Source organism: Hibiscus syriacus, unplaced genomic scaffold, assembly GCF_006381635.1.
Source record: "Hibiscus syriacus cultivar Baekdansim isolate YM2019G1 unplaced genomic scaffold, ASM638163v2 tig00110814_pilon, whole genome shotgun sequence".
NCBI classification, from domain to species: Eukaryota; Viridiplantae; Streptophyta; class Magnoliopsida; order Malvales; family Malvaceae; genus Hibiscus; species Hibiscus syriacus.
This window is the reverse complement of record NW_024062872.1, coordinates 700,223-771,370: the sequence shown is the minus strand read 5'-3', so window position 1 is coordinate 771,370 and position 71,148 is coordinate 700,223. Positions and strand designations below refer to the sequence as shown.

The following is a 71,148-nucleotide window of genomic DNA, read 5'->3' as shown; positions in this document are numbered from 1 at the left end:
CCCAACCGGACAATAGCTCGCCTCCCCACAGCTGCCGCCCGTGATCTGCTCTCGCTAGTGCCCTGCAAACACACGAAACAAGAAACAGAGCAAGAGGCACGGAGAAATCGAGGAGAGAAAACCAACAACAAAAACAGATATAGAGAGGGACCAAGAAGAAAAAAAAAAGGAAAGGACAGGGAAGGAAACCATTAGCAGTAACTAAAAACCCGATTCGAGTGAAAATCATCACCAACCATAAATTTCAGAGAAAGAAGCAAAGTAACGAGGACCTTCTGGAGTTGAAGAGGAGAACCATCACCGTCGTTTGAAAAACCGAATCCGTTGAGTCACCAAGGGTAAGCCGTCATTTCCTCTTCTGTTATGTTCTTTGATTTCATCTGGGTTTGAGCGAGGAAGGAGGGATTTGATTTAGAGAAAGCGAGGGTTCATCGGGTCTTTTGGGTTACTCGTCGGAGTTTTAGGGAGAAGGAAGGTCACGGTGGTCGTGGGTTTGGTTTGTTAGGGCTCAGGGGTTCTGTCAAAGGCTTTTGGATTTGGGGGTTGCAGTTTAGTTGTTGAAAGGGTTGAAGAGAGAGGAGGGGTTCGTTCGGGTTCTTCGCCGAGATAGCTTCGAGGTGGCAGCCACGGTGGCTGCCACGGTCGGGGTTTGCTGGGTTTGAGGGAGAGTCGTAGAGAGAGGTCAGAGGAGAACGACTGGGGGATTTGTTTGGGCGTTTAGGGTTGAGAGTGAAATGAAGGCTAGGTTAGAATATACCCTCATGTCTCATATGCTACCACGCCAAAACGGCGTCGCATCATGTAGGTTCAAAACGGCGGCATTTTGATGTTTAGGGGAAACGGTGCGTTTTAGGGTTAGATGGTGTAGTATCTGTTTGGGTCCTCCCAATTTCAACCCGTTCTGTTACAATCCCTAACCGAGCTTTGTTGCAATTTTAATTTCGGCTCTTAATTTATAGCGCATCTTATTTTAGTCCAGTTACCTGTGTTGGCCATTTTTGTGCAAATTTGACATTGGCTATGTAATTTCGGAAATGTGCATTGTGATCCTGTATGGCACTTTTGTAATATTATGCTTGCAGTGCATGGAAATGAAATTTTTATGAAATAAGCCTACTGTTTAGTTTCTTTATATTTTAACCCTTGTTTAACTTTTGATTAGTATGTTTAGTTTTGATTTTATTCATATTTAGTCACTTTTTAAAATATGTATATATCTATATATATTTTAATTTTGTAGTTTTGCATGTCATGTTTTTATTATTACATTTAAGTCATGTTTGTACATTATACGTTAATATGTGTGGTTTATTTTTTTTTGAAATTAAAATATATGTATATATTTTTTCTTTTGTATTTCAAATTACATGATATTTTAATCATAATATTTATTACTCTTTGCATGACATTCAATCAGCATAATTTGCATGATAGCCTCACGTGAATAACTCGATCTAATCACATAATCAGAATTAAGTGTAATGCCCTTTTAATCTAAAATTATCAGAATGGCTTTTCTGAACTTACACGAAAGTTGTTTTGATGATTTTAAATTAAAATGGTATCCCATCAGTAACGCCTAATTAAATTTGGATATATCATTGTAAAATTTGGGAGCGAAAGAAAAGGAAATATTCGACTATTTAAACTTTTCGAGAAAAGGTCGTTAGAACTGAACTAAAGATCTGGTCTCGATATTTTTAAATAATCAAATATTCTTTATCTTTCTAATGACTTGGTAATTTTGAATTAAATCTATTTTGTTGCTTTGAATGTTGCAAATTTGCATGTTTGTTGTTTAAAGGGATCATTAATCAAATTAAATTTGAACTTGCGAAATTCGTTGCAAAGAAATTAATTAATCAACTAGGTACCAATTTAGGGCGTTGTGGGGGTACTAATCCTTCCCCACGCGTAACCGACTCCCGAACTTGGATTTTGGTAACGTAGACCGTAAATTTGTCGTTTTAATTAAAATTAAATTTTATTTAAAATGACAATGTTTTTGGGTGCCCAATCACACCCTAATCAAAGATTGGTGGCGACTCCTCGAACCTTATATTTTTATCGTAAGGGAATTTCCAATTTTTCGAAACGAGAGGTTTTCTAAAATCGCACTATTTTTAATTAAAAATTCAATTGAAAAGATAATAATTAAAAATGACGCGGTTTCCAAAATCTCTCCCCCACCAAGTTAAAAATCGTTTCGACAAATATATTTACTAGAACATTATAATATAATAAAATTAAAATCAGATCATTTTATTCTTGTACTAAATTAAAATTAGTTATTTTACTTGTATTTTTAGTTTTGTCAAATTTATCTTCAAGTTTGTTTAATTATACTAATTTCACAAGACCCGAGTCTGAGATCTTGATGGCCTTAGGATGAATATGAAAACTAAGCCTCTAATAAACATTATTGAAAAAAGTTAAATTGTAAGAGTAAGAAAAATAAATTAATGAGTTAATTCTATCATATGTCCCCAAACTATAATCCTTATTTTAATTTGGTCCTTAAACTTTTCATGATTCCAATTTGATCACCAAATATTACTTTCATTCTAAGTTAGTCCTTAAACTTTTGAACACTCTTTCTAAATTAGTCCCCAAACTTTTGAATATTCCAACTTCATCCCCAACTTCATCCAAATATGTAATTGGTTTCAATCATAGTTCAACCTAAAATTTGTGTTTTCCCCAAACATATAAGGCTTAATGTAAAAATAAGTGCCCAAACTATACCCAAAGTTTCATATAACTTTGTGCACTTATTTTTGCATTAAGCCAACATATAACAATATAACTTGGCCTAACGATTTTATTAAATAGGGATGTGATTAGTATATATGTATAGAGAGTGAGAGCAAAGTACACAAATGATCCCCTAACTATAGGATACTACTTTGTTGAGTCTTTTGACTATTAAAAGTTACAAAATGATCCCTCACCTATAGGGAGTTGCTTTATTGAGTCCATCGACTATTAAAAGTTATAAAATGGTCACATGAGTATTCATTATGTTCCAAACCAGTCCTTTTTTGTTAAAAAATTAACGACAATTTAAGTTGAACGTTAATATGATGATTGGGATATGATAAAATATGATATCATAATTTCAAACAACTATCATATCTCAGTCAATATGTTAACGACCAATTCAGACGTTTGTTAATTTTTCAATGGAAAAGGACGAGCTTGGAGCATAATGAATAGTCAGATGACTATTTTGTAACTTTTAATAGTCAATGGATTCAACAAAGCAACTCCTTATAGTTGAGGGATCATGTTATAATTTTTAATAGTCAGAGGGCTCAACAAAGTTATATCCTATAGTCAAAGGATCATTTGTGTACTTCACCCATATATATAGTAAATACAAATTTGAACTTATAACAAGAACATGTAACTAAGAATTAATAAAATTTGAGTCAACTCAAAAAAGAAATATGTTTTTAAATGTTCAAATTACTTAAATCGAATTGTTTAGAATTTAAATAAAATTATTAGTAATTTGGTGTAAAAGAATTGAAGGAGAATTTGAGTTTTGTTGTTACTGTAATAATTAAAGATTGATTTTACTAAAAAATATGTTAAAAAAATTGTAATATATTTTGGTTAACCATAAACAATAGAAAACTTTTCCGATGAAAGTGTTCATTTATTTTAAAATTTCATTAATATTTTATATTTATAATGTATCATTTTCTAATTTCTTATATTCATAATTTTTACTTAAATTTTTAAAATTATTGTAGTGACTTTATTTTTAATATTTTATTTATTTTTAATTAAATTTATTGATATTTAAAAAAATTGAAGTATATTTTGAATTTTTTTCGTGAGAGTTACCACTTTGCTTATTTATTTAGTTGATTTTTATAGAGTTACAACAGATGTATTAAATTAAATTATACAATTGTTATATATTTAACTAATATTTAGGTTAAAATAATATTTTATTTTTAAAATTAAATAAATAAATATTCCTAAAATAATTAAATCAATCTCACTCTTAAACGTGGATGGAAGTTTGATGAAACTATAAATAGCATAATAATTTAGTATATTGGTGGTCATTTTTTTAAAGTTCACAATTAAAATAAAAAATATTTAAATAAAACAAAATAAATAAACAAGATATTTGATGAATTTTCTAATTCTCTTGTAAAATTAAAATAAATTTATCATTAATGTATAATCTTATAATTGTTAGTGATAAAAACGAAGAGAGAAAATAACATGAAAAAAAATCAATACAGCTTTGTTATCAATTTTGTGATAGTCAATGACTAAAATAAAGAAAATGTTAATAATGATTTTATCAAAAAGAATAATTTGATGATTAAAATAAAATATAATATATTAACAACTAATAATATAATTTATAATAATTTTATAAACAAAGTAACAAATGATTTAAAATCTAAATTATTTAAATTTATATATAAAACATTACAGATTCATAAATGTTTAAATCCATTATTCAAATTGTCATCCAATGTTGAATTGGAGTGCTGAAATATTTAAAACTCGAGTCTTGATGAATTATGTCAAAACTTAATTATTTTTTGGGGTAAACTACATATTTGGTAATTCATCTTGTCGCGGCTGTCTTTCGGTTGGTCATCGAACTTGGGCTTCAATGTGAATTATTGGGTTAGAGTCACCACCGACCATTTTAAAACGAATTTAGGTGGGTCGGACACCATCTTACCTGATCTACATTGTACCAGAAACGTGTCAGGTTCGAGAGTTGGTTACGGTCAATGAAGGATTAGCACCCTTGGACCGCCCTTTCGGTACCAATTATTTTTTCGGTTGTCTTTAATTGCGAAAATTAAAAATTAAAATTAAAATTTAAAATGTTTGATTCGAATTACTTACCTTTGATTGACTTAAACGAAGACCCTTAAAAAGATAGACATGTTAAAAAAAGTGATGATAAAAAGTAATAATAAAATTAACTAAAACAATAAATCAAAGGAGGAAAAGAAATAAAAAATGAGAAAAAAGAAAAAAATGAATAAAAGAAAAAATATTAAATAAATAAAAAATAAAATAAAATAAAATAACAAAATAAATTTAAGGGAAATGAGAGAAAGAAATAATAAAAAATGTTAAAAATAAAAAATAATTAAAACTAAAATAAAATCAAATCAAAATTTATAGAGTCAAATCGAAATAAACCAAAATTAAGGGATTAAATTAAAATAAAAAAGTTGAAAAACGAAGAGTAAAAAGTTAGGAGTAAAAAATAATTAATCCTAAATTCCGAATAATGACTAAAATATGAACAAATTAAAATTAGAAATCCAAATCAAAGCTATTGAGAATTTTTCCAGTGACCAAAATATAAATTCTATAACTTACAGGGACCTATAACACATTTTACCCATGCGCGAAAATGCGTAGAAAGTCCCCTAGCAAAACGACGTAGTTTTGCCTTTAGTATATAAACCCCAAAATAGGGTTTACTTCTTCACACTTCCTCATTTCCCTTCTTTCTCATCGAAAATAAAGAGAGAGAAAGTTAAGAATTCTCTCAACCCCTTCGCCGGAAGGAGACTGGCCCCCTGGCCATTCGCCGTCGACCTCCACTCCGGTCGCCGCCTGTAGAGGCCGGAAAGAACCTAAACCCACCAAAATGCTTCTCTCAAGCCCGTCAACCTAAACCCGAGCACCGATCACACAAAAACACCTTCAAATGGCGTAGATCTAGGCTTTAAACCTTCAACCTTTACATTTCTTCGCTAAAAACCACTCGTTTCCCCGGCGTTTTATGTTTGGCTTTTGCTTGTCGATTTTGTTGTTGTTTCGTGGATTCTGTTTTTCGATTATTGTCGTGAATGTTGTATTTTTTTTGTTTTGACTTTACTATTTTATTTTGGGGTTGTTGACTATTCGATCGTTGATGGTTCTCGTTGATACTTCCGTTGATGTGTATGATGTTTTGTTTACTGTTTTCTGGTGATGGTTTGGGTTTTGGTGATGTTGGCTCGTTTTTTGCTTGATGGACTCCTTGGTTTATTGTTGGTTCTCGGTTTTTTGGTTGTGGTGCCTCGTGGGTTCTGTGTTCCTGATCGATAGTGGTACCCCCTTGATCGTGTCTCACCGGGGCCTTTTATAGCCCCGGTGTGGTTGTTGATGGCCCCGAAATGAGGGGGCTGTTCCGATTTCCCCGTACATGCCGTTTGTGATACTGACCATCCCGGGATGGGTCAGTCCCGGGATAAACGGTCGGCCGTTTCAGCGTTGGTGATGCGTGACCGTCCATTGCTCTCTCATGCGACGCAGTGCTTTGTGTGAAACCCTAACTATGTTGGGTTAGTTCAAGCCCGTTCTGTAGATTGCATGGACTACATTTTTTCACCTAGACAAACACCAAATAAAAATAAGAAATAAATAATAATAATAATAAATAAAAATAGATAAAAATAAATGGATAATAATAAATAAAAAAATATTTTCAAAAACATAAAATATATAAATTTCAAAAATGTTTTAAAAATTATATATTATATATGTTTTCAATTTTTTTTAAAAATAAACTATATTATATATTTATTTTCAAAATTGTTTTAAAAACTATATAATATATAAGTTTTCAAAATGATTTTAAAATTTTATATATTATATATAAATGTTTTCAAAAATGTTTTTAAAAACTATATAATATATATACGTTTTCAAAATGTTTTGAAAACTATATATTATATATACTTTAAAAATGTTTTAAAAACTATACAATATATAAATGTTTTCAAAAATGTTTTAAAAACTATATAATATATAAATGTTTTCAAAAATGTTTTTCAAAACCATATATATATATATATATATATATATATATATTAAAAATGTTTTCAAAAACTATATAATATATACTTATTTTCGAAAATCGTTTTTCAAAAATTATACATTATATTTTGTCAAAAACATTTTCAAAAACTATATTATTATATACATATATATAATAAAATAAAAAAATATATAAAAACAAAATAACTCCGAGCGAAAATAAGTGTCTACAGCTGCCCCTCTTTGTCCTTTTTCATGGAATGAAAAATAGGACAAAGACGAAAGGACTCAAATTTTCGCTCGGTGGAGTTGAAAATTGACTTGAATTAGGAATAACTCCCTGTCGAATTTGAGTTGCGGCTAGCTCCCCCGTCGCGAGGTCGAGTCCACCTTGAAATGATATGGAATTGAAACAGTAGTTCAGAATTTGAATCAGAATGTGGCTTCTCGTTGCCAAATTGTAGTCAGCCTCGGTCTTCTTCTCGATTTAAAGACCTTGGTCTAAAAATTCAACTGGAAAGTAGTTCCTTGACTCCATCATGCGGTTGACAGGCCCTCGAGCTGAATGAAATCGAACTCAAAAGGTCTTTGTTGACAGATAGCTTTTCCTGACTTAAGCTATGCCACCGGAAAACAGTTTCTTGTCACTAAGGCACGGTTAACCCAAGTCTTCTTTTTGAATTGAAAACCTCGATTGCAACTGGATAGTAGTGTAATTGAGGTGTCATCGAGTTGAATGGAATCGAACTCAACCAATTTATTGACAGATAGCCCTTCTTGCCTTGAGCTGTTATATAAATTTGGCTTGCCACTGAGCTGAGTGTAATCGAACTCGAAGTTCTTCAGTTGGCAGATAACCCTTTTCGACTTAAGCTATGTTGCAAATGATGTGCCTTGGAGCTGAGCGTAGTCGAACTCGAAGGTCTTTTGGTGGCAGATAACCCTTCTAGCCTTGAGTTATGATATAAATGATGTGCCCTTGAAGCTGAGTGTAATTGAACTTGAGGGTCTTTGGAAGATAGTCCTTATCGACTTCAGCTATGCTGTAAATGATATGCCTTGGAGCTGAGCGTAGTCGAACTCGAAGGTCTTTGGTTGGCAGATAACCCTTCTCGACTTAAGTTATGCTGCAAATGATATGCCTTGGAGCTGAGCGTAGTCGAACTCTATGGTATTTGGTGACAAATAACTCTTCTAGCCTTGAGTTATGCTGTAAATGATGTGCCCTCGAAGCTGAGTGTAATTGAACTCGAGGGTCTTTGGCAGATAACCCTTGTCAACTTAAGTTATGCTGCAAATGATGTGCCTTGGAGCTTAGCGTAGTCAAACTCGAAGGTCTTTGGTCGGCAGATAACCCTTCTCGACTTAAGTTATGTTGCAAATGATATGCCTTGGAGTTGAGCGTAGTCGAACTCGAAAGTCTTTTGGTGACAAATAACCCTTCTAGCCATGAGTTATGCTGTAAATGATGTGCCCTCGAAGCTGAGTGTAATCGAACTCGAGGGTCTTTGGAAGATAGCCCTTCTCGACTTAAGCTATGCTGCAAATGATCTGCCTTGGAGCTGAGCGTAGTCGAACTCGAAGGACTTTGGTTGGCAGATAACCCTTCTTGACTCAAGTTATGCTGCAAATGATATGTCTTGGAGCTGAGCGTAGTCGAACTTGAAGGTATTTGTCGACAAATAACCCTTCTTGCTTGGAGCTATGCTGTAAATTTGACTTGCCTTCGAGCTGAGTGCAATCAAACTCGAAGGTCTTCGTTGACAGATAACCCTTCTCGCCTTGAGTTATGCTGTAAATTGGATGTGCCTTTGAGCTGAGTGTAATCGAACTTGAAGGTCTTTTGTTGGCAGATAACCCTTTTTGCCTTGAGCTATGCTGCAAATGATGTGCCTTGTAGCTGAGCGTAGTCGAACTCGAAGGTCTTTTGTGACAGATAACCCTTATAGCCTTGAGTTATGCTGTAAATGATGTGCCTTGGAGCTAAGTGTAGCCAAACTTGAAGGTCTTTGGTTGGCAAATAACCCTTCTCGACTTAGGTTATGCTGCAAATAATATGCCTTGGAGCTGAACGTAGTTGAACTCGAAGGTCTTTTGGTGACAGATAACCTTTCTAGCCTTGAGTTATGTTGTAAATGATGTGCCCTCGAAGCTAAGTGTAATCTAACTCGAGGGTCTTTGGCAGATAGCCCTTCTTGACTTAAGCTATGTTGCAAATGGTGTGCCTTGGAGCTGAGCGTAATCGAATTCGAAGGTCTTTTGGTGACAGATAACCCTTCTAGCATTGAGTTATGTTGTAAATGATGTACCCTCGAAGCTAAGTGTAATCAAACTCGATGGTCTTTGGCAGATAACCCTTTTCGACTTAAGCTATGCTGTAAATGATGTGCCTTGGAGCTGAGCGTAGTCGAACTCGAAGGTCTTTTGGTGACAGATAACCCTTCTAGCCTTGAGTTATGTTGAAAATGATGTGTCATTGAAGCTGAGTGTAATCGAACTCAAGGGTCTTTGGCAGATAGCCCTTCTCAACTTAAGCTATGCTACAAATGATGTGCCTTGAAGCTGAGCGTAGTCAAACTCGAAGGTCTTTAAGTGACAAATAACCCTTCTAGCCTTGAGTTATACTGTAAATGATGTGCCCTTGAAGCTGAGTGTAATCGAACTCGAGGGTCTTTGGCAGATAGCCCTTCTCGACTTAAGCTATGCTGCAAATGATGTGCCTTAGAGCTGAGCGTAGTCGAACTCGAAGGTCTTTGGTTGGCAGATAACCCTTCTCGACTTAAGTTATTGTAACACCCATAACCCGTATAATTATACCTATACAGATTATAGATGTCACCCGAATTTCTAAACCCATTTTACATTTCGAAAACGATTTAAAATTTATTTTCTTAAAATGGTAAATGATATTATAAAATATCATATCATATGAATTGTGTTTCTTTATAATAATTTAATTTAAAAGATTTTTTTTAAATAGTGAACAATACCCGTGAACAGTGAACAGTGGGGGAATTAGTTCCTTGTATGGGGGAATCGGTACCCCTTATGTAATCTGGAAATTTTGCTTAAAACGTGGTTATTGTTCATACTACAATATCTGCTACAGTAACTTCCGAAAATACATATAAATTCATAAAAATTAACCTTTCATCAATATAAAAATTTCCAAAATTTATTCAACAAATAAATTGAACATTTTCAAATTACATGCCACAATCTAAAATTAAATTCCATCGTAAGATGTCTTACTGATATTGAAATATACCTCTCGATGCTTGATGTCACTTTGAACTCTTTAATCCTCTATTGGATTTGTACCTACGCGTGAAAATCATCACACGCTAAGTATAAACTTAGTGAGGCAAGTAAAATAATATATAGTGCAATACATTTCATGCATGAATTTCAATGACAAATTCAAAATGCCATAAAATCATGTTATTTTCATATCCAATATTTTACCATGATCAAAATAATATAAAATCTCTTACCATTTGTCCCATAAGCTCGTAAGCTTATTTTACCAATATACTTACCATTTAATACCATAAGCTCGTAAGCTTATTTTACCAATATACTTACCATTTGTTCCATAACCTCGTAAGCTTATTTTACCAATACACTTGCAATTATTCCATAACCATATACCATAAACAATAGACAATAGCTCAATATACAACCCTGAGGACCCTGGGTACACGAGTCAAATACTTGCACCGTAGTGCAATCCCGAATATGACACATAAGGTCGTGTCCACCATCTGTACTAGGCATCCTTAAGTACAGTTCCCGAATATGACACATAAAGTTGTGCCCACCATATACACTAGTATCCTTTAGTGTATTCCCGAATATGCAGCCTAGACTCTATGGCATGCCAACTATACCATGTCCCTCAATGACTTACTTGGGCGTACAGTCTATTTTATTTGATCCATCCATGGAAAAGTATATTATCAATATTTAACAATGGGACAGTTCATACCCAAAATAACATTCATGATAAAAATCATATATGTTCATGATAACATCATATGCAAAAATCAGTGATCAATGTATTTTATTTTCAATCTTTAACATATTTAGAATATATCAAACATATGATAAATGACATAAATATCATGTCAACATAAACAAGGTCGACTTATCGCAAGTCTTCCTGATGATGTATAAAACATCCATGTATAATGTCATGAATGTATTGCACTCACCTTGACACTTTATAATTTTTCCAAATAGTTGTGCCTCACTATGTTCCACAATAAACCCTTTTTATACTTGACTTGCTTCAATCGCAAATCAATCATAATCTGTATAAATCAAAAATTCATAATGATACATATGTTAGTATTGTACTAACATAAACATATCCCGAAAATAACTCCATAATATATTTGGAACTCATATTCTACCAAATACTCAGTACTTAACAATTCCTTTTAACATTGGAACCAACTTTTCCAATTTACACAACAACCCATCAATTTTCCAGAATTCAGACAACTCGCACAACCTTTAAAGAATCAATATTCTGTATTGATATACACACTGGAATTCAATTCCGATTCTTCCGTTGAAAACTACACTCGAATACAAATCTATCCATATAAAGAAATCCTTCTAATTCATTCTATACAATTTATGTGAATTTTCAAAGTTGACCAACATAATCTATTTTGCAGAATCTGCTGTCCGATTTTTCTGACCTTTCCTTGGTTAAAAATTCATATCTTTTTGTACACACCTTGAAATTGATCCCCGTTTATTTTTAAAAAAACTAGATCGATATATGAACACAATATATAATAATAACCTCACAATATATAAAAATAACCTCCAAATTATTTTTATATAATTTCTTGTGAATTTTCGAACCTACTGCCAGATTCAAAATCCAAACTATTTTCTTTAACTTCATTCTTAGGTTCTTCATCAGTTCTTACAATCAATTCTTTAAAATCACTTAACTCTTCAAAACCCATAAAACACAAGAATCAAAATCCCCTTCATCAACTCAAGATGAACTTGAACATGAAACCCTAGTAATATTCATGTCAAAATGTAGAGAACTGAACGTAGAACATTTTTCCTAATCACACCGAGTCTAATTCTCAAGAAATAACTTCAAAATTAAAACTAAAGATGTTTACCTTTCTTGCTTGAAAGTGCCGACACTTGGATGAAGAAGAAGCTAAAATTTTCCCCCATTATTCTTATTCTAATGTTAATTATATCTAGCACATGCTTAATATAATATCATAATGGAATTTTTTTATTCCATTCCATAAGAATTTCCATTTTTCCCTTAATGAATTTCCATATTCACCATAAAACCAAGCCAACTGATCATTATCATAATACAAAGTCAAATATGAATTAATTTGACTTTGACCTGCGAAAATGCCATGAAATTTTCAAAACTTGCGTTTTAGTCACTAAATTCCACTGTTTTGGTTAAATCTGAAAAATTGCACAATTCCAAACCAAATTTCTTTGATCCAAAATATTAAAATAATATTTCCAACCATTTTATAACATCCTTCAAATTTTTGTAAAATTCCAATTCGATCGGAATTACAGATTCCTTATCAGACTTTAACCCTTTCTAATATTTCTTTACTAAAATTCCAAATCCATAAATATGATTTCTATAAAACCCCACTCTCAATAGTAAACCATATATTTATGGAATAAAATTCTTTTTAGGAAATTATCACTTAATTCCTTAAACTTTTTCCCAATTATTCTACTTTAACCATCAAACTTTCAAAATTTTTATTTTGGTCACTGTCTAAATTTTTGGGGTATTACAGTTATGCTGCAAAATATATGCCTTGGAGCTGAGCGTAGTCGAACTCGAAGGTCTTTTGGTGACAGATAACTCTTATAGCCTTGAGTTATGTTGTAAATAGTTTCTTAAAAAAATGGCTTCCCTTCACGGGTCTAAGCCGGTCATAATTCTCTAGGTGGTTCCCCTAAGCATGTCTGAACCAAGTAATGTGATTTTTGGATGACTCCTCTTCACAGGAAAGTCCACTGATAAATTCTGTCAGTCGAATATCTTTCGTCGTGGAATTGAAATCTGGCTTGAAAATGTCAATCGGGAATTAGCCACTCGTCGTTGAGTTAATCTGAACCTAGACACTTTCTGAACTGGTTCTCAAACTCATCTGAAGTTGATTATCGATCTTTCAATTTGTCGAATTGGTTGAGGTGTAACTTCTTGCTGCTGAATTAAGTAACTACCATCAATCTTTAAAGGTGCTTTCGAATCGAGTATCCTTCGCCTTGAAGTCGAAAGTTGACTCTAAAAGCTATAAAAAAAATCATGTATGCGAAAAATAATAATAAATGTGATGCTCTTAAGTATGCCTAAGACGCATGCAACATGAATGGGTTATATTTTATCTCTTGGATTGGAGTCCCGTGTTTTACCTACCAATCTGGTCCATGGAATCGATCGTGCCCCATTCTCTTTTCAAGCTTTGGCTTTACAGACCTTTCATATATGAGACTACTCTATTTGAAAATGTTTTTCTTATTTTTCCTATTTTAGGAGGGAAAATGATAAAAATATTGTAAAATATTGCTCCTTAATTGAATCAAATTGTAAATATGAGTTCAAAGTATATCAAAGGAATCAATAGCTCTTTTAATGCTTTCAGAGTTATAGCTCTTTGATAAATGTTCAAATGGATGAGTTAACTTTAGGTGGGCCTCCTATTTAGCCATAACAAATGTCATTTGTTTGGTCATTGATTGGCTTGGTATTTTAATTGGATGCAGACAAAATGACGCAACTAGCATAATCAATTACTATACCTTTTATTTTAGTCCTCTGAAATCTTTCATTTGTTCAAGCTTTGTAGGCTCTTCAAACAAAGACAGTGCAGAAATATCGGTCTAAAAATGAAATTCCTGAGTGCTCGTGTGAAGTTGACTATAACATGTGTTCCTTAACTCCCTTAGTCCATTTTTACCAAAATTTTTTGCTTAGATAAATTTGATTTAATTTGTTGTTATCTGGATAGTTGAATCCATAAAGCCAGGGCATTTAACCAATTGCTTTAGAGGGAAAACTTAACATTATAATCACTTTTATCAAGTTAAATGAAGGGTTCATCACATCATAGAGTCTTCGGCCTGACAAAAGCAGTAGAGTAGACACCGAATTGCCAAGCGTCCGAGCTATGTCATGGTTTGAACACAATCTATTCATAAAGTCAGGGCTCTCAAGTTTCCTCTACAACCAATTGCCTTAGTGGAATAGCTCAGCTTTAAGGATTTAAGATTGTCAAGAAGAACCTGTTATAGTCTAGGTGTTTGTTGAAGGTCAAAAATTTCATCTTTAGAGTTTAATTTCCAAGCAACTGACCTAAACCAGATTTGCTTACTTGACTATTCCATTTGTGAAGATCATTATCATCACTGAACATCTTAAATAAGAAGTACAACAATTTTCATATGCAAAAGAGACCCCATGTTGTCCGCACCTATGCACATCTAAATGCCAAGCCTTCTGAAGGAAGAAGGCTATGTAAATGGTGTTTGAGTTTTTCGAGGTAAAGTCCTAGTTTTATCAGTTTTTGATCAGGTTAATTTATCAAAGATCTATAATTCTGAATCATTTACAGATTTTTTTAATTCAGTTGATATTAAAATAATTGCAAGTTTACAAATGTAATTCATTGTTCAATATCTTTAAAGCAATATAAATTTATTTAAAAGTTTTTACAAAAAACTTGAGAAAAAAATGAAAAACCAAATTCAAACAGAATGTCTCAAATGATGAAATGATCTTCCTCACTTGGATGTCCCCAAGTTGTTGAAGTCGATCCAGTTTTGGTTACGCATCTCCTGTACGACTCTCTTGAATACATAACAGTTCTCGATAGTGTGCCCTGGGACATCGTCGTGATATTCACAATGAGCATTCTCATCATACCACTTGGGGTAAGTGGGCTTTATGGGTTCCACCGGATATGGTGACACTACGTGGGTGTCATGAAGTTACTGCTAAACCTCCTTATAGGTAATGGGAATAGGGTCGAAATGTTCTCTTTCCTTCCGGGGTTCTCTAAAATCTTGTTTAGAAGTACCAGTCGGTATAGCTGCATTTGATTTCGGCTTGGAGATTGTAACACCTTTATTAGTATGGTAGGTGTTAACATTGTTAATATCCCCATCCATTTTCTTTACAGGAGGTTTCTTACTAGCCTCTCCATCATTTATCTTACCTTGTTTTATGGCCGACTCAACCATTTCTCCGGCCATAATTGTAATACCCTCAACTCATACCCGACCCGGATACGAGTCTAGGATGTCACATTGACTAAACAAAACAATATTCTTAAAAAATCGATAAAACATTTGAACTTATATTATTAAAATACAATAATATACATATGTTAATATAAGTTTATCAAAATACTCAGAGCATACACCACTTGACACTTTGATTACATGCCAACATTCATTTACATAACAAAAGGACCTACTGGTCAAGTTGCCTTTGATCTGATAGTTGCAGGAGTAATGTTATCCAGCTGATTAACATGTCTCGTCTACTTTCTTGGATCCTACGTGTGAAACACTTACACGCTAAGTCATCGACTTAGTGAGGAAATATAATAATAATGATAACAAAGAAATGTAATGGAAATGCCATAATTAAATAGAATGAGACGAAATCAAATGCTTAACTATGCAGTTTATATCACCATGTTCTTTACATGTAAGCATAATATATTAACATTCATGAATTCATATTAATAAGATTATTGGCCCATGATACCATACTGAGAACCTAAGGTATGTGAGTACTATGAGGTTGTGCACTATGTTATCACCACAACTCGTATAAATGCACCGAAGTGCCACGTAGAATTGCACTGAAGTGCCGCGTAGAATTGCACCGTAGTGCCATATAAGATTGTCCCTAAGGACCACGTAGAAAATTTCCTTAAGAATCATATACATATGCCAAGGTTCAAGTATGTGTCTTAAAAGACCTCACACACATGTTCCAAAGAATACATATATATCCCGAAGGACCGCATAGACCCTCTACTTTTGGCATGCCAACTATACCTATAGTTCTCATCTACATAATATGGGCTTTCACCATTCCCATAATTTATATTGTATAGACATATAATTTCCATACCTTTATCACATAAACATATCATGTTCCATCACTTTATCACATAGCTTATATAACATTTCCTGCATATTCATGTCACTTAATGCATATAATATGAATTCATGTCATGTATCATAATATGAAATGTGATCATGTTTCAAAATATTGAATCTAGACTTATCACAAGTATAGAACTGAATAGAATACTATATTCATGCTATGCATATGCACTCACCTATATTTCCTTGTTTTTTCCTCGATCGATCTTATGAGGTAATTGTTCTGGAACTTGTTTAGGCTCGGTATCTACAGAGTAATTCATTGATGCTAATCAGTATACTAATTAATGTATTCTAAACTATCATTTCTTGGGCTAAAAAAAAAGCCATTTTCATCTTTTAATGAATGTATGCATCGATGCACCACACCATGCATCGATGCATAAATCCTATTAGAATTTTATATTTAAGGGGGTGTATCGATGCACTCCTTATGCATCGATGCACTGATGGCATTGGATGTTATATTTTAAAAGAGTGCATCGATGCACTTCATGTGCATCGATACACCTTGAACAATTTATGGGATTTATCCTTGATGCATCGGTGCACATTGAATGTGCATCGATGCACATAGCCCATAAATGTCATTTTAAGCACGAAAATCTCTTTATAATCTTCTCTACACTTTATATTTCACCTCTTTTTATATCCCTAACTTGCATACACTTACTTAAACTAATTATTATCCATTCAACACCTTTAAAACTTAGAAATCCAATTCTCCATATAAAATTTAAGAATTTCACTCAATTTCCAACATGTTCTAAATCGAATTCTGACACTTCATATCCTTTAATTAGCTTGATGACAAGTCAAATCCCACTTCTAATTCTTATTATGAACTCTAATCCAAGATTTTACTTTTCTACTTCCTTTCTTTAATCCTTCCTAACCCTATCATCTTATGGTTTTAAGATAACCTAAGCTTTCCTTAAGCTTAGTTATCATCTAATGATCAATAAGCAACTTTAAATTCATAAAGAATTTGATTAACAAGAAAACTCACATTTAGCTTTGTCTTCACGATGAAGAAGAAAGAAAGAAGAAGAGAAATCTGGAAACTTTTGTCTTCTCTACTAACTTTCACGTGGTTTATTAAATAACCTTAAGTAATATTTATTTATTTATTTTTCTAAAAGACTCATTTGCCCTCTTACTTTCCCTTCTTTGCTTATCCATCCTACATGAAACATTCCCATTAAATCTTCCAACTATTCAATTTATCTACTTTGGTCACTAAATTTTAAAATTCCACAATTTGATCACTAACCCGGTATGGAGGATGTTACAATAACCAAGCCTGAAAAGCTTCCTGATGTGATCGCAACCAGGTGTCCGAAGTATGGAGTCTTCAGGGTCTGTACAAAAAGTTTTCATATTTCTTTCTCATCTAAGGGCGGATGAACGTGTACATCCAAATCCCTCCATTTTTGTATGTATTGCTTGAAACTCTCATTATGCTTCTTTTCCATGCTTTGTAGCATAACTCGATCTGACCTTATGTCATTGACATGCTTGTATTGTTCTAGAAATGACTTGGTCAGGTCCCTCCAGGTCTTGATATTTGATCGGCTTAGCTGGTTGTACCACCGGATGGCTGAACCCGACAGATTCTCCTGGAAGCAGTGGATCAGGAGTTGGTCGTTTCCTCCATATCCTATCATTTTTCGGCAGAACATGGTGATGTGAACGAATGGGCAACTATTCCTGTCAAACTTCTCAAATTCTGGGGTCTTGAATTTCGGAGGAAGAACCAAGTCCGGGACTAGACTGAGCTCCACGACATCGACTCCAGGGTAGTCATGGTATCATTTAACTATCTTCATTTGCTCCTCCAATTGCTTGATTTTCTCCTCCATCTTCTTTGATTTGTCCTCTTCGTCTAAATCCAGTATATGGTAATAACCCGGATTGTTCTCAATGTTAAATCCAGAGGACGAGGGCTTCACTTTTGTGGTAGATGAGTCCCCTCGAAGTTCCGATAAGATTTAAGGTGAGACAACCACTTGTGGGGTAGGTGGTATAGTTACCCCTTCCGGCGAACCTGCCTCATGCGGACTGGTCTGTTGTAGGCCAACTAACTTGGAAACGATCAGATCAACCAAAGAATCTTGGTTCTTCATGATTGTATCCAGAGTACTCAGACTACTCTGGTTTATCTTATCTTCAAGTTCTTTCTGCAATTTTTCCATGTTCTCCTTGATTTTCTCGATTCTTACTTCCATCTTCTTCTTATTTTTCAAGCGGGTGTTATGCGGATGAGGTGTGTCTACTTGAGGTGGTGTATCTAGTATGTGTTCCTTTCGATAAGACATGCTTCTGTTAGTTAATGCGAATGTAAAGAAAAATAAAAAAAAATGCAAAATATGTCTAAATGCATGATGCATGAAATGTTCGAGGCATTGAACCAAAAATTTGTTTGTTATTATAAATAATCCTTATTGGGGACAAAAGTGTTACGTCTAAAGAGACAAAAAACATTTTGATAGTATAAATCCCGAACATCCTTTGACAAGTTGGTTCGTCTTTCGTCTGTCGAACCGTTCCGACTCATTTGGCTAGACTGTGCAAGTGACGAGCTGTTTGCCTCGAAAAAGTCTCAAAGGATTGCATCTCCGGCTTCCACTCTTTACTGAGTCTGTTCCCTAACGGTAACACCATTGAAGCCCTTCATCGATGGAAAATATCCGAAGCTTTCTTCTTGAATTCGTCAGCAATGGCATCCAGCTCAACTAGGTTCTCTCTATCTTGTTCTCGTAGTTTTTGAAAGAAGCGTCCTGGTCAGTAACAATTTCCTCATCTTGTCCCTGCAACCTTTGCCTTTGAGTCTTTTTTTATCACAACTGGACTTCTGAGCTTTTTATCTCTTTGTATTATAACCCCTTTGTCCATTAATGCAAATTATTCATGTTTAACAAACATGTTTTTGGTGGATCAACACCTCTTTTAAATGATGCAAGTGATGAAAATAAAATAAAAGAAAACAAAAATGAAAAGAGTTGGTGATGTGAAAATAATCAAAAACAATCATGAAAATAAAAGTCATATCCCACATGATATCTACCCCACATGCTTATTATTCCTACCCGGACATGATCTCTATCCCGCATGCTAATTTCAAACAAATCCTAATCGCATATTTGTCTAGTTCGCATGCTTTGAACAGAAAGTAAATAAGGAAATAAAGCAGCCTAGGGTTTGGAATGTGGTTTTAGGGTGGGCTCTAATTCCCTGTACTCTCCCGGTTTAGGTTCTAAAGAGGGTACTCGAGTTCTCCTTGCTGGTGCCCCCTTGGGCTTGCCAGAACCTTAGTCTTAAGCCCATTACAAGCTTATGTGGACTAAGTTAAACTCGAGAGGAAACATTTCCTTATGTCTGCACGGTGAATAAATTCACACAAAGACATAAGATTTATGAATCCTGAAGGTTACTTGCTAAGCTCGCACGGTGAATAAATTCACATGAAGGCGTCACTTGAACCCCCACTTAAATAGGGTTCGGAGCCCGGTATAGAGCTTGAGATGAAAACTTTTGAAAATATGAAATCATTGAAAAAACGTCAGTACAACTATTTATTTGAAAAAAACGGAAGTAAATAATTAGAATCGAATAAATAAATTTAAATTTAAATTTACTATTTTCGCTTAAAAAGACAACCAAAAATTAATTATGGTCTGACTCACTTACCTGTACCCAGCAGAGTCGCCAAACTGTCGCGACTGTCTTTCGGTTGGTCCCCGAAATTGGGCTTCGACGTGAATTATTGGGTTAGAGTCACCACCAACCATTTTAAAATGAATTTAGGTGGGTCAGAAACCATCTTACCTTATCTGCGTTGTACCATAAACGTGTCAGGTTCGAGAGTCGGTTACGGTCAGTGAAGGATTAACACCCTTGAACCGCCCTTTCGGTACCAATTAATTTTTCGGTTGTCTTTAATTATGAAAATTAAAATTAAAATTTAAAATGTTCGATTCGAATTACTTACCTTTGATTGACTTAAACGAAGACCCTTAAAAAGATCGACATGTTAAAAAAAGTGATGATAAAAAGTAATAATAAAATTAACTAAAACAATAAATCAAAGGAGGAAAAGAAAATAAAAAATGAGAATAAAAGAAAAAATATTAAATAAATAAAAAATAAAATAATATAATATAAATAACAAAATAAATTTAAGGGAAATGAGAGAAAGAAATAATAATAAAAAATGTTAAAAATAAAAAATAATTAAAACTAAAATCAAATCAAATAAAAATTTATAGAGTCAAATCGAAATAAACCAAAATTAAGGGATTAAATTAATATAAAAAGTTGAAAAACGAAGAGTAAAAAGTTAGGAGTAAAAAATAATTAATCCTAAATTGTGAATAATGAATAAAATATGAACAAAATAAAATTAGAAATCTAAATCAAAGCTATTGAGAATTATTCTAGTGACTAAAATACAAATGCTATAACTTATAGGGACCTATAACACGGTTTACCCATGCGCGAAAAAGCGCAGAAAGTCCCTTAGCAAAACGGCGTAGTTTTGCCTTTAGTATATAAACCCCAAAATAGAGTTTGCTTCTTCACACTTCCTCATTTCCCTTCCTTCTCGTCGAAAATAAAGAGAGAGAAAGTTGAGAATTCTCTTAACCCCCTTCGCCGGAGGGAGACTGGCCACCTGGCCATCTGCTGTCGACCGCCACTCTGGTGGCGGCCGGAAAGAACCCAAACCCACCAAAATGCTTCTCTCAAGCCCATCAACCTAACCCCAAGCACCGATCACACAAAAACACCTTAAAATGGCGTAGATCTAGGCTTTAAACCTTCGACTTTTACATTTCTTTGCTAAAAACCGCTCGTTTCCCCGACGTTTTGTGTTTGACTTTTGCTTGTCAGTTTTGTTATTGTTTCGTGGATTCTGTTTTTTGATTCTTGTCGTGAATGTTGTATTTTTTGTTTTGACTTCACTGTTTTATTTTGGGGTTGTTGACTATTCGATCATTGATGGTTCTCGTTGATACCTCCGTTGATGTGTATGATGTTTTGTTTACTATTTTCTGGTGATGGTCTGGGTTTTGGTGATGTTGGCTCGTTGTTTGCTTGATGAAATCCTTGGTTTACTGTTGGTTCTGGGTTTTTTAGTTGTGGTGCCTCGTGGGTTTTGTGTTCCCGATCGATGGTGGTACCCCCTTGATCGTGTCTCACTGGGGGCTTTTATAGCCCTGTGGTTGTTGTTGGCACCGAAATGACGGGGCTGTTCAGATTTCCCCGTGCATGTCGTTTGTGATACCGACTATCCCTGGATGGGTCAGTCCCGGGATAAACGGTCGGCCGTTTCGTTGTTGGTGACGCGTGATTGTCTATTGCTCTCCCATGCGGCGCAGTGCTGTATGTGAAACCCTAACTCTACTGGGCTGGTTCAGGCCCGTTCTGTGGACTGCTTGGACTGTATTTTTAGACCTGGACAAACACCAAATAATAAATAATAAATAAAAAATAAATGAAAATAATAATAAATAAAAGAATAAATGTTTTAAAAATATATATTATATATGTTTTCAAAAAAAATTAAAAACTATATAATATATTTATTTTCATAAATGTTTTAAAAACTATATATTATATAAGTTTTCAAAATGACTTTAAAAATTATATATTATATATTAATGTTTTAAAAACTATATAATATATATATGTTTTCAAAATGTTTTGAAAACTATATATTATATATACTTTAAAAATGTTTTAAAAACTATACAATATATAAATATTTTCAAAAATGTTTTAAAAACTATATAATATATAAATGTTTTCAAAAATGTTTTTCAAAACTATATATTATGTATATATATATTAAAAATGTTTTAAAAAACTATATAATATATACTTATTTTCGAAAATCGTTTTCCAAAAATTATACATTATACTTTGTCAAAAACATTTTCAAAAACTATATTACTACATACATATATATATATATATATAATAAAAATATATATATATATATATATATATAATAAAATAAAATAATTTCGGGCGAAAATGAGTGTCTGCACATCTATTACTTTTATTTTGTTTTGACCACCCAATTATTTTTTTAAATCATACCTAACAATATTTTTTAGTTTCATTTTAATCATATATCGTTAGAAAATTAGTAGAACTGCTTGTATGATATTACTTAATTTTTTAACGACAGATAATCAAAACAAATTTAAACTAAATGTTATATATGATTTTGAATAAAAATAATTGGGTGACCAAAATAAAACAAAAGTGATAATTAGGGTGCCAAAATATAATATGCTCTTTTTTTAACAAATAATATGATTTTAAAATAATATAAAATTAAAACTTTCTTAATTTACTGAAAATATAAATTCTCTATAAATACGATGCTTAAATTTAGTACTTAAAAAGATCAATATTCTTTTATTGCAGAGTTTAGTTGAGTTTTGTTGATGAGTGATGGCAAGGACTTAGTTGTCATTTGGAGGGCGTCAATGACGCTTTTGTTGACTCTTGCACTGCAGACTGTGTGGGAGGTTTTTTAAAGGTACACCGAGACACACGTCAACTGAACTGATCCATTATATTTTTTATTAATAAACCAAAATAGGCACAGATCCCTATAACCCTTACCCTACAATTCTGTGCACTTTGTTTGTGTTTTGGGGTTATTTTCAAACTTTCCCACCCCCATTTTTCCCACTCCGCTCCAACTGTAGCTGTGTCCCACGCCAAGCCAAGCCAACCTCTCCTTTACAAAATACGATTATGGGTGAATATTCTACGGAATTGAGTATTTTTTTAAAAATTAATAGAGTTAAAGGTTTTTAATTTAAGATTTAAATTTTATTTAAACTTTTTCTTTAATCAAAACGAGTTTATAAAATTCACCTTAAATTTATAAAGTTTAAGCTGAATTTATTCAATTTTTTAAGTTTCTATTCAAAATTAATTGTAAATGTTTATAATTTTATTATGTGTATTGATTCTAATTTAATAATTTCTCTAATTATATAAGATATGCATATATGTTTCTTCATATATTTTTTTTCATATGATAATGTTATTTAATAAATCAAATGTCATTTAAAATTATAAAACATGTTTATAATTTATTTTTATTTTAAAGAAACTATTTTAGAGGAAAATAGTAACGATAGTATAAAAGAGTCTAGAAATGATGAGAAGAAAGAATTTGTAAAAGGAAAAAAAAATTGAAGTATAAAAATTAAATTGAATAAAATGCAAAGTTAATGGATTAAATTATAAAAGAGTAAATTTGTTGTTAAAATAGAAATTGAAGTTGCATAGATATTCTATAGTGTTAGATGAGCATGAGATTCAAATTTGGTTAAAATAAACTTAAAAGGGTCGAAGTATCAAGGATGAATATTTTAGTAAGTTCAATAATTTTAAATTAATCAAGTTAAAAAATTGTATTTTAACATTTAAACTTTATTTTTTTTTTCAAGTTGAATCAAATCGAGTAAATTTTTTAATCAAATAAAATTTTACGGAGCGTATTACAATCTTTTGCTCCCTTTCATCTGTTTCGCATTCTTATATTACAGTTTGTATTATATGAAAGTTTTGGATGTAACCTTTGCACTCCAATTTATTTATTTTTAGTTTATATGTTTTGTTAAAATTCAAAGTTTCGATAATAAACAAAATAATAATTATCAAATTTATTAGATTAAATTATATTATGTTTTATTGAAGTATATGTACGTCGAAGATTTATTTTATATGTTTCGTTAACAATAATTTCCTTATTTTTTTCAAATTTGAGTAAAGCTCATGGGCTGTAACAGCCCAAACCTAGTTAACAAGCTATCGGATTATGAGAGAAAAAGTGTCCCACCAATAAGGCAAAGACTTTTGTTATGAAAATACCAATTTTGATTAAATTTGAATTATATGATCTTCAACCATTTTAGAATGTATGTATAATTTTAATTTTTATAATTTAATCTTCTATTTTTTGTTTTATTCAACTTAATCATCTGATTATAACTTTTTGTAATGTTTTTTCTTCGCATCGTTTTCTTGACTCTATAATCAACGATTTATTCTTAAAGTCTCGTATGTTAAAAATAATATTATAATTTTAGATGTTATTTGATTTATTAAATAACATTACAAATTTTACTCGCATGTGTGAAAAATAATATGAAAAAAATATATATGTACATCATATATGATTGAAGAGTCTCTTAAATTGGAACCAATCAACACCATAATATTATAAATAATAGTAATCAAATTTAAAATTGAACATAAATAAAATTTAAATGATAAAATAATATTGGTCAATTCAAATAAATCAAATTTATTAACTCAATTCATTCGAATACTCACTTTTAATTCAATACTATCTATGAGAATTTCAAATTATGAGGCAACCAATATATTTCTCTTTCAGATTTTTCTTTAGGTATACAAACAAAATTCTACATTAACACCAACGAATATGAAACTTAGACAATTCATTGCCACAAAATTAATAGTTTGTTAATCTCTTCGAGAAATGCAAAGATAGGAGTTTATTATTGTGAATCCATTAATTGGCCTAAGTGATAAAATAAATTATTGTCTTTTTAAGAGGTTTTATGTTTGAGTAGATACGTCTATAGAATGTATGTGCATTGTCAATTGGTCAAGAAATTTCTAAATGAATAATTTATTAATCTCTTCTGAAAATGCAAAGAGTTTATTAGTGTGAACCCATCAAGTGGGAATTTATTATCGCGAACCAATCAAGCAACTGTGTCTTTAAAGTATGTGTTCATCATGCCATTATTAGTCGGTTAAGAAAATTCTGAATAAATATTACATTGTAATTATTACATACAATTAAAAAATAGTTTATTATTATTATTATTAATTTATATTTTTTGGTGTAACATCGTATCGATCACATTACCGCGCAATTATATTCACATGAACTTAAAACTTACGTAAGACCTTACGCCCTCCCATAATTACAATAAACAAAACCCTAACTTTTATTTTCTTATTGGCAAGAAAAACTATTTTCATTCTAATTTATCAAAAAAAAAAGTCATCAATTCAAAGTCAACCCCTAAGTGTTTTTTCTTCCATTGTCATTCCCAAATTCACGTGTGGGAGAGAAAAGCTAACGTCACTGCCCAGCCGAGAAACTTCTTTGTTGCATAGGATAAACTTTCTTGGAAACCAAACGGAAATTGCTTTCCCTCCAAGTCATCTATTATATATGTACACAAAGCAAAATACATCAGCAGTCGAAGAAAAAAAAAAGAATTGATTAATATTAAAATGGGGTTCTCTGAATCAAGGCATGGATGCAAGAAGCACCCAGATCTCCAAGGAAAACAAGGGGTTTGCCCATCATGTCTAAGGGAAAGATTATCTCTTCTTTGTTAATCATCTTCTTCATACAAAGAATCTAATCCAAGAGTCGTTCCTTCACTACTATTTTCTCCAGCTGACCAAAACCCTTGGCCTTCCTCATCTTTCAGGGTAAGTGCTGCTGCGTCAAATGGTTTTAATAAGAGTAAGTCCCTTGCTTTCGTAGAAAAAGACTTCGATGGAGAAGAGTTTGGCAATGGTAAGAAGAAGGAGAAGAAGAAAGGGTTTCGGTCAAAGTTGCTTGGCTTCAAGGAGAAGAAGGAGGATTTTCTTACGCATTCATCCAGTATGAGGTTTATTATTGGAAGAGTGAATTGATTGGTTTCTTTTCTTTTCTCTTTTCATTTTTTTCGTTGTTACAAAATCGCGGGATTGGGAATTGAATGGTCATCAAAGCCTTCATTTTAATTGTCCCATGTGCGTACCTAGGATTTCATGTTACGGGGATAAATTTATTTAATTTTTTTAGAGACAACTGAATTCCCTAAGTCCGTCCCTATATTGTGGTGTTCTATGACTGTTCATTCCTTTTCTTGATTAGTTTTAATTTCTTAAAGAAACACATACAATTTGGTTTAGGCCTTTGAATAATCTTTGTCTAATGCCGAGTTCTTTCCATGCATATCATGGAGGTTGACTTCTCAACATTATTTACATCACATTTTTATTAAATTATTATTTATAGCTTTTAAAAGTATTATTTTTAATATTGTTTAAGGTTTTTATACTTTAAAAAATGATTTACGTTATAAATTTATTTAAGCATTGTTGTACATCTTCAAGTTTTATCATGAAATTATACTTCTCCTATTATTCCTTCATTTATGAGCGTTGAGCTTTTTGGGAGCTTCACATCCTTCGGACAACTAGAGTCTCTCAATATGACCTTTAATAAACTTACATGATTTTTTAGAGTCAAGCTTAATATTTGATAATCATATCTACTTAGTCTGCCAATATACAAATGACCATCATAATCTTATCCCTGATACTAACACCAAGGGTCAATATAAAAGCAGTCATACAAGGCTGATGAAGGGGACTTTTCTATCTTTAGGACTTCATCTTCTACCTTATTTCTACTCGATATTTAAAAGAACATATGCTTATAATATTTTGCAATACCACCATGAATCATCAGTTGTGGCTTTTCGCCTAAACCAAAAGAGACAAACTATCAAGAATCGACATAACTCATTTGTTCTCATCAATAATTGGTGCAATGAGCATGAAGAATTTCTCGACCGAAAAGAATCAGTTGACATGCACCTCTCATCTCTTTCTAAAACATCGTCTATAAACCACACCATGTCATCTACTAAGAAATTTGCTGATGTTGCTCTCAAGCTTGAGGTAGGTGATAGGTACAAACAAGGTATCGATGATGATATTTTTGGGAAAGATTTTAGTTAGATCCGGGATTGATTTCTGACCATAAACCTGGATTTGTCAAGGTAAGTTTGTAGATCAAAACTCTGGTATGATACCATGTAGAATATAAGTACAATAAAAAAATCTCTCTTAGTATATATTAGTGATGCAACCTCCAATATACGTAAACATCAGACTTTTACTTATCCGCTTTAGTACTGGAATTTTTCGAAGGCAAGTCCTCGATCACCTCTCCAAGAATATTTTCTTATTGTCTTTATGGGAATCTTATATCCTTTATCATGTTTCCAAGACATTGAGATATCTTTATTATGCTGTCATTGTGAGGATGTTTTCTCTCTAACTGAAATATTTCACTTCATTAACTGGTCACATGAGTTAAAATGCCTTTGTTGTTTACTAATAATAATATGCCTCTACCTTGAAATCGTTGAGATGTCTCCACCCCAAGCTTTCGGCTTATAAAATTCACTTAAGGGATTAGAGTATTGAGAAATCAACAACTTTGTAAACTTCCAGAAAGTATATTCAAGCATACATTTACAAGAGTTTGCATGCTGCTTTATACAACTTACAATGCTAAGTTAACTGCTGCTAAGTACACTAACAATATCAAGTAACAAACTAACAACCTCAACTGCTAACTAACATCAAGAACTACTCTAGTTGCAACCACCCGAGCACTACTCCTAGCTGAACCTCAACTATACTTAACATTCTCCCTGTTTTTTTCTCCCCCAAAAAATGTGCAACACCCCAATCCGTACCCGATCCGGATAAGAGTTCGAGATGTCATATTGACTTTTAAAAAAAATATCCTTGCAAAATAACATAACATTTGGAATTATATTAAGAAAATACAATCATATACTGTTAAATTATGTTTCATTATAAAAATTTAAGTCAAAGACGTTTTTATGAACAATAATATACAGTATGAACAGTATTATATTGTATGAACAATAATGTGAATAATAATGAACATTACCGTGAACAGTAATATAAATAGTACCGAATGTTAAAATTTTCCAGAATTAAACAATGATACAGATACCCTGCTACAGTGTACCGATACCCTTGCTACAGTAACTTTCGGCAAAATATATAAAACTCACAAAATACTTAAACTTCCATAGCTATACATTTACCATTTACATAAATACGTTTAAAACATTACAAAACTCGATCAGAGCATATCGGATTCAAATCTTTTATATTACATGCCAACTAAATTCTATGTAACAAAATACATGTAATTCAACTACATTTCTGATCTGATCTACGGTAAGGAGAACTGACATGTCTTATTCTTCTTTATTTCTCTTTTTCGCTTTCCAAACCTACGTGTGAAACAATCACACGCTAAGTCGATGACTTAGTGAGGCATGAAAACATGTAACATTACTCTACTCATATTAATACATAAATAATTGATACTATCATATCATATAAAAACATATACCCTATCATAGAACCACTGCATACATGCACATATATCATTATTTACCTTCTTAGCATTATCCTTAATCCCTTAGTCATATGCTCTTGTATCTAACACTCTTAACCAAACAATACACACATCATCATATAATTTCTGTAACATTTTATGTCACCAAAAGCATATACATCACATATATTATATTTGTGTTATCTCTTTAATTAGCTCATGGTACACTTGTGAGAACTAAAGATATGTGAGTACATAGAGGTTGTGCACACTTATGTTGTCACCACAGCTCGTATAATAATCTTTTCATATGTCCCGGAGAACATAGGTAAACTGTCCATATGTCCCGAAGAACATAGGCAATCTTGTTCATATGTTCTAAAAGACATAGGTAATATTGTCCATATGTCCCGAAAGGCATAGGTAATACTGCCCATATGTCCCGAAAGACATAGGTAATATTGTCCATATGTCCCGAAAGACATAGGTAATACTGTCCATATATCCCGAAAGACATAGGTAATACTATCCATATGTCCCGAAAGACATAGATAAACCCTCGACTCTTGGCATGCCAACTATACCACTAGCTCATATCACATAACATGGGCACTATCATTGTAGTTCATATCATTGCTCTTATAATCATATATTTCTTCTTTTCTGTCACATATCACATGTGCATATAATCACGTAGTTTACTTTCATGACACTTTTCATATGATTTCATATTCATATGTCACATAGCTCATATCACTTTGCATGGTTTCACATAAATATATATCATATCTCATTCACATATTTTTCCCATATAACTTATCTTACATATTCATATAATCGCTTATGTCTATGTCTCCTAACTTAAATATTGTTCTCATAGAATTTCATAACCTTTCTCGTGTACTCACTAATACTATATAGTATAAATTGTACTGAGTCAACTTATATTCACTTGCTCATTTCATTCCTTATGCCTTTATCACATAATTTATTTCATATTCTTTTACCATCATATAGATCATTTGTATTGTTTCATATAACTTATCACACTAACATATATTTATACAAATCATATAACATACATAATAACATGTTAACACGTATACCCATTCATACAAATAAATCATGTATCATTTATCTAATCATGTAAACACATATAACTTATGTATGTATTGTAAATCAAATATCATTTTAGGAGTCACTTCTTACCATAGTAACTCCGTCACTGGCTCATCGCAAGCCAATGTTTATTCGATAATATAAGTACAAATTAAATTTGCACTCACCTTAGCCTTGCTTGCTTTGACTTGATCCTAATTCTTTGATTGTTCTGGAACGAGATTACGTTCTACATCTACATAACAATACATATATCCATATCAATATCCCAATTGATATACTCTAATCTTTCCTTTCTTGAACTAATGAAAGTGTTACTTTCATTTCTTGACTAAACGAAAAGCTTAATTTCATTTTCTTTTAGGGTGGTATCGGTACCTCCCCCCTAGGGTATCGGTACCTCTATTGAAATCTGTAAATTTCGTTTAAGAGTGTATCGATACTTATTGAATGGGTACCGATACCCTTTGCCCAGAAAATCACTTTTTAAGTTCGAAAATATCAACTCTTCACTCAATTCTTCTATTTTAAGCCCCTATCATGCCATTAAACTCGACTACCATTACTTAAACCAACTTATATATATATAAACCATCTTTATCTTCCATATCTCATCATGATTCTTAAAATTAAGAATCTTACTAAACTTTCAACTTTGTTATTAATCATTTTTAACTTCATAAATCTCTTATTCTTAGTGATGACAAGTCAAATTTCTTCTCAAAATTCACTTATTAACTATTTTCCAGAAATTCATCTAAAAACTCATTTTCTTTAATCTCTTCTATACATTTCAACTTGTTGTTTTAGAACAAATTAAGTTTTCCTTAAGCTTAATTATCATCTAATGATCATAACCCAACCTTAAATTTAACTAGAAATTAACTAAATAGAAACCTCACCTTTGAGCTTAGAGATACGGGATGAGAGGAAGAAGAAGAAAGAATAAGAGAGTTTTCAGATAACTCCCCCACCCCCACGTGATTCATATTTATCAAAGAAAGAAAAATATCTTTCTTGTCAAATGACATTTTGCCCTTTAATTCCTTTGATAATTACTAATAGATTTCAGGAAATATTTCCAAATAAATCATTAAACTATTCAAATATTTTACTTTTATCACCAAATTCTCAAATTTTACAATTTGGTCACTAACCCGGTATTGAGGATGTTACAAAACGACTAAACATTAAGCTTTGCACGAAACAATTCAAACTGTGTTGTTGACAAAGGCTTGGTCAAGCCATCAGCTACTTGATGACTAGCAGGAACATAGTTCACTAACACATGCTTGGCTCAAGCTCCACATGCTTTGTTTTAGCATGATACACTGAATTTGTAGTTATGGCAACTGTACTATTATTGTCACACCAAACCACAAGAGTCTTCAACTGTTGCACTCCCATATCTACAAGCAATACACTCACCCATGTTGTTTCAGTAGTAGCATCAGCAACATTTCTATATTCAGCCTCCATGGTGATCGAGAAACCGACTTTTACTTTTTCGAACTCCACATAACCAGATTATCACCAACAAAAATACAATTGCATGTGATGGACTTTCGATCATCTGTATTGCCACCCCAGTTAACATCAACAAATGCTACAAAATGAAGTCCTGTCACTGCCGGTGCTACAACCAGACCATGGTTTCATAACCCTAAACCCCAAAACAAACTTACATTAACTAAGAATCAATGTCTCACCACATCATTTAACCTCAATGCCAAGAAAGAAGTTAAATTCTCCATGATCCTTCAGAGAAAATTCATCACTCAACAGTTTCACAACTTCTTCAACATGTGCATTTACTGGTCTGATACCCACAACAGCACCACCAGCTTGTAATTTGCTAACATCTGCAACAAGCTCAAGAGACCTTGATTTAGAATTTGCAATACTAAATGTGACAGGAGAGGCAGCATCACTCATGAATGGAAAAACTAACTCATCAAAGATTACATGCCTAGATATATAAATTCTTTCATCAGTAGCTAGGCACATATAACTCTTATGATGTGGACTGTACCTAAAAATGTGCACGACTGAGACCTGAAATCCAGCTTGTGCCTCTAAAACACTCTCAAATGTGGATATTACTTACATCCAAACAACCTCATCAATTCATACTCAGGCTTCTTTCCCCACAGCTTCTCAAGAGGAGACATATCATCTAACACTTTTGTTGGCAAGCGATTGATGATGTATACGGCAGTGACAACAACATAATACCAACAACATAGAGGCATTGCAGCTTGGGCCAGAAGCACCAAAGCCAACTCAACAATGTGTCTGTGTTTCTTCTCAACTACCCCATTTTGTTCAGAAGTATGTGGACAGGCTACCCGATGAATGATACCATCTTTAGCTAAAACAAAATAAAGACTCCAATACTCACCACCCCAATCACTTTGAACAACTTTGACAGGCACACCAAACTGAGTCAACTCCATTTTCTGAAATTATTTAAAAACAACCACAACGTGTGACCTATCTGTTAGGAAGTATACCCAAGAATGCCTTGAATATGCATCTACAAATGACAAATAGTAACGATAACTATTGGACATTACATGGGTCGGTCCCTAAATATCAATGAACACAAACTGAAACGGTGCAGTATAAACAATAGTATAATCAACAAAAGACAATTTATGTATTTTACCAATGCAACAAGCTTCACACATGTTATTCATATCCTTAGAAAGCATTACATCAAGTGTTTTACAAACATGAGCAACAGTGATATACGTTGTATGTCCTAATCGACAATGCCAAAGTCTGAAACTATTTGAAGCAACAGTTGAATGAGTAGCATCATTTCGACAAGCACCTGGAATTTGATCTCCTAAGAAAAATACAAACCGCCCTCAACACGACCACGCAGTAAAATGTCCTTAGTAGTAACATCACGAACACAACATCCTTGAGCATGAAACTCAAAGTACACTCCATTGTCCCTAGCAAACTTGGACACCGAGAGAAGATTCTATGTTATTCTAGGCACATGAAGTAGATCATTTAGCAATAACGACCTAGTTGATGTTTCTAAGGTAGCATCACCAATCATATTAACATGTAAAGAAAGACCATCACCAACTATAAACTTATCTGGGCCACCACGCTCTACCCGATGAGTATTACCTGACTTTGGTATCACATGATGAGTGTCACCCGAATCCACCACCCATTCATCTTGAACAGGTCCAGAGGACAAATGTTCACGAGAAGTACCTTCTGTCCCCGACTAAGATCGTTAATTACTCGAACAACATTCACAGACAACATTATCATAAGATACATTATTAGCTCTGGCTGAGTCACTCGTATACTGAGATTGACTGGTACTAGAAGATACAATCTGAAAATTCTCATCTTACTAATACTAGCATAGGTCAACAAAATGATGTAGCTATCCACACTGCTGGCATTGAACTCGCGACCTTCCACGTCCACGACCACTCTTGCCATTAGATCTCCCACCAGAAAGGTGGGCTGATGAGATCGATGATAATGTGAGTATGAGTGCGAGCCATCCTTAATAGGCTCGAAGCCACGAGCAACATTCTCACTTGCCAAGACTACCTCTTCTTGAGCAGCAAACCCTGCTAACTGTGTTTCAGCATCAATGAGAATTGTACAAACTTTTTTCTAAAGACAAAGGCTCTCTACTGGTAGTGATCACTGCCATGAAGGGTTGATACTCCCGAGATAACCCTTTTAGAATACTTGCTACCTGACCAACTGTGGGAACAACACTGCCACAAGATGCCAAAACATCACATGTTTCTTTGATTCGAGACAAATACACCCGCATACTATCTTCACCTTTCTTGAAAGACTGTAGCTTGCAATGCAAATTCATAACTGTTGTCGATGATCTGGTGGCAAAGAATTGTAACACAGTATTCCAGACTGCAGAAGCAGTCTCTGCTCCAATAAACTGAGAAAGCAAATGATTGCTAATAGTTGACAACAAGCAAGACACAACGCACTATCTTGGGCCACAAAGTCCTCATAATCTTCATTCGGAATAATTGCACCATTTTTATCAGCAATCAACTCAGGTGGAGGCTTCATCGCACCAATAAGCAGTCGTTTAAGACGATGACTATGAACGGTAAGTAGTACTTACTGTTTCTACAGTAAAAAATTCATTTCATCGAGCACCACATTAATCTTTTTGTTTGAAAACATCTTGATTCTGCTGGAGGAGTAAAACACTTCACCAAACAACATGATCAAGCAGCAAAAGCACAAGAAAGGTCACCAAGATCTTTGGCGATTGATACCATGTTAAGAAATCAACAACTTTGTAAACTTCTAGAAAGTATATTCAAGCATACATTTAAAAGAGTTTGCATGTTGCTTTACACAGCTTACAATGCTAAGCTAATTGCTGCTAACTACGCTAACAATATCAAGTAACAAACTAACAACCTCAATTGCTAACTAACATCAAGAACTACTCCAGTTGCAACCACCCGAGCACTGCACCTAGCTGAACCAGCTATACTTAACATAGAGAATCTCCGCTCTAACAATAAGGGTTCCTTTATTGTGCTTTAACAAATGTCTTTCGCTAGCGAAAGAAATTCTACCTCATTGATTCGAATAAGGCGAGATATATTTTACCTTATTACTTCTAATAAGGCGAAGATACATCAATCACACTTGCAGAACATTTTGAAAGCGTTGAAATGTTTTATAAATATGCTTAAATATTAATAAGATATTTGAATATGCAAAAAAAATATTTCAAGAATACTTCACGGATAAATATTTTGTTTAATAAATATAAAAATACTAAAAAAATTATATATAAAGTTAATAAAATATCTAAACATTAAATATATTATTATAATTAAAGACGATCACATTATTATTTTTTTATTAAAATTTAGTGGTACATCAACAAAAATAATTTATTTTGCACACATAATCTTCTATAAATCCCAAAATTTAACTAATCGTCACTACACTCCTGCAATATATTTCCTATTCTGTTGGTCATTATACGATAAGATCTTCAATGCACCAGTAACTGCTATATCAAATTTCGTTATTAGATTACATGTAATCTGATTCTTCATAACAAATTTTACTCAAGATTACACAAATCAAACAATTTTAGTGATTAAAAAAATAATTATCATTTATAAAAATCTAAACATATCTGCAAAAAAAATTGAACCAAAAAATAATTCATCTTTTCTAAAATTTAGAATATAGCAAAAATATCTAAAAATCCAATCATTTAAATCCATTCTCAAATTATTGAAAATCTTTTAAACATGTATTACCTATAAAACCACTCTCAAATTATTAAAATCATTTAAACATATATTATCACTTACTATCACCCCATGTTAACCAAAATAAATACTCAGGACTGTAGATTAAATAAGTTAAAGAGCCTTGCTCAGACTTCGGAGCTTATACCTGGGAGTCTTAATCCCATTCTTCTCTAATTTTCTGCACTCGTTTGATTGGAAGACAATAATGGAAGAGCTTAGTTTGTGCTCTTTCATATGGTCGTAATGGGTTTGTGGATATTTGACTAACGTAATATATGCATCCAACAGCAACACGAACACAATAGTACATCTCACGAGATTAGAAATGGACACGGCGAATACTGCGCTTCGCCCACCTACTACAATCTAACTGGACCACCATTAACATCATACACAAGGTGAACAGAAACTGAAATCACCAACGGAAGAAATCATAAAAACATAAGCTGGTTTTGATTGGCAAACAATATATAAATGTTCAAAGCCACAACATATGGATGAGCATATCATGTTCAACCAGAACACATTTAAACAAAAATATACCAGTCACGAGAAATTGTTGATTACAAGACGATCGCCGACAAATCACATTGAATCCAACTACCACCAACCTAATCTTTTAATTTTGGCCTACAAAGAGATTTAAAAACCCAAACAAGCTAAAAGATAGACAATTAAGCACGTTCACCCCTGATCCTGCGAGCCAACTGGATATCCTTGGGCATGATTGTAACGCGCTTGGCGTGGATTGCACACAAATTGGTGTCTTCGAAAAGACCCACCAGGTACGCTTCTGCAGCTTCCTGGAGAGCCAGGACAGCATGGCTCTGGAAACGCAAATCAGTCTGCAAAATAATGCCCGAATATTGTTCAATAGATTGAAACTAGGATCATCGTCAAGGAATTGATCAAAAAATTGACCATTATGTACCTTGAAATCCTGGGCAATTTCACGAACAAGCCTCTGGAAAGGCAATTTCCTGATAAGAAGCTCAGTACTCTTCTGGTACTTACGAATTTCACTGTATAGGTGAAACAGAACAGGTCAATAACCATATAATGAAACATCTCAGCTTAGAGAATAATCAAAATGTTAACAAAATATGAAAGAATACCGAAGTGCAACAGTTCCAGGACGGTATCTATGAGGCTTCTTTACACCACCGGTGGTGGGGGCCGATTTTCGGGCAGCCTAAAATACAGCAGAGATAGATCATAAGCTAATGAACAGAACCAAAAAAACTAATATTAGGTCATGAATGTGTCATAATATGTTACCTTGGTGGCAAGTTGCTTCCTAGGAGCCTTTCCTCCAGTTGACTTACGGGCAGTTTGCTTGGTACGGGCCATCTATGCATAGATACGAAATACTTTCAGACGACATACGAAAAATACATTTTTCTCATCGACCAAACACAAACACGAAGATAACAGATCAGAGTTGATACCGAGACTAACAGGAAAAAAAATCAAAATCCCTAATTTCTCAGCAAGAAATTCAAAACCCTAATATAATGAAATCGGAATTAAAAGAGCAAATAATCGAAAGTCAAACTCCTAGGCTATATATGAACCCTAGAAATTCAACCTACTTACAAATTCAAAGTAACCTAACTTACAAATTTACCATGAAAAACAAACGTCAAAGAGAAGAATCGAAAATTACAAAATTTGAAAAAGAAAATAATTGAGAGAGGCAGACAGAAGAACGCACCTTGAGATTTGAGATAAGAACTTTTATTCTCTGCTTTGTTCAAAGGTAAGAAAGGAGCATCGGTTAATAGGTATTTATAGAAGGGTGGGGGGCTTTGTTAATTAATGTAGATCGGACGGATAAGATATAGTATCCGTGTGTTTGTTGGGTACGAAATCCGACGGTCAAAACGGTCACGAGTTGTGTTTTCTGTGAGGAAAATGACGGTTTGGATTATATTATAGGGGGAAGACACGGATCGTGATTGTTTGAGTATTTGATTCTGATTGGTGGTTGAGGAAAACGCATTTTAGGTCTATTGCTTTTTTGTTTCGAAAGTTGCTGGATTCTCTGGATTCACCACATAAGGCACGACTCTAACTAAATAAATTTAATTCTTTACTTCGATAATAACACATAATTATTTGATTGAAAGAATTTTTTAATGATAAATTATTGAATTATAAATACAATAAATATTAATATTAATTTGAAATATAAAATTTTTAAATTTAAATTTAAAAATAATTATTAAATTTGCTTCGAAACTTACCTCGATCATTCTTCTCCTTTTTCTAACGGTAACTATTGTATAAGTGTAAAGCTTGGCTTAATGGTAAGGGTGCGTCCATTTCATCATTAGGACCAAGGTTTGATTAAATCTCTCCCACACTTTATTATGTATTTGGTTTTTCTTCTAATTATATAATGGCGTATATTATCATTTGATTAAAAGAATAAACTGAATAAATTAAATTATAATTATAATTAAATTAGTAGAATATATAAATATTAAGAATTAAATATGAATAATCATTTTTAGTGTGTTTTTAATAATTTCAAGTGATTTGACTCATGTAAAGTTTTTCCCCCTTTTTATAAAATTTTTATATTTTGAAGGATAATTTCAAACAAATAATACTTAAACCCTATTAAAACAATATTATATTATCATTAAAATTAGAATTTCAAGTGATTTGACTCATGTAAAGTTTTTACCCCTTTTTGTAAAATTTTTATATTTTGAAGGATAATTTCGAACCAATAATACTTAAAACACTATTAAAATAACATTATATTATCATTCAAGTTACTAAAAACACACTAAAAATGATTACTAATTCATTTTTATATGGAATTTCAAACAAATAATACTTGAACACTGTTAAAATAATCTTCTCTGTTCGCCATGTCTACGACTGCAACGATAGGATCCGAGAACTTTCAAGGGCCGGTGACATTACAGCTGCCCGCCAACTGTTCGATAATATGCCTTCTCACGATGTTGTCTCATGGAACTCTATCATTACAGCCTACTGGAAGAATGGGTATCTCCAAGAAGCAAAGAAACTCTTTTATTCAAAGCCTAACAGAAATATACTCTCCTGGAACTCCATGATCACAGGTTGTGTTGAAAATGGATGCTTAGATGAAGCCTTCCAGTATTTTAAAGCAATGCCTCAGAGAAATACGGAGTCTTACAATGCCATGATATCGGGGTTTGTGAGATGGGAGAGGATAAAGGATGCTGGAATGCTTTTCCGAGAAATGCCTAGAAAGAATGTGATATCTTATACAGCAATAATTTATGGGTATATGAAGGTTGGGGAATTTGAGAAGGCGAGAGCTTTGTTTGATGAGATGCCGTTTAAGAATGATGTTTCTTGGATGGTGATGATTAGTGGGTATGCTGATAATGGCTGGTTTGATGAAGCCAGGGAGTTGTATCAACGGATGCCGAATAAGAATGTCGTTGCTATGACAGCTATGATAACGGGGTATTTTAACGACGGGCGGGTGGAGGATGCAAGGACCTTGTTTGATGGAATTCGGTGCAAAGACCTAGCGTGTTGGAATGCAATGATAACAGGTAAGGATACTTCCTTTTATTTACTATAGAGTGCCTAATGTTTGTATGTTTTATATTAGTTAGTGAAAAAGTAAAATAAACTTGCACTAGTTGTACTTTGATCTGAATCTGAAGATATAGATTAAAAAGGCTTTATAAACTTCTCATTCAAAAATGTTGTAGTTGACTTAGGGAATATTGTTTTAGATATGAAAAGGATAAAGTTTGTTTCTTGTTTAGAAAGAAGACTTTGTTCCTGGAAATGAAAGGTAGAATCTATCTGATTATACTATGCCTTTCGCATGGTACAGGTTATGCAGAAAACGGGATTGGAGAGGAAGCACTGAAGTTGTATTTGGAAATGGTTAAGCTGGCTATCCGACCGGATATTTTCACCCTTGTTTCTGTTACCACTGCTTTTTCTGGCCTTGCATCTGTTAAGGAAGGCAGACAAATGCACGCGTTTGTTATAAAATATGGGTTTGAATTTGATCTTTCTTTGTGTCATTCCTTGATTATAATGTATAGTAAATGTGGTAGCATTCTTGATGCTGAGCAAGCTTTTAGACAAATGAATGGAACATGCCTTGTTTCACGGAATACAATAATTTCTGCGTTTGCACAGCATGGTCTCTACGAAAAAGCTGTTGATTTCTTCAACCAGATGGAAGTGGTTGGTGTTGAACCAGATGGGGTAACTTTTCTTAGTTTATTATCTGCTTGTGGTCATGCAGGGAAAGTAAATAAAAGTATGGACTTTTTTGACCTAATGGTAAGAAAATATGGGATTCATCCAAGACCTGAGCACTATTCTTGCTTGGTTGATATACTGAGTCGAGCAGGTCAGCTGGAAAAGGCATCCAAGATAATACGAGAGATGCCTTTTGAAGCTGATGGTGGAGTCTGGGTTGCTCTTCTAGGTGCCTGCAGTTTTTATTTGAATATAGAATTAGGGGAATTAGCAGCTAAGAAACTTGGGAATCCACATCATTCAGGTACTTGTGTTGTTTTGTCCAATATATATGCTTGGGCTGGCATGTGGGATGAAGTCACAAGAATGAGGCTACAGAAGAAAGAACAAGGAGTGAAGAAGCAATGTGCATATAGTTGGATGGAGATTGGTAATAAGGTGCACCACCACTTCCTTGGAGGGGATCTCTCGCACCCTGACACGAGTCATTTAGAGATTAAGAGTATCAGTTTACAAATGAAAGCACTGGTTAATATTGCAGAAATTGATTTGTTGTGGAGTGGTTTCGGTTGATATATATCTCAATAGGAGTTGTGATCCCTGATAGAATTTCAGGAGAAAAGGGGAAGCCACAATTGTCGGTGCAGTGTTACCTAATTCGCCTCTCAGTCTCTCACCCCACGAATCTTGTTTGAATTTGTTACTTCTAATTTGAGATTCGTATGCGCGTCAAATCGTTAAGGAACACATGCTGGAACGATCAAATTGGCGTACCGAAAGCCCAGCAAAGCAAAAAACAAAGCAAAGGAAGATAGCGGGAAGATTTTGGTGGAAGGAAGGGTAATGAAAATGGTGTAAGGGCCTATCTGGCCAATCGTCGGTGATGGAATCGACGGATCTCTTTTGATCTGCATTTTGATAAAGAAAAGGAAAATAAGGGGAAGAGGGAAAGTATGTGAAGAGAGAGAGAAATAAAGCTTAGAAGAACGGTCACTAAACCCAAGTGGAGAAGAAAACGGTCACGGAGAAGAACAACAATTGTTTTAGTTTATGTTTTTACATTATTGTACTTTCATTGTTTAAGATGTTTAGTTTAATTATAAATTTAATATTATAACTAAAGAATTATTTGTTGTCGATTACTAATTAGGTGTCCATATAGACTAATATTCTTGACCATTATATGTAAATATCATTTATGAATGTTCAATTTATGTTGATTTAAATCACATTATGTGTGAACATCGTTTAAAATTATACTAATATGATTTAAAATACATAATAATTTTGTCAAAAAATACAATATAATTACTAATTCATTCGTTCATGCATATAAAAATGTATTGAATTTATTTATAATTTCATTTCCTCCTTATACTGATTAATTACGAGTTTAGTCATACATCACCAATGCTGGTTTTACAAAAACAAAGATCAAAGCAAGAGGTTACTATAAACATGCAACATCCTTCCACCCTGTGAATGGTATGATGGCATTGTTCCACCCTGTAATATTACTAATAGGGAATGGAATTTATGGTGAAATTCATGCTAAAACATACTGCGACAGAATTCCACCATAGTCATTTCTGGTGCCTGTGAGTGACTGTTTGCAGGGATGGATCTTTTTGGTAAGGATTAGTAAGCACCATTGTTCATTGATGTTGACCATCTCAGCCGGCTAATCTAATAAAAAAGAAAAAAGATAGCATTGGTTTTAATGGAATATCCAACAACCTCGGATTTTCCCACAAAACACGTTTTTAGTCCACCAATTATGAGTTAGATATGGTCTCCGTAATTTTCTCCAATAGGATTTTTCTCTTGTAGAATAATTTCACCATTTTTAAGCATCATGGGTTGTTAAACTTGCTTGTTTTGAAGCTTTTGTTGTTTTAGTATAAGGAAAATGGAGTCGGTATTATAGCAATCACCAAATCTTTAGCATTGTTTATCAATATAATCCCTTCATTGATTTTATCCCCCAAGAAAGGAGCTTTTTCCCCTCCAACATAATCATTCCCATAGAACATTACCATCTCAATCAAAGGTGTATGTCTGAAAATTTTGTTTCTGTTGTTCAAGTTTTTTCAATGATCATCTATGTCTGAAACTTTTTTTGTTTGTTTTTGTTTTTAATGATCAGAGAAAGAAATGGAGGGGCCATGCTTTGCCAATAAAGAGGCTGAGGAGTGCTGTACTACAATGGTGTCCGGAAAAGTTGCAGACATTCATACAGAACTGAATAACAAGGAGAGGTACATTGAATCCTTGAAAACCGAACTTGGAAAAGCTAAGGAATTGGAGGCGGTTTTGGCTGAGAAAGAAGCTTCATTTCGTAAATTGAAAAAGGAGTTGATTCAGTTGCAATCCTTCGAATCTGAAGCAATAGATTTGTTGTCTCAAGGGAAGAAGAGAATCCATGAATTGGAGGAAGAAATCGAGAAGAGGAAAGAATCCGAGAAGAAGATATACGATTCCTTCGTTGCTCAATCAGAAGAGTATAAGCAAACCCAGATTTCCCTCGAGAAATCCAAGCAAGAAATCAAGTTCCTCCTGGAAAACCTGGAGAAATCCGAAGGTTCATCCGAGGTTGCATCACAGAGTTCCATGGGGGATGACCATTTGGAGAGACTCGAATCCGAGCTTCAATTAACAAAAGATAACTTACGTTGTGCATCGGAGAAAGAGAGAGTTTGTTCATTGAAGGCAAAGAGGTTAGCTGAGGAAGTAGACTCGTTAAAGAGTCAACTCAAATCCACCATTGACGCCGAAGAAAACAACAAAAAGGCCATGGATGATTTAGCCATGGCGTTGAAGGAAGTGAATGCCGAAGCGAAGCAAACCAACGAGAAACTCCTTTTAACAAACCTCGAGCTCGAGAAAACAAAAGGGGAAGTCCAAAACTTGAAGCTTCAGCTGAGGAGCATGGAGGAAAAGTACATCGAATCAAAGAAAGAAACCGAGGTATTCAAAAACATTTCGGAGAGATTACGGGTTGAAGCCGAAGAAACCCAGTTGGCATGGAGTGAAAAAGAGAAAGGATTCGTCGAATGCATCAAAAAGGTTGAAGATGAAAGGAATGCAGCACAAGAAGAGAGCAAAGCATTGCTTGAATCACTCAGAGAAGCTGAAAACATGAACATAAAGGCCAGGGAAGAGAATCAGAAACTGAGGGATATAATGAAACAGGCCATAAATGAAGCAAATGTAGCCAAAGAAGCAGCCACCATTGCCAAGGAAGAGAATTCCCAGCTCAAAGACACCGTTGCCAAGAAAGACGAAGCTTTGAGTATCCTATCGCAGGAGAACGAAAACCTTAAGATCAACGAAGCAACAACAGTCGACAACATCAGGGATTTAAAGCTGTTGTTGTGTGATGCAAACAGTGAAGCTGATGATCAAGAGCGAGGTAAGAAACAAAAAGCAGCACCTTTTCCAGCAGATAAGGATCATAAAGATGATAAAGAACAACAGGGAAAGAAACCAAAACATAATAGATCAAAAAGCGCTTGTTTGAACTTATCATTCCCGAATTACAAAAACAAGGATGCAGATGATGATTCAAAGCTCCCAAACAGAGGAAGTTATGTTTATGGAGATTCTGACTCGGATTTCTCTGATGATCCACTTAAAGGCTCCATTTTTTATACTACGGTTAAATCCCCAAAGACTCCTTCAACATGGAGCTCAACCCATCAAAGGAAAAAGTCTTCTTTGACAGATGATGAAGCGATGAATGGTGAGGAGTTTGAGCACATGGATACAAGCAATTTCGATGAAGAAATTGATAGGAGCTCTAGGAAGAAGAAAGCTTTGTTGAGAAGGTTTGGTGATCTTATAAAGAGAAAAAGTTTCAAAAAACTAGAACAAGGTTCAGATTAAAATGCTGTTGTATACGAATGTGATTTTCGGTTTGTTTGTACACTTGATTGTGTGGTTTCTTTTTTTGAAAAAGTATTTCCTGTATGCTATATGTTTCAATAAATGAGAGTTTCCGTTTCTGAAGTTTGATCATTGCAAACCATTCATGGAGCTACAGCTTTCAAGCAACAACAAAACATGCACATCAATAAAATGCTCATTATTGGTAAACATCAAAATTAGTCATTATAAATATTATAATCAATGTTTTCAAAACTTTCCTTGTCATTGCACGCACCAAACAACCTTACTAATTAAAGGGATAGTTATTATTTTTAGAGGTCTCAGGTTCGAACATGACGTTTGCAGAGGTGTATGAACGTTTATTGTTAAATGATTGAGAGTATTTCGAACAAATATTACCTTATAACAAAGAGAAAGATCGAAATAGATCTCGAATGATATAGATGAAATGATAGGTAGTGACATATAATAATATTTTGAGAACTTTCTTTATCACTAAATCATGTTAAAATTCATAAACATGTTTAATGTTGTAAAAAACTATATTTTATTCTTTTTATTCAAATAAATAATTCATTTTTCAAAAATTAAATATAAAATTTATAATTTTATTCCTACAAAATATAAGTATTATTTATTAATTTTATGTTTAAAATATAAAAATTAAATAATATAATTTATTGTATCATTAAAACTTTTAATTAAGACCAAATTGATAGAATGTATAAGTATTGACGATTAAATGTATAATTATATTAATTTTATTAATTATCACGTTAACACTTCTGTTAAATATGTTAACTAGGGGTGTTCAAAATAATCCGTCACCGTTAATCGTAACCATTAACTGATGTAACTGCAACATTTTATAGGTTAATTAACCGAATCATTAAGGTTTAACGGTTTTAGTTAATCGAATCGCTAAAAAATATCGGTTAACAATTACGATTAATGATTTTTGATAAACGGTTAACCATCGGTTAACCATTAATAAATTATAATTAATTATATTTTTTAGATAATAAAATTAGAAATAAAATCAAAATGATCCCTCTTATCTTTTAGTTATCATGTTTATCTTATATAGGAGCACATTAAATCAAACATATATGAAAGAAATACATAATTTTAAAATATGAAATATAAATATACTCGTAAGATTTCAAAATGTAAAAAAATGTATATACCTCATAATATATATATTTCTATAAAATAAAATACATTTACACATAAATAAGATTTTTATAAATATATATGTTTCTATCGTCGTAAATTTTATGAAATTTTAAAAATTTTAAGTTGTGTTATGTTTGAAAAATATTTTAATAGGTTAACCATACGTTACCCTATAACCAAAACGTTAATAACTGTTAACTGTTAGTGCTAAACTATTTCTTAATAGTTAGATTATAGTTAACAAAATTTAATAACCGTTATAGCGGTTAATCGACCGTTTAAATTTAATGGTACGATTAGACGACCATGAATACCCCTAATGTTAACAACAAGCGGCTTGATTGAATACAATTAAATAGTTAGATTATCTGATTGATAAAATTGGAAGATCAATGATTAAACTGAAAGGATACAATAGTTAAGTGGTCATTAATTGAATTTATCCTATAAATAACCTTTAGTAAAAGTCATTGAGTGGGTCCAAACAAATCCATTAAACAAGATAACCCAAAGCCCAAACTATAAAATCTAGACCCATCAAAATTTCCACGTGTACGAATCTAATTTATATCAGATAAAAGTTATGGTCTTCCCTAATAACACTGTATTATTCCCTTCCTATATATTGACATCAACTTTAGCAGAAACCCTAACTTTAGAAGGCAGCTAGCAAGAGAAGAGTGGAGGCATTTCTCTCTCAGAGCTGTAACCAGGAAGAACCATCAAACCAAAATGAAGGTTTTTTTTTCATAAGAAAACCATAAATAAATATTAATCCTTTTTGGGTTTTGTTTATTCTTTTTCATTTGTGTTGATTCTTTTTTGTTGTTTTTTGTATCAGTTCAACATTGCAAATCCAACTACTGGTTGCCAGAAAAAGCTGGAAATTGATGATGACCAGAAACTGTATTTTCCTTCCTTTCTATCTCTATTTTTTAAACAAATTGTTGAGCTTAAATTTACTTAGTTGATTCAAGTTCAATATTAGTATCAAATTCAGTTCTTGTTATCTTAACCATGAAAGTAGCCTAGGAAAAAAACCTGTCTTTTTCCCCTTCACAGAGCCAATCTATGTTGGGTTTTTTTTGTATTTATGTTATTTAGGTGGTATTAGATCTTGCAGCGTATATACAGAATGTGAAAAGTATATTAGGCTTGAAGCAAATTAAAAATGTATATATTATTTGCTGATGAAATTTGGGTATTGGTTATTCTAAGGTTTGATTTTATGCAACCATGAAAAATGAAATTTAAAATTTTAATGATGATCTCTTTTGTCTATAACTTTGATTTTGAGTTGTAGATTTAGGCCTTTTTCAAACTCAAACAATGTTGACTCTGTTTTATATTGTTGATTCCTCATAGATAGTCATTTATGTGGTTTGTGAAATGCAAATTTTGTTTATATTTCCTAAAGCATGCAAAAAATAAAATAAAATCAGCTAATGAATCTGAATCATAAATCTTTAAACATAAACTTATTATGTATTTGGTTCTTAAATCTCTTTCCCCCCCATCTAGACATGAAGTTCTGACTTGTAATATAGTATTATGGTGGATTAACTTGCTAGATATAGTTAACTTGTATTTAATGAGGGTAAAATAACATAGGCAGCAAGACCTTATAAGATGATAGCTCAATTTGTGTGCTGCGATTGTGATGGTAGTTGCAAGCGTAAATGTATGTTCTTCTTGCAATTCAAGTTGTAACTGTTTATTAAGAAAATGCTCTCATCTTGACATCTGAAATTGCAGTCGAGCCTTTTTTGATAAGAGGATCTCGCAGGAAGTCAGTGGGGATGCGCTGGGTGAGGTACGTTTCCAAGTTACTTCTAACTTTTTCCTTCTCTGCCTCAAATTTCTGCTGCTGCGTGTAGGCTTCGTAACTGTGAATTGCTTGCTACTTAAAATATCATTTTACAGGAATTTAAGGGCTATGTATTCAAGATCATGGGAGGCTGTGACAAGCAAGGTTTTCCAATGAAGCAGGGTGTTCTCACTCCTGGCCGTGTTCGCCTTTTGCTCCACAGAGGTCTGTTGACTGCTAAACTTCTTTCCTTTTTGTTTATTTGTAGAAATCTTTCTTGTATGGAGTTTTGGTTTATTGAATGTGTTTTTCTAATTTCTTTTGAATAGGTACCCCCTGCTTCCGTGGGTATGGTAGGAGGAATGGAGAGCGTAGGAGAAAGTCCGTTCGGGGATGCATTGTTAGTCAGGACCTTTCAGTTCTGAACTTGGTTATTGTGAAGAAGGGTGAAAACGATCTTCCTGGATTGACCGACACTGAGAAGCCAAGAATGAGGGGTCCGAAGAGAGCTTCAAAAATCAGGAAGTTGTTCAACCTATCCAAGGAGGATGATGTTCGGAAGTATGTTAATACTTATCGCCGAACCTTTACAACCAAAACTGGTGAGTAAAAAGTGATTGTTTGAGCATAAATTTTTCCGGAGGAGTTTTTCATTTGAATATATTGTTTGACGGAAGCTGCCCGTGAACTGGATATAACAATCACTTTCTTGGAATGCAGGTAAGAAAGTCAGCAAGGCCCCCAAAATCCAGAGGTTGGTGACTCCTTTGACCTTGCAGAGGAAGCGTGCCAGAATTGCAGAGAAGAAGAAGAGAGTTGCAAAGGCCAAGGCGGAAGCTGCTGAGTACCAGAAACTCCTTGCCCAGAGGTTGAAGGAGCAGCGTGAGCGCAGGAGTGAGAGCTTGGCCAAGAAGAGATCCAGGCTCTCTGCTGCATCGAAGCCTTCCATCGCAGCTTAACTGTGTGTCACAAAGTTTGGCATTTTGGTCAGTAGTTAAATGCGGATTCTAAAATAGTATTATATGTTGTGATTTTGATTATTCAATTTCCAAGTGTAACTTTGGGGGGGGGGGGTGAACAATATGCTTTGGAGTTTTAGTGACTATGTTTTGGGTCTTTACCTATTATTCTGGTTACGCTTGCATCGTGATACTTGTCGAATGCCACCTCTTTACAGTTTGCGCTGATTCCAACCATTTAACGCCCTCACAATTCTGTGGATATTTGTCGAATGCCAGTTAGGTCACAGCAGCTAGAAGTATTAAAATCCTTCAATTTCTTGCTACTCATTTCGGGTCGGGTTTCTAATTCATATATTTGAGTCGGGTGAAATTTTATTTTGGTCGGGTCGGGTTTTTAAGTGTGATATTCGGGTCGAGTTTGGGTTTAGGGTTAAAAATAATTGACCCAAAAATATATATAATTTTATTTTTTATAGTTAGGAATAATTACAATAATACCCTCTATATATAATTTTTTTCAATTAAGTCATTGTTTTTATTAAATAAAAATAATTTTTTTATTATTTCGGGTCGAGTCGGGTCAGATTTCTAATTCATATATTTTGGTCGGGTCGGGTGAAATTTTATTTTTTTCGAGTCGGGTCGAGTTTTTTAAGTGTGATATTCGGGTCGGGTCGAGTCGGGTTCGGGTTTAGGGTGAAAAAAATCGGACCCGACCCGAAAAAAATATATAATTTTACTTTATATATTTATGAATAATTATAATAATACCTCTCTATATATAATTTTTTTCAATTAAGTCAATATTTTTATTGAATAAAAATAATTTTATTATTATTTCGTGTCGGGTCGGGTTTCTAATTCATATATTGAATAAAAATAGTTTTTGGTATATTTTTTGGTAACTAATTAACATACTCCGATTGGAATGTATCGAAATATTACTTTATCTTTTGGTAATTTATTAACATATTTTGATTGCGATGATTTTAACCTATGATGTTTATTAGCATGATTTTTATAATTTATTAAAATGAATAATCAATCAATAAAATGAAAATTTAATATTTTTAAATTTTTTATAATATATTACTACATGTAAGTTATAAAACAAACTAAAATAAAGCAAAAAAACAAGAAGGACAATTATGTCATTTTACATTACTGAAATCAAATTCATCTGACATGTCTGCGAACCAAACAGAATATGGAATTAGATTTCAATTCCATTTCCTGCCAACCAAACAGAATATAGAATTGAATTCCAATTCCTGACAGATTTCAATTCCTTCACAAATTTTAATTCTCTCATAAACATTCCAGCGGACCAAACGCCACTTAATAGATTTGGGGTGGAGTTTTATTGGAAGAGTTGGCGAATTTGATGAGATAATACGGTGAGAACTGAAAGAAAAATAGCGCGAATGAAATGTTGGACAAATTATTTTCTCAATAGGTGAAATGAATATGTTTGGAGAAATTATTTTTTCAAAATATGAAATGAATAGTTGATAGGGAAAGATAGGGAAAGATGCCCGGATCACTTAGGGTGCGTTTAGTTCACGGAATGTAAGATTACCAGTGAGAATAAAAGATTACCAGGGAATATGATTACTGTGAATGTTACATTACTGTGTTTGGTTGGTTTGGCAGGAATGTAAGATTACAGTGTTTGGTTGAAGGAATAAAAGATTATTGGAATGCATATTTTATCAAATTGTCTTTGTTCTATATTTTTTAACAAGTGAAATTCTAAATATTTAAATAAAAATTATTTATATAAAAATTTTATCTGTTGATAATATATTACTTGAGTATTTAAATATATCATGTATTATTTTTATTTTAATTAATATTAAATTTTATATAATTTATGTAAAAATATATTAAAATTTTACATCAACATTTAACTATATGTGTCGGTCTGTTTAATTCGTAGTATTCAAAAGACAGGCTTTATTTTTGGAAGTCTGTCAAAAGATGATATATTGCTACTGTTGAAGAAATTATCTTTCAAATGAAGTACTTTCAAATTCGTCAATCTTAGTTATGACACATTATTACCTAGTACAGTTGTTTAAATTTATTGTTTCACGTTACATCTAATTATAAGCCAGTATTAAACAAAAATATTTCATATTTGAAAATTTATGGATCAATTAAATTTTTATTTGAAAAAAATACAATTAATTAATCATTTTAATTGTTATTATATAACCTAAAGGCCCTGTTTGATTGGTTAAAAATATTATTTTACTTAAAAATTATTTAGAGCTAATAATTTACCTTTTCTTTCTCAAGTTGTGAATTATCCTTATTATATAACCTAAAATACTTACTTTGATTGGTATGATTGCTATTATAATAATAATAAAAACATATTTATAAACATAATTACTAAAAATAATTGTGCTCCAGTAATCTCTTTCTCAACAATAAACTAAGGACTAATCAGAACTAATTTATTATCTTTGACAACAATCAAATTAAATCACCAATATAATAAGTGACAAAACTTATTATTTCACAATGAATCATGTTAAAGAACTAAAAGGACCATTCAAAGAACTGAAATAGGCACTCCAAACAGTCATACTGGTAAGAGTTGCAAGTCTGGCATCTGTGATTTGACGAGAATCCAGGTTGAGTGATTTCAGAGACGAGAGTCCAGACAATTTTCTTAAACCACCATCTGTAACTCCAGTAAATAAAAGGTTTATGCTCTCCAGATTAACCAAACCTACAAGTAAACCAAAAGGAATAGGATGATCATATATAAGAATCAATTGTTTGAGAAGATATCAGTTTTATATGCTTATTCAATTATTAAAGATCCTCAGATTACTAAATGAACAATGCTGTTATGCGGACTCATATGAGAATATCAGATCCAGGTATATGTCTAACATAGGTGCCTTTAATTGTTTTAAAAAAATTTCCATGTAGAATCATCTGAGTTTTGAGAAGGCTTCCAAAGAAGGATAGCAAATCAGGGTAGCGATAACAGAGAATCAAATCAAGAAAATAATTATATGCAACAAAAGAGTTAAAGAAGCACTTTACCACCAAAACTAGAAACAAAAAGTAACAGCTACTGCAAAATATAGAGAATGTCATACTATGAGAAAGGAGGATATCTAACCAGAAAGATAGTGAAGGCCATTGCTTCCAACTTTAGTATCAGACAACTCCAAACATTTCAATCGTTGAAGACCTAAATAAATGAAAGCGGTTGTTTTTAGCCGTTGTCGTCTATTTTTTTATAAGATAGCCGAGAATTATTATGAGCTGAGGTAATAGGATGGTTTAATGAAGATGCCAATCCTCCCACAGCAGAAGAAAAATAACGTAGGTAGAAACATTTAAATTAAATTAATTATTTCTATTTCAAAATGAACAAATATATAAACAAAGAAAGATGGTAGCAGTTAGACCAACAACCTGATAAATGAACCAGCCCATCATCACCAATTCTACATGAATCCAAGTTCAAGCTCTCTAAATTTGTCAAACCTGGATCTTAGCAAAAAAAATCAAATTATGGATGGCAACCACCACTAAAATCCTGGAACAAATTTCACAAAGAAAACCATATCACGAGATCCTATTATATGTTTTGCAAAGAATAATCACTCATTATTTAGATAAATAATTTTTATTCTATTATATCCACTTCATTATCAGTCCTCCAAAATAAGGAACACACATATATGAAGGAAAGATATTATATAGATCAATATTCTACCAAACAACACAAGGGAAGAGGAAGAACACCTTTCAGATGTATCAAACTCGAATCACTGATGTCATTGAAACCCAAGTTTAATATCTTCAGATTACCTAGCTCTGTCAAAACAAAAAAATGCAATAAGCCAAACGTCATCTAAGAATTTTTACATATGCGTAATGGGGAAAGTATGGAACCAACTTACTAGAAAACCTCTCACATCCATCATCAAAGAAATTGCACCTGCTAAGATTCAAATATAACAGAGATGCAAGAACTGTGCAAAGTAAAAAGGCCAAGTCAATATCATGTTTAATGTAGAAGACAAAGTAATCAAAAGAAGACGCAAGTAGAGTTTCTAAGGTCAATCAATCATTTTGAATATTTTCTCAGAATGACATGATGTATGTTGAAAGAAGGAAGACCATCAGGAGATTACAAAAACTAGTTTCTAAATGAAAATGCACAAGTTTCTGTCATCAGCAGGAAAATATTAAAATTGGAAAAGAAAAGCACAAAGATGATTTAATTGAAACATCAACTTTTAATGCAAAAGCAAAATTGCAGTCAGCAGCTCCTGATGCAATCAGTTTAAGAGGAAAACGATTACAATATGCATGCCAAGAATATATACCAGAAAGAGAATCCAGGCATGAAGCAGTAACCGGGCAGCCCTCCAAGTTCAAAATAGAAAGCTTTTGCAGGCCTGAAACAGATTTGAAAGTATAAAGAATTTCAAGGAATAGAAGTTTAATAATCAGTAACAACCAATTCCATAATTCTTATAACTTGACAATAAGTAGAAAATGGTCGAGTGTTAACTATTAAATTGAACAGGCATATAATATACACAGGTTAATGACACCACCACCAAAATTATGGTGAAGAACATTGAAAGTATAAAATGTTAGCACAAATACAATTGTCATAGAACAAAATTTCAATGTATCACATATTACATAAAAATAAACAAGATTAAATATAAAATAAATCAATGATTCCCAAAGTAATAATAGGAAGTTTTTTTAAGAAAAAAAGGAAAGACGTTTATTCTGTATCATTCAACCTACATACTTATAAGGTTTAAAAATTTTGACTAAGGGGTCAAGGTTTGTTGGCACGATGTATATTCTTAGTTGAATGATAATTTCACCATAACATTCCACACTATGCAGTACAATAATAAAATCCTCTCGCAGGCACAATAATCCAACAACAACAAACTAGTAGTCTTAGATGAAAAATTCTTTTTCATACTAAGTCATGATAGCAACTTATTTATTTTTTATGGAAATGATAACAAGTGAGATAGAAAGTACTGGCAAGGTACCTTTTAAACAGGTGATGCCGAAATCTGTGACCTTACTACAGGATATCTGTAAGCTTTTCAAGTTTGTAAGCCCTAAAACATGACAAGAGAAATCTTATGCGTTAGCACAAAAAGGAAAAGCAAAAATAGAGGTGAAGGACAATCAAAAGAGAGAAAATACTTTCAAAAAGTGTATAATTCTTTGAGTGCCTATTGAAAGTTGAAATGCAATGATCTTATCAAATAAAGATGTGCCTTAATAAATATGTACAAGTCTGAACAGTTGGATCCTATTAAAAAGGTAACAGAGTTGGAATTGTTGGGAAACATATATAGCCAATTAGAGGTCAAGACTCAAGAGAACGGAAGAATTCTATTGCCAGAGATGGCATCAGTTTCATAAACGAAGAAGAAAAAGTTCACATCTATGAAAACATACCTGGTTTTTCAATGAAAGATGGATAACTCCTTAGATTTTGAATGGGTTTAACTGCTGGAACTCAAGTGAGCTCAAATCTGGGTGAATTGAAAAATAGTGCAACTCAATTAGTCCCACGAACCTATAAAAATTAGAAAAATAATGGGCAGATCAGTGTAGTAGTACAGAAAATACAGAAACATGAGTGAAAAACCCATAAAAATTGAACAATGAAACAAATTGAAATATCAACGCCAATAATCAAATAAAAATGTTGAAAATATCAACGCCAGAAGCAAATACCTAAAAGGGAGAGGGAGACTAATACGCTAGAAGAAAATCTGAACGCCAAATCAAAGAAGAAACATAATTTTTTTCCAGCCAGAATCAAGCGGGGAGAAGGGTATTTTAGACATGAGAACCGGGAATAAGCAAATACCTAAGAGAGACTGGGGATTGATATTCCCGGGAAAACGGGGAAAAAATACCACTGTTGGTATTTCTTCTTTACTTGCACTTGGGAATGAAGCTCATCCAAACATGGGTATCATTACCCGGAAAAAAATATACCTCCCAGGAAAGAAATATGACGTGAACCAAACGGAGCCTTAATGTCTTCCTTGAACTGTATGGCGTCTTACTTAAATTGTTTGTAGTGTGAATGTTCGGTAATCCGAGCGTCTTTCTTCATATGTTCATTCCACCTTGGTTTAGAAAATAATTTTTCTTACACCTCATATCAATCATATTTTTTATCATATTATCTAATAAAATTGTTAAGAAAAAACAGGAATTTGGATTATGAGAAAAGTAAATATATAAGCTAAGGAACTATAAATTTCTAAATTTTGGAGGCTGGTTTCATACATGACAGGACTAAAATCTAAATCTTATAAAATTAGCATGAATTAAAAGACATTAGTGATTAAGAGGATGATTGTTATCTTTAAAAGTTTTACGTTCGAGCATGCCGTTTTGTAAAATTGACATGAACCAAGGGATCTTAGTGATTAAGAGATGATTGTTATCTCTAGAGATATCGAGTTCGAGCACATCTTATTAAGAGTGTTTAAACGTTTATTGTTAAATGATTTAGAATATTTCTAATAAGCATATAATATAATCATCTTAAACTAGTTAAAAAAAATCCCGCAAGACTGCCTTTTGCCGTTTCCGGCAGTTACAGAATACGCTATGTTGTGAAATAAACAAGCTGAAAGCCCATGTTATTGTAACAAAATAACTGAGAACAAAAACTCAAAAGAAGTGCATAACTATAAACAATTCCCATCCTCAATCTCTTCTCTCAAAACCTCGGCGGCAGCCACCATCTTAAAGGAGAAGAAGAAGCATAGACAATGGGATGTCGAAGAGGATCCCGTAATCAAAGGACATGTATTAAACAAAACAGAGAAAATGTTTGGAAACGTCCAAAAACAGACTATAAACAACCCCAACTCCAATAAACCACCTTGGCAGCCTTTTGCCACTCAAAATCCTTCCTTTGATGAATATTACAAAGTAAATTATATTTTTTTGCATGCTTTTCTTATTTCATCTATATTTGAAACATGCAAACCTTGTATGTAAGTGCTTTTTTGGCAGGAACAAGTTGTTGTTTCTCCTGAATCGATTAATATATACACAACTGTAGAAATGTATAAACGACGATTTTCAAAATTACACCAATGCCTCAATCATAATTTACATGATCATTTAACACACGACTTACCTCTCAAATGTTTGGTTTTTCCTTTCTGCATGCGAGAAAAATTCGATTGCCAAGCAAGGTTATAAGGGTACCAAGCCAACGGTTTATAGGCTCCAAATCATACCCTTCAATAGCCTGCAGAAAAGAGTGAGCAACAGAAAAAAGACGGTTACTTACAAGTTATAACACCATTAGACTAAGATATTCTAAACACAAAGCAAACTCAGCCACGTGCTTCAGCTTGAAGAGATTTCATGAAGTCATTCTCTAACAGTGAACGAATGTCCTGAAAAAATTGGCTACTGCAAAAGATTAATAAAGATATAACTAAGAAAAGAAATTATTTTTACAAAACCAAAACTCCCAAAACTTTCAAAAGTAAAAAAAAACGTGAAATTGATTCTGAAAACAGCAGGTAATGGCTTTCTAAGCACTTTCATGAAAGCATCCCATTCATCAGGACTAATCATACCACTTTATTTAAAGACTAAATGCTTATCTTATCCTGTTTGTATTTGCTGTATTTATCTGATGAGTGCATTCTTATTTTATGTCGATCCATGTTTAGGGTCAATGTACTGTAGCTTCAAGTGGAGGACCCGTGTGATGGATTTGCAACACTTCAATGTTCTCTGCATTTTACTTGCATAACCAATTATGTGATATAATGGCCTAGTATGCTTTTAAATGGTTTCCATGTTCATCTTATGCGTATCTTATTATCATTTAGCCATTTTTTGATTCATGATTTGGTTAAATAACTTTCAGGTTTCCTGAGTTTTTTAAACTTGAAACTGGGAACATCAGTAGACAGGAGGCTGTGAGCATAGTTAATATTTCCAGCTATTCCTTTATGCAGTGTGCGCAGTGCCTGATTCAGAAACAACAAGAGAGTTGGAGCAGAGCATTACCCAACTTCTCTTTGACCGTGTATTATGTGGAGAGCCCTGCAGTGGGGATGGCACTCTTCGCAAGGCTCCTGATATCTGGCGTAAATGGTCTGTGTTCTCTTGCTCTTCCCTTCTATTCTTTCCATCCCTTCGTCTGTTAAAATCCATTTCATAAGATCTTATTTATGTGCATTTGTACAGGAATGGAGGCATGACCAATGGACTTCACTGATTACAGATTCAGATTGCCATGCGATGTATAAATTATAGAGGACCTTTTGATTTGAAAATAGTGGATGTTCTGCTATCTAATTTGTTGCATTATGGCAGGTCTATCTCTGTTGAAAGTTGGTGAAGAATGGTCTACTCAACCTGCTCTATGAATTGGTTGCTGAGGTAATTTCTGTTACCGAGAGACAACTACGAACTAATACCAATAATATGATACTTGCATGAATACGTTGCCTTTCAACGTTCCATTTTCTTCCTTTCATTTGATGTCCATGTTCTCCATTTCCACGATGTTTTCCATTTCCATCAGGTACGTGATAAGGGAGTCTGGTTAGAATCATACAAGGATGCTCGCAAGTTGCCAAGAAATGGGATGGTTCCTAGCATGTTCTCTTCTGGCAAAAACCGTACTGATCTAACTAACAAGAAGAGTCGGAATGGTGAAAATGTATATATAGAAGATGTAGTTCAGCTTGATGATCCCATTTCTTCTACCGATGATTCGGAGTAAAAAGTTTCTGATCTCCCACTAGAACGCTGCATGAGGATAGTGCCTCGTGATCAGAATACAGGAGCCATTTGCTGGTAAATCAAAACTATCCTGTCCGTTTTATAATTTTGAATTGTTTACAGTGTGGCATGTGGTTTATATTTCATTTCTAAGACGCTTCATCTATACCTATATTCATATGTTCTATTTGCTGCTGATTCGATTGTGAAACCTATTGATTTTAATTCCCTAGCCCTACTCTCAGTCTTTCGTTTTGCTTGCCTCATCGAGCATTTACAAATTGGTTTCATAATGCTTGTTGCAGCAATTCAGGACAAGTCTGGTAGTTCACAAAGGAAACTATCAACTAGAAATGAACTGCATGAAAATTTCTCAGACCAAGTTACTGAAGAAATACATGGATTACAAGTTGGTTCCGCGGATCTGATAGATGAAAATATCTTGGAAGCCGAAAATATCTCAGAAATAGCTTTTCAGGCTGATGAAAGGATCTCTGATGTTGATGAAAAGATGTCAGATGTGGCTTTAGAGGTGTATTTGATTGTAAACATAGGAGCGCCAATCATTGAGAGAAGGTTCATTGGCTCCTTGCTCATTAGGATATCATCAGAAGGGTTGCCTGTGATTCTCCCTTACATTACCAAACAAATACTATACGCTTCCCCAGAAGGTTTCGAGCACCTTTTGCAATATAAATCAATCAAACTTGCAGACTTCGTCGAGGCCGACCTTGGTCAAAAGGCAGTGAACCTGATGTTGGGCTGCTGCGTGATTGTTTTGAGAGAAGGTGAGTAACTTCTTTTGATCTTGCCATTCCTGCCAAAGCCATTAGTTTCTATGATTCCCCTACTAATCTTTTCTTATCAGCTAGCAAATCTTTGTCGGATGCATTGATAGTAGCCATTGGCTGCTGGAAGGGTAAGGCGAGCTTCAGTGTGATGGTTACAGCAATCGACTGTTAGGAACTGCTGGAAAGGCTTGTGGTACGCAGGGAGACTGAAAATAATGGAACGTTGGCACAAGTAAACCACAATGAGCCAGGTGATAAACAAGAGATGAGCGGTGAAAATAGAACCTCACTGGAGGAACACAATGTTGAAGCGAAGAAAATGCAGGATATCAGGAACACCAAACATTGAAGGCCGGACCTATTGTCACCATATGTATAATGTTATCTAACTTGTGCAATTTTGGCAAGCCATTTGCCTATTTCAACTCTATGATGTTATTAGTGGGGATTCTTGATGTTATATGAAAACAAATGATGAGAACTAAATTGAAGCTAAAATTCAAGATAAATGGATAAATATGTAACTACATTGAAGCAATCAGCAACTCAACTGTAAAATTTTGGTTTCATATAAATCCCCAACCCAAAACATGCAAGTAATCAGCTTCCCTTGCAAGCAGAACTATATATCAATGTAAATCCCCATCCCTTACAAACATATATTCCTGTAACTATGATCTTCCCTGCTGGTGATGCAGGATTGCCGTTCCCCTGATTCTCACCGGCAACTAGTCTCTTATTGATCTTGGTAAGCACAATGAAGAACGCGGTTTCAACCTTTTTTTTTTTTGCTGCAAGAGCTGAGCGGAGGTCTACAAGGAAAATAATCCCTTCCTTTTGAGCAAATTCTGTGGCATCCTCTGATTGAACTTCCCGCCGCTTTTCAAGGTCACTTTTGCTCCATATAAAAAAGAATAGCAATGTTCTTGTCAGCTTGGCCATGCAACTCTTCCAGCCAGATTTGGATGTGAACAAAGGTCTGACGTTTCGTAATATCATAAACCAGCATTGCTCCAAGAGCAACCCTGTAGTATATACACTTAAGTTGTAACAGTTCTTTATCTGTTCAATATAACATAAGAAAAGAAGCAATCACTAACTGTTATTGGCATACATCACTTCATTCTTTAGGTGAGATTATTAGCATGTAGGCTCATTACTGTACTGTTTGTACTGTGTTTCCACAGTATTAGTTTTAACTGTTTTCTGATTATTTTTTTATTTGCTTCTTATGCAACACTTGATCACATTTAACTTTCGAGTTCAGCACAAATTAAACGACTTTAGTAGTTAATAGAAGGAAGACACAAGCAATTGATACTATTCGAAAGAAAGGATGGATGACTGATTTCAAATGGATTCCACGAGATACACACTGGCCAGCCGATACTCTAGCGAAACTCTTCTCGGACTTTTACGATGACAATTTTACATGATCCCCCAGACGAAGTGCTGCCGCATCTTGATAGGGACAAATATGGGTCCCAGCCTTTGTACGTCTAATTTTCATTAGGCTTTCTTCAATATGATTCAAAAAAGAATAAAAGAAAACGTAAACTATAAAGTCCATTAGGATTAAAGGAGGCCCAACCCAAGAAATCTTAGAAGCATGAAGCGACATCGTTTAAATACCACGGAAAGGCCTAATACTCTTGCAAATTGCAAGCATAAATAACTGTGGGAGAAGGGTCTCCTTTGATCTTCCCTCATCGGACGGCTATGAAAGCATGATCTAATCGAAGTTATCCAGTGGAGAACGTACTATTAGACTTGGGAGACTCTTTCTAGAAGAATCAACGAACACAGAGAGAGAGAGAGAGAGAGATTCAAAAAATGGATGAAGAGGAGCATGAGGTATATGGAGGTGAAATCCCCGACGTTGGAGAGATGGAGGGCGAATTGGACCCTCAAATCGCCGACATCGACATTTCCGCCGCCGATGAAAACGCTGTCAAGGTAATTATTTTGAAAACAAATTTTTAACCCCAACCGAAGACTCCTTTTTTGTTACTATAGTTGTTTGATTGTTGCAGGAATTGGATGAAATGAAGAAACGATTGAAGGAGATGGAAGATGAAGCGGCGGCTCTCCGTGAAATGCAGGCCAAGGTCGAGAAGGAAATGGGTGCTGTTCAAGGTTTTTAGCATTTTTTCCTTTTTCGTTTTTTTATTTGGCGACATTTATATGATCTGAATTTTAGTCTAAAATTATGATGTTAGGGCTTAAGTTTTTGGTTCTCTGGTTTTTTATTATTTAATTTGATAAACCTATCAACTCTGAAACTTCAAAGTTAATTTGTAAATGGATTTCGAATATTTTTTCATTTTTAAAAAAAAGTGATTCTATTGTATTAGTAGTTTATAGATTTTACTGGAGAATTCTTACAGGGAGTTATATCCTGGATGTTTGTTAATTCTATTTATATTTTCACGGTGCTGATCTGTGTTTTATATTTTTTAACCACATTTTTAGTCTCAACATAAGCATTTGTTCTAAAATAAAGATCACTCTTGATCACAGATCCTGCTAGTGCATCAGCTAATCAGGCGAACAAAGAGGAAACAGATTCACGTTCTGTTTTTGTTGGCAATGTGAGATAAATAATGTCTTTCTTTGTTTACTTCAAGACTCATAGCATGTTGTCCTTGTAGATATAACATCTATGTGGTTAACCTTCTTGCATTACTAACTGCTTGGATGTTTCTCAAGAAGAGAAAAGAGGGTGGGTTTTCTGATTTATGGATCGTTTTAGCATGTGGGTTAACATTTTAACATCTATTAATATCTGGTGACTTTGGGTTCGATGTGGGTACCTCTCCACATAGAATTATGGTTTGACCTTAACACCTTACTATGATTGCAGGGTTGTTAATTTTCTTCGATTTGCCTTTGTGTTACTGCTGGAATAATTACAATGTTTTCAACTTTCAAGGGTTGGCCAAAAGCTATTTTGCCTTTACATAGTATTGTACTTAAAGATGGTAGAAATGATTATCTGTATGCTAAATTTCAAAAAAAAAAAAAAAAAACCAAGAGGGGGAAAAGTGAGAAAATGAGGGGGGGGGAAATTCCTCAAATATTTAATGGCGAAAAAGAAGAAAAACTAAAGTGATGGAAGAACATGAAGAAGGTCCAAAAAGAAAACATTTGGAATGGGTAAAAAGTAGAGATTAAAGAAAAAGAAAATGAAAAAAGAAAGAGGAAGATTTGAAAGAAAAATTCATATGAAAAAAAGGGAAAAAAGAGAAAAAAAATCTATATGATGGAAATTTTGATTAGTTTAATATGATGCATGTGGAAAATTTATATTTGAAAAATCAGGGAGATAAAAGCATTATGATACCAGTCCCTGAAAAGTGTAACTGGGCTTGTTTGGAGTGGATGGATGGAGGTAGCATGTTACTTAACATGCTTCAACTTCTTGCAAGAGATTTCGTTTGCTTCTTTTGTAGAGCTAAGCCAAGTCAACATATGCTCTCTAAGATGCAAAAACATCGTTGCTGGTGGTTATTGGAGTATGAACCTCAGAAATTTGTGGTCATTTGGCTGATGCGGTGAGAGGCATTTGTTTGCTTCTTTGTAGCCTTAAGCTCTTGTAGTCTGTTGTTTGTGGAAATAACATTGTTCTTATTTCTCTCATTTTTAGTTGTTTCTGTCAAATTTGTCCTGCTTTTGAGAAAATGCACCCTGCTAAAACACTTCTTTTAAGAACTGGATGGATGAATTATCTTCCTGGATATCCTTTAAGAATTTGCTCTTGAATTTTTTTCTTCAGCTGGGGGATCATATCACTAGAACTTGTATTCTATGGTTAGAGAAAATTCTCTCCCGGAAATTTATTTTTTTGATAAATATGTCTGGTTTCCATCAATCTGTGGGTTCTCTCCATAGTATTTTGGTTATATCCTCATTACCATGTTTCCTTAAACGTCTCTTATTTGGAGTTACCCATTTTATTTTGAAGTACACAACAGTCTTGATGTTTTTACTGCTTCAACTTTAGTGAATATTGATACGAAATTGTATGTTGTGGATAAATACAGGGTTAGATGCTAGAAAATTAGCATATGTAGTAGGTACTGCATATTATGTATAGAATTATAGTCAACATGACAAGATAGGAAATATTTGAGTTGCTGTTGCTCTCTTGATATTTCACGGGAAATTTTTTGAGCAGCAATTGGAAATTGCCGAATTTGGTTACATTGTGGTGTTTATTAGACCTCTCAAATTAGAATTTTGTTGAAACATAAAATCATGTTTGATTTAACATTTCAAGGAGTTTTAGTAATAGGAGTTGAATGGTGGCACTGCTGAGAAAGATAATTTTGAGTGCCAGAAGATTGATCGACTTTGATAATTGAATGACATTGCCTAGACCTTGAAGCAAACATGTGAACAGCCTGTTTATTTGGTGTTTGCTAACAGAAAAAAGTTGTGTCTCTAAACCTTATCCCCCCACCCCTAATGGAACCTATCATGTTTTCTTTCTCTGCAGCCCCAGAAGGTTTAAGGTGAAAGTATCATGATAACCAAACAAATAATGGAGCTTTTCTTTGGTACTGCTGCCCGACTATCGTTTCTCTTTGAGAACCTTCAGTTGAATTTTATTCTGCAGGTTGATTATGCATGCACACCTGAAGAAGTGCAGCAACATTTCCAATCTTGTGGCACTGTAAATAGAGTTACAATTCTGGCAGACAAGTATGGTCAACCAAAAGGATTTGCTTATGTAGAGTTCCTGGAAGCAGAAGCTGTTCAAGAGGCTCTTGTGCTGAACGAATCTGAATTACATGGCCGCCAGTTGAAGGTATTATGTTTTCTTTAATAGTAAGAAGCTTGGTCTTCTGTTTCTTCAAAATGGAGCCAGGGCCCAGGTGGTCCTTTTAATAAGGGCTTTGTGGTTTCTTTAGCTACTAATGATGCCTTTCTAAAAACATATTTTTGGGTATTCCTTGTGATATTCAGGTTTTGCCAAAAAGGACTAATGTTCCAGGGATGAAGCAGTACCGTCCAAGGCGATTCAATCCTTATATGGGCTACCGGTCCAGGAGGCCCTATGTACCGCCTTATTTTTATTCTCCTTATGGATATGGGTGTGCTTCTTCTCGTGCATAGATTCTCTTCCTCCTGTTCACAAATTAAATCTTATTTTCTTTTTCTTCTTACTTCAAGAACCCATGGCAGGAAGATTCCTCGATTCAGGAGGCCAATGCGGTATATGCCCTACTACTAGAACACCGAGCTGGTGATGACATGCTTACTGTGTCTGGGTGATTTGATTGAGGAAGTATAAATCTTATTCCAGGCATTCTGCGCAGAGTATATGCAATTTGAACCATGTGCTATGTATGTGCTGTATGACATGTCCAAAGTATGGGAATTAGTTATAGTTTAATAATTTGGACAATATGAATTATGAATGGTGCTGTGCAATTTTCTCATCTTAGTTATGTTTCAAATTACTTGAAATCGTTGTCAATACTGTGATGTGGTTGAATTAATAGCCGATTGTTATTTATAGGGTTGAGCAGTAATTTGACATCACTCACTTTGGGTGCTTCGGTTCTATTTTCCATTTCATTGTTGCCTATTTGTTTAAGCTTTAAACCAAGGGAAGTTTAAGCAGGTTTCGTGCACCACCAACTCTTCCGTCTCGGTAAATTTAATATTTCATTTTTAGTATGGACATTTGGATATCGTCTTCTTCTTTTGTCTATGTATATAATTAAATTATCAGAGAGAAATGAACCATCTGTGTTGACTTAGTATCAAACTATCAAAATAAAGTTCATATTAAGTTAGAAAATAAATAAAAATCATTTATAAAACAAAAATAAACATCTTTGGACAATATTTTCCCTTATATCAAAATGAAAATAGGAACAGAAGAATTGAGGAATAAAATAAAGGTAAACTATTATGATGAATTTTTGTTTTATAAATGTTCAATTTTAGTTATTGAATTTTGAAAGTTAACATTTTGGCCATTTATATTATTGATTTATAAAATTTTAATCACGGGAACGTTAAATGTCACTAGTTTGGTGACGGATGATTTTTTCATTTAACAATTGGTCTTGGATTTTATAACTAGATCTATCAGTGGCTCTTTAAGGGAAGTATGATTTTATATTAGGGGAATAAACTTCTAAAATTTTAGAGGAGATAAATTTATAAAATTTTAAGGACGAAAACATATTATTAATAAAAGTATAAATAAAATATTTAAAATATATGATAATTTAAAATTTATCGGGATGAATATTCCACTTGCTCTCTCTTGGTCCAACCCAACACATCGACTCCCTCAACTCATGGCATATTAGTGTTGCTGAAAATTAGAACTCAACCAAAATAAGATCATGATCTCCCATGCTGGGAAATGGAGGGCATGGAGAAAAGGTAATAATTAATAAAAAGAAAAAGGTCACGTTTTAGTCAATTTAAGAAGAAATTGAGAGGAAAACTGAAGAGAAATTAATTCAAAACTCATGTTATGGTTGCTTCCCAAAACAGAGAAGATGAAATTGTTGAAAAAAGAATCGGTAAATAGCTACATAAGGGCTCCTCCTTCGGTGTGCATTTCGGTGCACAATTTTAAAGTTCAACGATCATCAACGTCGACTACTAATGATGATTAGTGATGGTGATGATTGATTATGAGAATTTTTTTATCAGATTAGAATCAAATTGATATTTTACCAAAAAATTAGAGACTCAATTGATATTTATATAAAATTTAAAGATTAAATTATAATTTATTTAAAATTTAGACGTAAAATTAGAGTTAACTCCTTTAATTAATGTATTACATCATGAAAATTCAATGATCAAAAGTAAGTATTTATGGAATAGAAGTAGCCATTTTGATAATTTACCCATAATATATATATATATATATATTGGATGAAAAATATTATAATAAAAGAAAAATACCTATCGGATATGAGGCTGAAACTTCACCTAGCAAATTCGTTCTGGCGCAGTCTGAGTTAATCTGAACTTTCCCAAGCTAACGTGCGCAGATAAGCCCTACTCGCTCGAAGGCATTGAATTCATCGCCATCTCCCCCTTCTCACCAAGAACAAACGAACATAAAAGGCAATAGAAGAACCCCAACAATGTCTTCCCTTTCAATTCAAATCCATCCAAAACCCTAACACAAACCAGGAACGAACAATGTCAATCGTGTTTCAAAACCTCTTATCCCCTCCGCCTCCTCGTTTAAACACTTATCTCAAAAACCCTTATTCATTCCCTCCAATCACCTCCCGCCATCTAAGCTTCCCCATCTCGGATTCCGGTGTTTTACAATCCCAGATCCGAAACTTTCTCAATTTCAACTCCCGCCGTCCATCTTTCAATTCCTTTCCCAAAGCCTACGATCCAGATTCTTCAATTGCCACCTCACCAGAACAAAACCCCAATTTTAATGCTATCGATTTAGATTCTTGTCTGTCTGCCGCTGAACTTTTCTGCATTTGTTCTTCGGCCGTTGTTTCCGTTGTTTATGCCGTTTCGGACTGGAAAGGTGTCGTTTTGGGTGGGATTTGGAGAAGTATCATCGTATGGAGAGTTTTAGGATTGGTTGGTGGGATTGCCATTGGGGCGTGGATTAGGAGGCGTCAGTGGCGGAGGATTTGTGTAGAAACGGCCAACGCTGGTGGAAAAGGACTGAATTTGGTCGGTAGGGTTGAGAAGTTGGAGGAGGATTTAAAAAGTTCCGTTACGATTATCCGTGTTTTGTCTAGGCAACTTGAGAAGTTGGGAGTTCGATTTCGGGTAACAAGGAAAGCTTTGAAACAACCTATTGAAGAGGTAACAATGTTGTAATTCTTGTTGCTTGGTGTTTTTAGTTAGAGAACTAGAGTTGAGTAATTCTTGCTGCTTAAGTTTTTAATTGGAGAGTAAATGGAGTCGAAGAAATAGCGAATAATAATTAAAAAATTATGCATTTTGAGTTGAATAATTTCTCTGTCTTCGTTAGGCAATGAAGGAACTTCTGAATCAGTCAACTAGGGAGTGTGTTTCTTAGCAGTTAGTCTACGGTTGTAAGAGTTTATAAAAAGGTTTAGTCAGAATGAAAGAAAGGAAAACAAAAAAAGTAAAATATGTACGAATTTTGTCTAAAAAGAAAGAAAGGATACGGTGACACATGTTTACAAGAATTGGGCCAACGACGGCAGTGACACGAGTGTATAGGTGTTGTATTCAATCACTCAATTTAATGCATGTTTAAATGACTATATTTAAACACTTGAAAAATCATGTGAGATTTGAGAATCTCATCACCGAAGTTACTGATTTTGAGCTTTCAGAGACATGTTCTAAACTTGATCAGATCCGTGCCAATACAACAGTTAAAGGAAGTTTTGGATACTCGAATTCTTTGCCAGTTGTTGCCTTTTGAAATACTTGTAACCTAAGTATCCAAAACTTCTTTAATTGTCCTCTGATCAAGTTAAGGACTTATCATTGACTACTCAAAATTAGCAATTTTGGCCATATGATTCTCAAATTTCACATTGTTTATACATTGATATTTTTTTCAAGTGTTTAAATATAGTCTTTTAAATATGCACTCATTGGATGATTGAAGATAAGGCTTATACAGGCGTGTCACCGTCCGACCTAACTCGTGTAACATGTGCCATCCGCATTCCTTCTTTTTGGACAAAATTTATACTTTTTTTTAACATTTTTGGGTTCCTTTTTCCTTCCTTTCATTTTGGCATAATCTTGGAAAGTTTTGATCGACTTCTTGTGACGTAAATAAAAATACTTGTCAAAAGCACATATGACACTGCGTATCTTTGCTCAAAAGGTGTTATTTAAGTAATTATTAATTTTTTATATATTTAGGAAAATAGCAACTGATCCAAAAAGCTTACATTTCAAGTTACCATCGAAGATGTCTAATTGGTGAATGAGAGATTGTTCTCCCTAGGGGGCTTGAGCAGCTGTGTCTGCAGGGTGTGTGTATATTCATTGTCAATTGGCAAAGAAAATTCTAAACAGATATTACCTTGTTATCACCCTAGACTATAAAAAAAATCATTTACTTGCTTCCCAGTAAGATGCTGTTTAGTATTTAATAGCCTGCTTACTATCTCATGAATTTAGGTGTGTAATTGGACTCCTCATTTTCTCAATAGTACCCATAACTGACACCTTTTTCATGCACATCTGTTGCCTATTTGGCCTAGCATCTAACACTTTGACTTGATATAGATGAATAAACGAATGGGAAGGCAAGCTTTTGATAACAAATTGTATTTTGTGATTTGTTCTTATGTTTATAACTTCCTCGTGTCTAAAGACTGCAGCCTTGGCTCAAAAGAATTCTGAGGCTACTAGAGCATTAGCAGCTCAAGAAGATATCCTGGAAAAGGAGCTTAAGGAAATTCAGAAAGTTTTGCTGGCAATGCAGGTAATATTTTACCATTGTTTGATTATTATTATTATTTTTTTTTAAATTTTCTGAACTTGTTGGTAATATGCTCGGTTGGTATAGGAGTTCCATAATGGCACTTCTAGTAAGTTAAATTTGGTTATAATATTAGTTGCATAAGGGTTTTAAAAGAGCAGCTATGTCAAGCTTTTTTCTGTCTATTATTGTGGTTTTGAATGCTTAAAAGTTTATATGGCTTGGATTTAGCTAGCCTTGAGCCTTATTAAAACCGATAAAAAGTAAATGAGCCGTGATACAAAGACAAGATAACTAAATTGCATACTAGTTGATCCTTAGTCATTGTACCAATGGAGAACTTGTCTTCATCGGAACTAACAATCAGTAAGAACAATACAGCTTGTGGCTGTTGGATTCTCAACATGTGAATTAATTGTTAATTCAACACATGGTTTGTCATTGGATTCTCAACATGTGATTGGTGATGTATTCTATAGGAGCAACAGCAAAAACAACTTGAGTTAATCCTTGCAATTGCAAAGTCAGGCAAGTTGTTCGAAGACAAGTGGGGACCTAGTCAAGGGAAAGATACAGTTGAAGCGTGTAAATCAACCGAGACAAAACAAATGGAAGTCCATCAGAGTCAACCTTTAGGTACAGCCAGGGGATCTAGCAATGACAAATCGTAAGAATTCAAAGCGGCCGATGTAATTGGTGTAAGTTCAACAGTGTAATGTCAGTTTGTCTGATCCTTCGGCATACAAGACTCTGTCTGATCCTTCGGCATACAAGACTCCTGGACTGCCATAGAATTCACCTTAGCTGCTTGGGCATAAACATTTTTTTGTTTTCTCAAGAACTTATTGCCAGTTGACGGTTTGACCCTTGCAGCCCTGCTGCAATTGAAGATGGATGAAGAGCTAGAAATGTTTGGTGACATAATAAAATGGTGCACTTTGCTTAGCTTGTATCTGTAATTCTTCTTTTGCATTATATCCCTGATAATCATACAGAAACCTTTTTTTTTGGGTTATTGTTGTATTTTCTCTAATGTTATAATAAGATATTCAAAAATAGTTTTGTTTTGGTACACCTTGCTGGCGTCCCTTTCAATAACAATGGATTATAATGAAAATTACAAGGCAACTATGTTCTTTAGCTCAACAACAATGAAGACAAAGGCTTTGGCTTAATGATGAAGCATTGGAAAAAAGAGCTTTAAAGACGAATCATGGTACTTTTCTTCGAATCCTCAAATTTGACATTTTGACATGATTTTTTTTAATAAACATAAGCATCGACATAAAGTCAAAAAGATTAAAGGGCAAACCTCCTTTCTGTCGCAATCTGATCAATTTCTTTGATATTCCATGGAAATCACCATATACACTAATTTGGGCCATATTTACAAATTCCACTCCTAATTGTATAATCATTGTAGGGACGGTACTGAAGCATGGAAACGCTATGAGATATATACCTCAATAACTAGGGAAATACATTCTGCTACTGATTACAAGTTCTTTTATTACAAAAACTCCTAGGAAAACTTGTTTATACATTACATTAGAAACACACTGTTTGTACATAGCAAAGTGCTCACCGCAGTCAAAGTTGACCGTCCGTGTGGAGCTATCTGATATCTCATCACCGTAATCAATACCGACATCTCCAGCAACAAAATCCCAGGCCAAGTAACCAGAGGAACCTGAATAATTTGAACAATCATCCCAGCCCTTCATCCCAAAATAGTCCACAACGAGAGGTCCGACCACCTTCAGCTGTGAGAATTTCTTGACAAAATTTTCATCTAGCTTTACATTCCAACATCCCCGCACGTCTAATAATTCAAGGTCAGGGCAGCTTTCAAGTATTTTGAGCACACCTTCTGTACTAATAAGCAAGTATGCCACCTCAAGTTGCTTGAGCTTCGGCATTGTAGTAGCAATGGCAAGGGCTTCATCATCTTGAGACAGTTTATCTACTACCTCTAATGGGTGCATTGTTCTCCTCAACCCCATTAGTAACTTACAGTGCTTGCCTATTGCTTCAAGGGCCAGGGATCCAATATTCCTGCAGTAACTAACATCCAAGAAAGTCACCGAGGACAGCCTCCCAGCAACCTGTTCCACTACTGAATCACTTATTTCACTTCTTGACAGCCGTAAAGTCTGAAGAGATTTGGCACTAGAAGCAGTGGGAAGCAAGAGTAAATAACAAAAGCTATATACTAATTAACAACATCCAAGGAAGTCATAAACCATTCATTTATCATAGGATACACTTCAGATTCTTTACCATGATGTTTGGTTATTGTTCCTTACTCCATTAGTAAATATTCAGAATACATAACTTCAACAAATTCAAAGGAAATGAAAATCACAAGAAACTTCATCTATTAATTTTCAGTTTAATATTAGTTTTAGCACCTATAAAGAGATAGCAGATAGCAGATGTAGGGATATAAGGAGAAAATGCAATTGAGAGCCATAGATAGCGACATGTTATGTCCTTACTTATCTGAAATGAACAAAAAGCTCTGGTCATTAGGGAGACCGGTAACACAGAGCTTGCGGAGTGAACCCGAGCTCCAAGTTATCAGCATTTGAAGCATGCGGTCAAGGATCTCCGGCCGACATTGTTGGCTCCATTTTTCGATGTCAATGTCCTGCCAGCAATAAGGTCCACCAACTGCTCTCCGCCATGATTTGCACACCCTTGGGATCACAGTAAGTATCTCCTGGAGTGGAAGATTCTTGAAAATCAACCCAAGCGCATCTGGAAGCAATTCATCCCAGCACCTGAACTCACCATCCTCTTCCATCTGTAAACAAGAACTGAAAATCATAATTCATAACATGTTAAAAAAAAATAGACAGACAAGCTATATAATCTTGTAGTCGGAAGAAAATAAAGATGCGTGTAGTTCATTAGAAGCCAATGAAAGGCCTAAATTATTAGCACAAAAGCAGATGCCAAATAGAAAAAACTGGAACAACAACAATAAATAATCTGGTTTTCTAGTAAAAGAGGCAAGCTTTAAGCAAAAAGATAATTGAAAATGAAGAATATATATTTTACCTTAGCATCACAACTAGAAACCCAAATCCGAACACCTTTTGAAATCTTCTATTCCAAGCACATTGATCAAATAGCTAGGAGAAAATAATCATACCCAGATCAAGAAAGAGCTAAAAGAATCCAATTATGCAACAAAAAAGAAAAAAAAATAACTAAAGAAGAAAAACTTTTACCCAACAAGCCAAAAAGGTCACTAATAGCTAGAAAAAATAGATAAGAGAAAAGCAAGTGGCATCATTTTATCGTTATTAACATCACTAAAGAAGTCAATGCAATAACACTGTTCCACACAAAAAAAAAACTTCTCTTTGAATAATAAAGCAAAACTGACAAGAGAACATGAACATATATGTACTAGTTCTACACTTTATAGTTAGCAAGAAAGAAAGAGAGAACATTTTTACCAGAAGTTCTGTTTATTTTTCGCTGGATCTGCAAAGAACGCGGTTTATCCGCCAGAAAGAAAGCTTAAAAAGAGAGGAAAACTGAAAGAACAGTGAAGAAAGAGAGATTAGAGCTATGAGTGACAGCAGATAACTACAGAAAGAACAGGGAAAATTGATAAACGTGAATGAGAAGTGTTGAGTAAATTATTGAATGAGAAACTGTCGGGAAACAATGGGAATTATATAATATCTATGTCTCCAATTCATTTTTCGAAGATATTTTAATTTTATATCTATTAAATTTTAAGATTAATTATATATTTGATCATTCACTTATTTTAATGTTTATGTTTTAATTATCTAATTGTATTTTGTTTTGTACTAATAAAATATTTAATTTAAGTAATAATAATAATAAACCAAAATATAATAGAAATCTAAAATAACATATCAATTATGGATAATCATTTTATTCAGACTATGAATTTAGATTTCACCTAATTTTGACGAGTTAATTTTTTATTTTAAAAAGTTCGGTTTGAAGAGGGTCGGGTCAAATTTGTTTTAGGGTATAGCCAAGTTAGATTTGAGTTCAATCCTAAATTCGAATCCGACCTAACCCACATAATATTATAATTATCATTTATATATTTAAAGATAAATATAATAATACTTTTTTCTATTTTGTTTTTTAATTAGATCTTTTTTACCTAATAAAAGATAAATTATATATATTTAGATCAAATTAGATTGGATCATATTAAATCAGATGTGAGTTTTTATCTAAAATATTGAATTAGATTTAGAATCCGTAGAGATTTTCTTAAATTTGAACTGAATCATGTACAAATGAAAAATTTCAGATCTAATCAGGTTTAAATAAACTAAAGATCCGACCAAATTTAACTCATTTGTACAATTATCAAAATTCTTTTAACTCCATCGTACAATTAGCAAATCACAATTTGTATAATACAAATAAAAACTTAAATATATTTCTTTCTTTCTTTTAATCTATTTCTCCCTTGTTCGCCGCTGCTGCTTCTCCTCTATTTCCTCTTTTAATCCCTATGTATATCTTCCTCTTAACACGTAAGGAGATTCAATGGTTGGATACTTACCATTCAAAGTGTGGGGAAATTCTTGCTCCTTACATAGGTTGGAATGGCTGAAGACAAGAGTCATAGATGACGAGCTTTTTTTTTTTTTGAATTAATCAGATGAAGAGCTTTTTAACATGTCTTCCGTCAATACATATAACAGACAGAATGTAAGAAGAATAACAAATAAAAAAAAACTACAAGGAAATATATAAGAGTCATCAGTGACCAGCTTCTATGTTGCTTTGGGATACTTACAAAATTTAAAGATTTAAAAACAAGTGTGCGATCAGCATAGAGAGGCGGCGGCCACCACTGAACAAATAATTGATGACCATGGTGGAGAATGAGTGTTGGGGAAGATTTTGATTCGAGATATGAATTTTAACATCTTATATTGGAACAAATTGATATAATTTTTAAATATTTATTTTGAATTATGATTAATTTGATAAAATATATAAGTTTTAAGGACTAAAACTATTATTATATCATGTCATATCACTATACCTAATTTAATTTAATTATCAACTAATTTGATATATATAATTTAATTATGACATTAACTCAATCATAGCTTTAATGATATTTTCGATTTTTCATAATTTTGTATAATCTTTAAATAAAAAAAATTAAAAATTTCTTAGTTGATATTTTGAACACTAGATTAATAATGTCGTATAGATCTTTTATCATTTCATATATAATCATTTATTAAACAATAATATTATTGTTTACTGGCGAGGTTGAGTTTATCTACAACTTTGAGGCACCAAATTCAAATTTCATTTTATGTAAATTACATGCGAGTTCTTTCAAAATTTTATTTTGATTTCATGTTCGAATATACTTCAAAC

The 71,148-nt window shown here is 33.5% G+C and overlaps 8 protein-coding genes, 1 long non-coding RNA gene and 2 pseudogenes across 10 annotated transcripts; 7 read left to right on the top strand and 4 right to left on the bottom strand.

Moving 5' to 3' along the window:
• The first annotated feature begins 14,638 nt into the window (after positions 1–14,638).
• On the top strand, positions 14,639–35,682 carry LOC120141890. Its single transcript, XR_005517812.1, has 4 exons — positions 14,639–14,649; positions 31,094–31,099; positions 32,346–32,355; positions 35,561–35,682. It is a non-coding gene; the product is annotated as an uncharacterized LOC120141890 (long non-coding RNA).
• On the bottom strand, positions 35,283–36,405 carry LOC120141889 (histone H3.3). Its single transcript, XM_039156652.1, has 5 exons — positions 36,374–36,405; positions 35,938–36,009; positions 35,775–35,851; positions 35,591–35,681; positions 35,283–35,504 (listed from the first exon to the last, which is right to left on the bottom strand). The coding sequence occupies exons 2-5, from the start codon at positions 36,007–36,009 to the stop codon at positions 35,334–35,336; spliced, it is 411 nt and encodes a 136-aa protein (XP_039012583.1). The 5' UTR covers positions 36,374–36,405; the 3' UTR covers positions 35,283–35,333.
• A 1,123-nt stretch (positions 36,406–37,528) lies between these two features.
• Positions 37,529–39,529, top strand: LOC120141871 (pentatricopeptide repeat-containing protein At4g02750-like; the record flags this gene model as incomplete). The annotated part of the gene is made up of 2 exons (XM_039156636.1): positions 37,529–38,222; positions 38,513–39,529. Coding segments are annotated over 2 exons (1,647 nt in total), but the record flags the coding sequence as incomplete, so codon positions are not given.
• Positions 39,530–40,899: 1,370 nt separating this feature from the next.
• On the top strand, positions 40,900–42,820 carry LOC120141876 (WEB family protein At4g27595, chloroplastic-like). 2 transcript variants are annotated; one of them, XM_039156640.1, is made up of 3 exons: positions 40,900–40,942; positions 41,039–41,519; positions 41,574–42,820. In XM_039156640.1, the coding sequence occupies exons 2-3, from the start codon at positions 41,047–41,049 to the stop codon at positions 42,775–42,777; spliced, it is 1,677 nt and encodes a 558-aa protein (XP_039012571.1). In that variant the 5' UTR covers positions 40,900–40,942; positions 41,039–41,046; the 3' UTR covers positions 42,778–42,820. The 2 variants fall into 2 exon arrangements, with proteins under 2 accessions (XP_039012571.1, XP_039012572.1); XM_039156641.1 differs by lacking the exon at positions 40,900–40,942 and having other exon boundaries at positions 40,994–41,519.
• Positions 42,821–44,612: 1,792 nt separating this feature from the next.
• On the top strand, positions 44,613–46,907 carry LOC120141842 (40S ribosomal protein S6-like). The gene is made up of 6 exons (XM_039156615.1): positions 44,613–44,694; positions 44,798–44,862; positions 45,712–45,769; positions 45,880–45,988; positions 46,093–46,365; positions 46,484–46,907. The coding sequence occupies exons 1-6, from the start codon at positions 44,689–44,691 to the stop codon at positions 46,720–46,722; spliced, it is 750 nt and encodes a 249-aa protein (XP_039012546.1). The 5' UTR covers positions 44,613–44,688; the 3' UTR covers positions 46,723–46,907.
• Positions 46,908–49,259: 2,352 nt separating this feature from the next.
• On the bottom strand, positions 49,260–53,510 carry LOC120141870 (F-box/LRR-repeat protein 14-like). The gene is made up of 8 exons (XM_039156635.1): positions 53,462–53,510; positions 51,783–51,854; positions 51,087–51,233; positions 50,658–50,729; positions 50,500–50,571; positions 50,167–50,238; positions 49,868–49,939; positions 49,260–49,465 (listed from the first exon to the last, which is right to left on the bottom strand). The coding sequence occupies exons 1-8, from the start codon at positions 53,508–53,510 to the stop codon at positions 49,260–49,262; spliced, it is 762 nt and encodes a 253-aa protein (XP_039012566.1).
• Positions 53,511–53,537: 27 nt separating this feature from the next.
• LOC120141869 lies at positions 53,538–56,661 on the top strand (annotated as a pseudogene).
• A 251-nt stretch (positions 56,662–56,912) lies between these two features.
• On the bottom strand, positions 56,913–58,022 carry LOC120141868 (annotated as a pseudogene).
• A 15-nt stretch (positions 58,023–58,037) lies between these two features.
• LOC120141841 (polyadenylate-binding protein 2-like) lies at positions 58,038–61,724 on the top strand. The gene is made up of 6 exons (XM_039156614.1): positions 58,038–58,268; positions 58,346–58,448; positions 58,833–58,903; positions 60,931–61,122; positions 61,281–61,408; positions 61,500–61,724. Exons 1-6 carry the CDS (start codon positions 58,146–58,148, stop codon positions 61,546–61,548), a joined length of 666 nt encoding a protein of 221 aa, XP_039012545.1. The 5' UTR covers positions 58,038–58,145; the 3' UTR covers positions 61,549–61,724.
• A 1,571-nt stretch (positions 61,725–63,295) lies between these two features.
• LOC120141892 lies at positions 63,296–66,495 on the top strand. The gene is made up of 3 exons (XM_039156654.1): positions 63,296–64,133; positions 65,635–65,745; positions 66,222–66,495. The coding sequence occupies exons 1-3, from the start codon at positions 63,495–63,497 to the stop codon at positions 66,411–66,413; spliced, it is 942 nt and encodes a 313-aa protein (XP_039012585.1). The 5' UTR covers positions 63,296–63,494; the 3' UTR covers positions 66,414–66,495.
• On the bottom strand, positions 66,461–69,408 carry LOC120141867 (F-box protein FBW2-like). The gene is made up of 5 exons (XM_039156634.1): positions 69,210–69,408; positions 68,806–68,879; positions 68,241–68,548; positions 67,303–67,911; positions 66,461–66,620 (listed from the first exon to the last, which is right to left on the bottom strand). The coding sequence occupies exons 3-5, from the start codon at positions 68,546–68,548 to the stop codon at positions 66,461–66,463; spliced, it is 1,077 nt and encodes a 358-aa protein (XP_039012565.1). The 5' UTR covers positions 68,806–68,879; positions 69,210–69,408.
• Positions 69,409–71,148: the final 1,740 nt, after the last annotated feature.

Coding starts and splice junctions, on each gene's coding strand:
- LOC120141889 (XM_039156652.1), bottom strand. CDS start 36,009: ATGGCCCGTACCAAGCAAACTGCCCGTAAGTCAACTGGAGGAAAGGCT. Junction 35,852..35,937: donor GGAAGCAACTTGCCACCAAG/GTAACATATTAT, acceptor GCTGTATTTTAG/GCTGCCCGAAAATCGGCCCC. Junction 35,682..35,774: donor CCTGGAACTGTTGCACTTCG/GTATTCTTTCAT, acceptor TCACCTATACAG/TGAAATTCGTAAGTACCAGA.
- LOC120141876 (XM_039156640.1), top strand. CDS start 41,047: ATGGAGGGGCCATGCTTTGCCAATAAAGAGGCTGAGGAGTGCTGTACT. Junction 41,520..41,573: donor TCCATGGGGGATGACCATTT/GGAGAGACTCGA, acceptor ACGTTGTGCATC/GGAGAAAGAGAGAGTTTGTT.
- LOC120141842 (XM_039156615.1), top strand. Junction 44,863..45,711: donor ATTGATGATGACCAGAAACT/GTATTTTCCTTC, acceptor CTGAAATTGCAG/TCGAGCCTTTTTTGATAAGA. Junction 45,770..45,879: donor GTGGGGATGCGCTGGGTGAG/GTACGTTTCCAA, acceptor ATCATTTTACAG/GAATTTAAGGGCTATGTATT.
- LOC120141870 (XM_039156635.1), bottom strand. CDS start 53,510: ATGGTGGCTGCCGCCGAGGTTTTGAGAGAAGAGATTGAGGATGGGAAT. Junction 50,730..51,086: donor ATGCCTGGATTCTCTTTCTG/GTATATATTCTT, acceptor TACTTTGCACAG/TTCTTGCATCTCTGTTATAT. Junction 50,572..50,657: donor TGGATGTGAGAGGTTTTCTA/GTAAGTTGGTTC, acceptor TTGTTTTGACAG/AGCTAGGTAATCTGAAGATA.
- LOC120141841 (XM_039156614.1), top strand. CDS start 58,146: ATGGATGAAGAGGAGCATGAGGTATATGGAGGTGAAATCCCCGACGTT. Junction 58,449..58,832: donor GGAAATGGGTGCTGTTCAAG/GTTTTTAGCATT, acceptor TCTTGATCACAG/ATCCTGCTAGTGCATCAGCT. Junction 61,123..61,280: donor TACATGGCCGCCAGTTGAAG/GTATTATGTTTT, acceptor TGTGATATTCAG/GTTTTGCCAAAAAGGACTAA.
- LOC120141892 (XM_039156654.1), top strand. CDS start 63,495: ATGTCAATCGTGTTTCAAAACCTCTTATCCCCTCCGCCTCCTCGTTTA. Junction 64,134..65,634: donor TGAAACAACCTATTGAAGAG/GTAACAATGTTG, acceptor TCGTGTCTAAAG/ACTGCAGCCTTGGCTCAAAA. Junction 65,746..66,221: donor AAGTTTTGCTGGCAATGCAG/GTAATATTTTAC, acceptor TGTATTCTATAG/GAGCAACAGCAAAAACAACT.
- LOC120141867 (XM_039156634.1), bottom strand. CDS start 68,548: ATGGAAGAGGATGGTGAGTTCAGGTGCTGGGATGAATTGCTTCCAGAT. Junction 67,912..68,240: donor TTTTTGTTCATTTCAGATAA/GTAAGGACATAA, acceptor CACTGCTTCTAG/TGCCAAATCTCTTCAGACTT. Junction 66,621..67,302: donor CACTTTGCTATGTACAAACA/GTGTGTTTCTAA, acceptor CTTCAATTGCAG/CAGGGCTGCAAGGGTCAAAC.